The sequence below is a fragment of the Bubalus kerabau genome, chromosome 1 (assembly GCF_029407905.1).
Source record: "Bubalus kerabau isolate K-KA32 ecotype Philippines breed swamp buffalo chromosome 1, PCC_UOA_SB_1v2, whole genome shotgun sequence".
Lineage (NCBI taxonomy): Eukaryota > Metazoa > Chordata > Mammalia > Artiodactyla > Bovidae > Bubalus > Bubalus kerabau.
The window spans coordinates 183,565,466-183,620,030 of record NC_073624.1 but is presented as its reverse complement, the minus strand read 5'-3'; the positions used below and the strand labels follow the sequence as shown (position 1 = coordinate 183,620,030).

At 54.0% G+C, this 54,565-nt stretch overlaps 1 protein-coding gene across 7 annotated transcripts; it reads right to left on the bottom strand.

Moving 5' to 3' along the window:
- Nucleotides 1–1,340: 1,340 nt before the first annotated feature.
- On the bottom strand, nt 1,341–46,651 carry PDE4A (phosphodiesterase 4A). 7 transcript variants are annotated; one of them, XM_055544543.1, is made up of 17 exons: nt 46,516–46,651; nt 45,667–45,866; nt 18,715–18,906; nt 17,636–17,672; nt 17,442–17,512; nt 16,609–16,658; nt 16,336–16,448; nt 12,349–12,442; nt 10,625–10,848; nt 8,501–8,599; nt 8,224–8,388; nt 7,889–7,988; nt 7,587–7,741; nt 7,099–7,221; nt 6,059–6,241; nt 3,719–3,952; nt 1,341–3,467 (listed from the first exon to the last, which is right to left on the bottom strand). In XM_055544543.1, exons 1-17 carry the CDS (start codon nt 46,561–46,563, stop codon nt 3,192–3,194), a joined length of 2,364 nt encoding a protein of 787 aa, XP_055400518.1. In that variant the 5' UTR covers nt 46,564–46,651; the 3' UTR covers nt 1,341–3,191. The 7 variants fall into 7 exon arrangements, with proteins under 7 accessions (XP_055400518.1, XP_055400500.1, XP_055400507.1 ...); XM_055544563.1 differs by having other exon boundaries at nt 3,299–3,467; nt 3,565–3,952; XM_055544525.1 differs by having other exon boundaries at nt 1,341–3,952.
- Nucleotides 46,652–54,565: the final 7,914 nt, after the last annotated feature.

Genomic DNA, 54,565 nt, shown 5'->3' with positions numbered 1-54,565 from the left:
ACTCATGAAATCGAGGCTTCTTAATTACCCTGATAAAGGTTGGAAAATGGGCTCCCATGGGTGGGATTAACAGTATTCAAACGTGTGGATTGTTTCAAATATATCTGAGACTCACTCACTCCCAACCTTGTATGAAGACACCAGAAAAACAAGAACTAAAATGTGGCAGCCTGGATGGGAGGGGAGTTTGGGGGGAGCATAGATACATGTGTTATGTATGGCTGAGCCCCTGTGCTGTCCACCTGAAACTATCACAACATTGGTGATAGGCTACACCCCAATACAAAATAAAAAGTTAAAAAAACAAAAAAGAGCTAAAATGTCGAGCCGGTCCTGTGTGAACTTGGGAGGATTCAGCTTTCCTGATACACAGCATAAGGTTCACAGGCTTTAGGGTATTAATTTTTGTTTTGTTTTAATGCAGCATTGAGTGGGGCTTCCTAGGTGGCACTAGTGGTAAAGAATCCACCTGCCAATGCAGGAGACATAAGAGACTCGGGTTCGATCCCTGGGTTGGGAAGATCCCCTGGAGAAGGGCATGGCAACCCACTCTAGTATTCTTGCCTGGAAAGTCCCCGTGGACAGAGCAGCCTGGCAGGCTACAGTCCATAGGGTCACAGAGAGTCAGACAGGACTGAGGTGACTTATCACAGCATTGATGATTGCAACACCATAATGGCTAGAATTCATGGAACTTTCAGATGTCAATTCTCTTGTACTGGTGCATCAAGTTTACTGTCTTCACAGTAGAATTTGACCCAAGATCTTTTATCATGACCTGGCCACCAGATGTTGGAGGCGTGGTCAATCAGATCCTCTCGGTTTCCAGGAACGACTTCGTGGTACCAGAAGAACCCGAGTTGCGTCAGATACGCTGCACGTTCAGAGAAACAAGGCTTACCTGGGTCTGTGTGCTCAGTCACATCCAACTTTTGTGACCCCATGGACTGTAGCCCACCAGGCTCCTCTGTCCATGTAATTCTCCGGGCAAAAATACTGGAGTGGGTTGCCGTTCCCTCCTCCAGGGGATCTTCCTGACCCAGGGATCAAACACTTGTCTCTTATACTGGCAAGTGGATTCTTTACTTGGGTTTCCTAGCCTCCAAAAACTGTGTGGTCTGAACCCACACTTTATAACCCGCAGCAGTCCCTGTGTCTGGACCTGGCCCAGGCCTGGAGGCTGCCTCTTGCCAATCTCTCAGAACCCCCTCAAATTCTATCTGCCCAGGGAGGGGCAGGGACTGAGTCCATTCCTTACCCCTACCTGGCCCCAGACAGACAACTCGAAAGACACACCTTGAGAAATAGGATGGAAAAAGAAGCCACATTAGCCATGAAGATCAGTGAAAGCCTTGGTTTAATTGGAGACAAGATCGAAGGGTTGAGTATCAATCAGCAGACCAACTGATTGATCGTTAAACTGGACAACACTTGAGCAGCTCCCGGGGTAGGGGGGTGGTCCTGGGCTCCCCTCCCCTGGGTCCCTGGGGACAGGGAGAGGGGCAGCTGCTGCCCAGCCCTCACCTCCCCCTCTGATCACATGACTCCCTGTTAAACAGCACTGAGTCCACACTTCTGGGGGTCTATGGTACAGTTCGTATAATACAGCAGGAATGGAGACTCCCCCTGGGAGACCCCCCACCCCTCTTTCCCCTGACTGAGTCAGTGGGGGAAGGGCAAGTTTATTTTCCCTTTTTGCCTCTGTAGAATAATTTACAAACCAACCTTACAGTATGTACAAAAAAAAAAAAAAAAAAGAAGAAGAAGAGAAAGAAAGAGAACCAAAAGAAAAGGCCCCCTCCGGTCGCCGGCTGGGACTGAAACTACTTTCGCTACAAAAATGAACCCTGTACAGCATCTTGAGGGTGGGAATGGGTGGTACTCCCCACAGGGAAGGACAGACAGATGGAAGGCTGGGGGGAGCTGGGGGCTACAGTACCGTGTGCTCAGAATCGGAGGGGAGGAAGATGAGAGAGGCCGGTCCTGCCCAGCTGCAGAACCAAGCTGAGGGGCAGAGCGGATGGGGGATGTGGGGGTCTTTCCTTCCAAATAGTCCCCCCATGGCTTGAAGAAAAATGGCCTTGCATCTGTCCGTTGTATTGCTCCAGGGAACAGCTAGGGGAAGACGGGGAGGCTTGGCAAGGTGGGGGATGAAAGGAGAAATGACTCTGATGCCAGGGTAGGGTGGGCTGCCCAGAAAGGGGATGTGGGTGTACACCGTTATTGCTTCCTCCTAGGGCAAAGAGTTGGGGGAGGGCAGGAGGATGCTGGGGAGGGGCATACCCAGGACGGGAACTCTGGGCCTGGCCCCGCCCCACTTGAGGTGCAAGTGGGAGCCACTGCAACCCCCTCTCCTATGGCCATGGGAATCATTAAGGCAGAAACAAGAGGAGAAGCAGCTGGAAGGAAGGGGGGCGGCTCCAAATCATCCCCCTTCTCCAAACGGAGAAAATTCAAACTGAAACCCGGAGTGGAAGAAGAAAGGGGTGACGGGTGGAGAGGGGAGTGGGATCAGGCCCTCCTCAAACCTCAGATCCCAGGGTGGTGGTGTGAACGTCCCTCTGACACCCTCCCCTTGCCTCCTGAAGCCCCATGGCTCCCTCGAGTCAGTATTGCCAGGTTTGTGCAAAATGAGGCGGAAGACTTCTGGGGAGGGGAGGGCAGAAAGCCAGAGTAGGACTGGAGCTGGGGCCCCCCCTTACAGTGGATGACCCGTCCCCACCCCTAGGGCCCCCACCCAGAATGGCTATTCCTGGCTGGGTTCTAGAGACCCTCCCCAAATTCAGAAGTCTGGAGGGAGATTCTACACCAGGCAAAGAGCCCCAAGAGGCCGGAAGACTAAGCCTGGAACCTGGGCAATGGTGGTGAGGGTGGCGGGGCTGGAGAGGTAGGGTCGGTAGTGGAGTGGTTGGACCTGGACAAGGGGAGCCGGGAACAGGAGCGTCTACAGTTGCTGTGTTTCATCCTTTTTTTTTTTTTTTTTTCTTTTTCTAAAAATGTAACAATTAAAATTCCAAAAATAAAATCACTTCCGGGACCTCAGCCCCTGGTTCCCCAGCCCCCACCTCCAAAAAGAGGCCCCTGGGTGGGGGTGGGGGGGAAAGAGGAAAAAAAGAAAAGAGAAAAAAACCCCACTTTTCTGTTTTCTTTTTTCTCAGGAGGCCCAAGAGTCTTTGAGGCAGTGGAGGAGGTCAGGGGGTGATGGTGGCGGTGGCGGGTGGCACGGAGGCCAACCAGGTACAGGGGTTGACGCTCAGGTAGGGCCACCAGCTGACCCCCAAGCTCCGGGAGCTGGAAGCGCTCCAGGAGTGGGATCCTCGCCGGCTGTCCCCGTGCAGGCACAGCATGCCCTCTTGGCAGCCTGATGCTCTTTTTGGGCCCCCACCTCGGCTGCCACGGAGGGGAGGCCCAGAAGGCCCGGGTCGTCCTCTGGAGGGGGCGGTGTCCTCAAGGCAAGCGGAGCAAGGCTATTAGGAGACAGGGCAGGGATGTTGCAGCAGCCCACACAGACATCCACGGACGCGCCTCGGGGCATAGACACATCCTGGCCAGCTGCCACACTACCTGTGGAGTCCACTTGCCGGGTCAAGTACATTTCCTCTATCTCCACCTCCGCAGATGGATCCTGGCCGTCAACCTCCAAAGGGTCTTCAGGTGGGGAGGCATCCTGGGCCATGTACAATTCCTGAACTGCAACCGCACCCGGGGCAGTGCTCACCTCCTCCTCCTCTTCCTCGTCCAGCGTCAGCTCGAACTGGAACTTATCAGGTGGTGGGGGGTGGCCCGGTCCCCCAGGCTCCTCCTCGGGGGGTGGCGAGGGGCTCTGCCGAATGGCGCTGTAGTACCAGTCCCGGTTGTCTTCCAGAGTGTCCAGGATCTCTTGGGCATCTGGGTGGACCAAGTCAGCCCACGTCTCCCACAGCGGGTGTACGATATAGTCAATGAAACCCACCTGAGGGAGCAGGAAGGAAGCAGAAACCACAGATGGCACCACCGTGCTGCGGGATCTGATAAGATTTAAAAGATGCTAATGCAGGGAACTTCCCTGGCCATCCAGGTAAGGTTAGGACTCTGCACTTCCACGGCAGGTGGACAGGGTTCGATCTCTGATCTGGGAACTGAGATCCTGCATGTCACGCAGTGCAGCAAAAACTAAATAAAAGTAAGAGATACTGATACCATTTGACCTAGCAAGTTTGCTTCTCCAGATCCATCCCTGGAAAAACTCTTGTGTAAGTAAGAGGGGAAAAAATCACATATGAGATGTAAACAAAAACTGGAAACACCTCTATATATACATCAGTCGGGAATTACTTTTTAAAAATGGTGGTAAATCACAGATATTCATGAAAGCCCCCTCCTTTTTTTTTGCCTCTCTGTGTGGCTTGCAGGATTTTAGTTCCCAGAATGCATGCATTCTCAGTTGCTAAATTGTGTCCAACTCTTTGATATCCCATGGACTGTAGCCAGCCATGCTCCTCTGTTCATGGGTTTTTCCCAACAAGAATATTGGAGTGGGTTGCCATTTCCTTCTCCAAGGGATCTTCCCAACCCAGGGATCAAACCCTTGTCTCCTGCATTGGCATGTGGATTCTTTACCACTGAGCCACCTGGGAAGTCCGTGGGGATACCACACAGCAGGGAAAAAGGATGAGCTTAATCCATGTGTAATAAGGTAGATAGATTTCTAAGTCACTGTTGGGAAGAAAAGGTAAGCTCTGTAAAAATAAGTATATACTGATACAATTTATACTTTTAACAAAGCTAAGCCCACAAACTATTCCTATTAAGTTACCTATGAATATAAATGTGTAACAAAACAAATAAATCTGGTTTTCATCAGGGGTTAGGGGGCTATGTGGATGACCAGGGGACATTTGGAAGTGTCTGGACACAGTTTGGGTTATTACCACAGGAAAGGGAGAGTGTTCCTTGCATCCTGTGGGTGGAGGCCAAGGATACTGCTCAACACCTTACAATGTAGAGGGTGGGCCCACCACAGAGAATGAGCCATCCCCAAACTTCAATAGTGCTGAGGCTGGGTAACCCTGCATGGGAAACATACACACACCAAGACAGGAAGAGGAGATCTCACCAGGGAAGAGGCTAGAAGCAGGGAGAGTGAGAAACTCTCATGCTCAAAAGCTTTATCCTTTTTATTTTTTTAGGCCAGCTGTGCAGCATGTGGGTTCCTAGTCCTCTGACCAGGGATGGAACCCATCCCCCCTGCATTGGGAGAATGGAATCTTAACCACTAGACCTCCAGGGAAGTCCCCAAAGTGTTGTCTCTTACGTGACCGTGTTTCTGTCCCTTTTGTTAAATAGGCAGATGACAAAGCTGAGTCATTTCACTTCATTTCAAAATCCATCAGGACTTCCTGGTGGCGCAGTGGATAAGAATCTGCCTGCCAATGCAGGGGATATGGGTTCAATCCCTGGTCTGGGAAGATTCCATATGCCATGGAGCAAATAAGCTGGTGCACCACAGCTTCTGAGTCCATGGCTCTAGGGCCCATGAGCCGCAACTACTGAGCCTGTGTGGTGCAATTACTGAAGCCCACGCGCCTAAAATTCGCACTCCGCAACAAGAGAAGCCACCATAATGAGAAGCCCAGACACTACAATGAAGGGTAGCCTCTGCTCATTGCAACTAGAGAAAGCCCACAAGCAGCAATGAAGACCCATGCAACCAAAAAAAAAAAAAATCCACCAAAACTCAGGCCCAAAATGAGTGGCCAGATCACAGGGAAACCAAGAGGCTGAATGGACATGAGGTCTGTAACTAACGGTCAGACGAATATTATTACAGATGTTATAGCAGTTGCAACAAAGAGTTAGAACTGTCTGGGCGCAAATTAAGGAGTTGGAGGCTCAGTTCAGTTGTTCTGTGGAGCAGAAAGTGTTACCTATTTCTCATCATGATAGAGAAGGAAAAAACAAAGAAAAACTTGACATTGTGGATGGGCAGCTTAGGGCCTCCTTGGGGCCTTGGAGCTCGAGGCCAGGATGTGAGGTAGGGGGGCTTTCCTTGCTCCCTTCCAGCACCCCGAGACTCTACCTGAGACTTCTCCACTGAGGCTGTGTGCTTGTCGCACATGGGACTGATCTCCATGCCTCGCTCACGTTCGCGGTCGCCCTGCTGAAAGAACTCGGCCATGATGCGGTCCGTCCACTGGCGGTAAAGCTCCAGCGGCTTGGTGGGGTTGCTAAGGTCTGCGCAGTGCACCATGTTCCGTAGAACCTGCGTGGGGTGGGGGGACCTTTAGAGGCCATGGCCCCTGACCCAGTTTCAGGCCCCAGGCTTTCTTACTTTCCCTTTGGAAAGAGAGTAGGGGATGGTAGGGGGGCGGTGGGTAAGGGGGGAGATGGAGGGAGGAAGAGGAGGTGAGGGAAAAGGGAGATGAGTGGAGGAGAGAAGGGGAGAGATGAGAGGTGAGTGATGAGCAAAGGGCAGAAGGAGGGAAGGGAAAAGAGGCAGAGGGGGATACAGAGGTGTGGGAGGAATGGAGACAGGGCTTGATGAAGAAAGGGAAAAGGGGGGGCTTCTCTGGTGGCTCAGTGGTCAAGAATTCTCCTGCCAGTGCACAAGACACAGGTTTGATCCCTGGTCTGGGAAGATTCTACATGCTGAAGGGCAACTGAGCCCGTGCGTCACAACTACTAAGCCTGTGCTCCAGAGCTCAGGAGCCTCAACTACTGAGCCCACATACCACAGAACTACTGAAGCCCACGCACCCTAGAGCCTGTGCTCTGCAACAAGAGAAGCCACCACAATGAGAAGTCTGTGCATCGCAACTAGAGAGTAGTTCTCACTTGCCACAACTAGAGAGAGCCTGCACAGCAATGAAGACCCAGCACGGCCATAAACAAATAAATAAATAGTTAATAAAAAAAAACCGCATTATGTTAAAAAAAGAAAGGGAAGAGGGAATTGAGTGAGATGGGGGAGACGGGAGTTGGAAAGGGTTAGATGGCAGAGGAGAGAAAAGACAAGGAAGATGGGCAACCTGGGAGCTGGGGGCAGAGTGAGGGGCAGCAACCCAGACCTAAGGGAGGAAGGGAGGGAAAGAGTCCTTATATGGTCTGTGTGGGGGGCACCTGGATGCGGTCGGAATAGTTATCCAGCAAGAGGACCCCCGAGCTGGTCACTTTCTTAGTCTCCACCATGGTCTTCAGGTCAGCCAGGAGGGTCATGTGCTTGGACATATCCGTGGCCAGCACCTGTGGGCAAGGACTTGTCATGGGGGCCCTCAAAGCCTGGCCACCCTCTGTATCCACCCAACCCAAAGTTTTCACTGAGCACAATCAGCCCCTGTGGAATTCCCTGGCAGACCAGTGGTTAGGACACCCCTTTAGCTTCCACTGAAGGGGGCACAGATTTGATTCCCTGTCAAGGAACTAAGATTCCACATGCAGGGAGTGGGGCAAAACAAACAAAAAAAAAAATCCAACCCCCACAACCTCCTCCCAAAGGACGGTTCTCCTACTCGGGGCCTGTCTATCCCAGACTCAGGCCAGACTCTCCCCAAATTCCCCTAGGCCCAAAGGCGACCTTCCGCACTGTCCCCGCCCCTCGCCCCGCCCACCATGTCGATGACCATCTTGCGCAGGCTCTGCCGCTGGCGCTTGCCGAGGTTCTGGAAGATGTCACAGTTGTCTTCCTGCAGCAGCTTGAAGCCCACGGCCAGGTGGTGATTTTCCAGCACCGACTCGTCGTTGTACATGAGCGCCAGTTCTGAATCTGGGTCCCAGGTCAGGTTGGGGCAGTCAGAAGAGACGACCCACCCAGGATGCCCCCCACGGGGAGGGGCCATCGTAGGCCCCGCCCCCAACCCAGCGGGCCCCACCTCCAGCCCAGCAGGCCCCGCCCTCACAGAGGGCCGCTCACTGGTGTTTATGAGGAACTGATTGGAGACTCCAGGGTGGTCCACGTCGTGGATGGCAGCCGCGAAGAGGGCAGCGAGAATCTCCAGGTCCGTAAACACGGCCTAGGGGCGGAGCAAGGGGGTCGGAGAAAGGCAGGGGTTAGAAAGATCGGGAGTCAGAGAGACAGGGTAAAAGAGAAATGAGAGAGTCAGGAAAGATGGGGGTCAGGAGAGAGGGGAACAGGGTCAAAGAGAGATGGGAGGTCAGCGACCCAGGGTCAGAGAGATAAACAGGAGATTCAAGATGGGTAGTGGGGGAGGGGAGGCTGGAGAGACGGGGTGCCCAGGTGGTGCTCACATCCAACGCAGGTGTGGCCAGCAGCACATGGGTGGACTGCAGCACGTCGGCTGCGTGCAGGCTGTTGTGGTAAGCCACATCCGGGTGGTAGTGGTCCTCTAGGGTCAGCATGTATGTCACCATAGTGTCCACCGGGATGCGGAACTTCTTCAGCAGGTCCCGCTCCTGCGGGCAGAGGTCGGGGGACGGTGGCCCTCCCTGGCCCTCAGCTCCTCACTCCTCCCTCTCCCTCGCAGCTGGCCCCACTCAGCCCGCCCCACCAGCAATCTCACCATACCTGGAATATTGTGTACATGATGCAGCTGAGGGAACGGCCCCCAGCGTAATCTGACACGCGAAAGATGTTCAGGCCCCACTTGTTCAGGTTTTCCAGTTCCTGGTGGAGACGGAGGCCACAGGTCAGGAGCCCCTGAGGCCAGGACCCTCTAGACTCTCTTCTAGGAGTTCAGAGGTGTTAGTTGCTCTGTCTTGGCCAACTCTTGGCGACCCCATGGACTGTATGTAGCCAGGCAGGCTCCTCTGTCCATGGAATTCTCTGGGCAAGCCTACTGGAGTGGGTAGCCCTTCCCTTCTCCAGGGGATCTTTCCCACCCAGGGATTGAACCCGGTTTCCTGTGTTGTAGGCAGATGCTTTACCATCTGAGCCAGGTGTTCAGAACCCTAGTCTGCATAGTGGGACCATTATCACTCAACCAGTGAGTGATGTGGTCAGCAGTATAGAATTTACCACTCAGGTCCTACTGGGCCAGAAAATAACGAAGCAACCCCAATGTCTATTTAGTGCCTATAAGCTACCCAGCACTGCACTAAGTGCTTGATTTCACATAGCAGGTGAAGGAACCCAAACTCCAAGCAGTGACAAGACTCACCCAAGACCTTACATCTCACGAGCGGCAAGGCTGGGATGTGAACTCAGTGTGGCTGACCCAAAAGCACGGTTCAGCCTCAGTTAAACTGCTCTTAGGCACCAGGAGGAAAGGAACATGGGCTAGTTTTTCATGTCTTCGCAGAATTCAGAACAGTGCCAGGGACTTCCCTGGTGGTCCAGTGGATTCTGCACTTCCACTGCTGGGAGCGTGGGTTCAATCCCTGGTCAGGGAACTAAGATCCCTCATGCCCTACTGCATGGCCAAAAAAAAAGTGCCAGTACACAGTAAGTGCTTAATTAACACTGGGTAACTGCATATAGCACTGGCCATTGCTGGCACCGGAGGGTTACAAGAAAAGTCAGCTGAGTGAGCTGCTGAGCTTGTGTCCAGTCCATTGTACAAATCAATGTGGGAGTCCTCTGGCCTAAGATTTCACAGAAAAGTCAGGAGGCGAATCCGGGTTTGGTCTGTAGTGGATGCTGTTGGATTCTGTGCAGATTCCTTCCACTGGTAAGCATGTCCATCCCCCAGCTGCTGGAGCTGTTACACATTCTCACAGCTGTCCTTTCTCAAAAATCTGCTCTGGGGGGGAACACGAAGATCCCACATGCTGTGTGGTGTGGCCAAAAAAAAAAAAAAAAAACAACTTCACAAAACTGCTCTTTCTGCACTAGAGCTATGTAGAGGGGGTGAGGGCATTCACCCTGGGGACAGCCTCCAGTCAATGACAAAAGGCCAGTGCAGCCAGCACAAGACTTTCCTGGTGGTACAGTGGATAAGAGTCTGCTGCCAATCCTGGTTTGATCCCTGGTCTGGGAAGATCCCACCTGCCACGGAGCAACTAAGCCTGTGAGCCACAACTGCAGAGACAGTGCTCTGGAGTCCGAGATCTGCAACTACTGAACCCATGTGCCACAACTGCTGAGCCCACATGTCACAACTCCTGAAGCCTGTGTGCCTAGAGCCTGTGCTCTGTAACAAGAGAAGCTACTGCAAGAGAAGCCCATGTACCGCAACAAAGAGTAGCCCCCACTGCAACTAGAGAAAGCCAATGCACAGCAACGAAAACTCAGTGCAGCCAAAAATCAACTAATTAAAAAAAAATAGGCGAGCAGGCTTGCCTCAAGGTGGTTCAACTCAGTGGTGCTGTTCATACTACAGAGCCTTGTTGACTCCAGCTGAGACCACCCGCCTCTTTGCTCATTAGCTCCTTCCTAAACGGCTTCCTGGACTTCCCAGAAAGCACTAGTGGTAAAGAGCTCACTTATCAATGCAGGAGATTCGGGTTTGATCCCTGGGTGAGGAAGATCCCCTGGAGGAGGGCATGGCAACCCACTCTAGTATTCTTGCCTGGAGAATCCCATGGACAGGCACACAGCGCATACTGGTTCCTTCACTCCGCCTTTCCTGAGAGTCTCGAAAGGCAGGTATACCGGAATCCTCATCTCAATCTGACCCAGTCCTTCACTGCCCCCGCCCCCAGAACTCTGCCCCTCCCTCTCCAGCCCCGCCCCCGCTGAGGCCCCACCCACTTGGGCTAGGAGTTCCTCTTGATCAGTCTTCACACCAAAGCGGGGGATGCTGGAATCGTTGAGGCTGCTGCTATGCATCAGCTTCTTCACTCCCGTTATCTGAGACATGGGCTGAAGCTGTGGCCCAGGGGCCGGGGGCTGCTGGCAGGGTCTCTGCCGTGGCGCTTGCTGTTTTTCCCGATCTTTGATCGTGGGTGATGGGATCTCCACTTCATTCCGCTTGTCTGCGGAAGACAGAGGAGAGGCAAGCATGGTTACCCCACTGAAGCTCCCTCATCTGGCTCTCCGACCGTGCCTGCCTTACCCCTCAAGCCCTGAAAATTCTCACCCAGGAGGGCAGACCTAGTTCTGGTGTCATGCTGTTGGTTGCTTATAGACTGGAAACCAGAGCGGAGGTAGGAATTCTTCTGGGAGGTGGTGGGCTGGAGTGGGGACCCCAGGGCCAGATGAGAGCTGTGGGGTAGCCCCAGTCCAATCACCAAGTTTGGCGAGGGGGTGGCATGGGAAGTCAGGAGGCAGGGTGGGGGCGCTAGAGAGGGCTTCTGCCTGCCTCGGATAGGCAAGGACCCTTCTAGGGCTGGGAAGACAGCCCCGCGGTGACCCAGAGGACTGGTGGGGGTGGACAGCGCTGGGAGGCGGGAAGGAAGGGTGGTCTCTGGCTCCATGGGCCCACCCCTACCCCCTGGACATCAGCCTGTCTGGGGGCCAGCCCCAGAAGTCTCTTTTCCTGAGCTCTTTAGGCCTTCCAGAGTCCAGCCAGGCCCACCCATTGTGACCTGGGTCCCACCAGTCAATGACAGGGCCCAAGAGGGCTCATTTGCATGCTGTGCTCTTATTGGCTGGGTCTTCAGCATTCAGGCACATCACACACTCAATGGTGGGAATGTTTGAAACTTTCTTTCCAGCTTGGTTGGGGGGGCAGGTAACCCGAATTGGGGAACTTTGGTGATCAATTCTGAAGGTGAAATTACAGGGATAGTCTCAGTTAAGGCTCTTGGCTTCAGGATGAGGGGAAGGCTGACCTTGGAGGTCCTTGTGAGCTGAAGGGTTCCAGTGAATCTGAAGTATTCTACCTTTAAGTTTCTGAGTTAAGGAATTCTCCAGAGTTTGGGGAATCACTGTATAGGTTTAAGCTAAGCAAGAGAATCCTATTGAATTTGGGTATCTAAAGTTTGGGGGTCTACTGAATTTGGGGGTATTGTACCAAGTTTGGGCATTCTATTGAATTGGGGAGATTTCAGCTTGGAGGTTTTTTTTTTTTTTAAAGGTTTGGGGGTTTTTATGGGCTTTTAAGGGCAGGAATTCCCTTACATTTGAGAATTCCACTGAGTCCGGGCATCTCTCTTGAGTTTGAGGGGTCTTCTGAGTTTGGGGCAAGGAAATTCAAGGTTGGAGATTCTACTGAATTTTGGGAGACTTTGAGTTCTATTTGAGTTTGGGGGTTTCTTGGGGTCCTTGAGTTTGAGTTCCAATGGGGTCCCACTGAATTTGGAGGGACTTTGCAGCTTTAAAGTAGGGGTTCTACAGGAGTCGGGGGTCTCACTAAATTGGAGGGTATCAGAGTGTAGGAACTTTTGACATGGTGACTGTGACCTTTGGGGAGGTGAGTCAGGGTCCCTTGGGCAAATGTGTGCAATAAGACTCAGGGTCTGGGGTGCCCCCCAACAGTCCAGTTATGCATCCCCCCCCTGCCACATACACACACAGTGCTGCCCTTCACTCACCCAGGAATGTGGTGGAGATGTACTCAGAGACCTGGTTTCCTGACCTGCTCATCTCTGACAGGTGTGTGAGTTCACGGTTTAGCATCCTCTTGAACTAAGGTGAAGGAGGCAAGAAGGAAGGCATGATGGGGTGATGGCAGGGGTTGGGGGGGTAAGGTCAGGCCTTCCCAAGAAACCTCTGAAGAACCCAGGAGCCCCTCTCACTTCTCTGCTCAGCCAGCACAGCCCTCAGCAGGCTGTGAGAGGGAGGGGTCAGTCCTTCCTCTCCTCCCAACTCTCGATGGGGGTCCCCAGGCTTGGGGAGTGCAGCCCTCCCTCTCTGAGGAAGGGGGCTTCCTCTCACCATACTCCCTCTTTCTGCCCCCAAGGAGGAGTCAGAGGGGCACCTGTGGAAGGGAGGGGCTCCTGCTTAACAGGGAGCCAATGGGGTGTCAGGAGAATCCCGTCACCATGGTGATGGGAGTCTCCTTAGCAACTCCCCCTCCAACCAGCTGCTGAGCTGGGGAAAAGGGGGCAGGCCGTGGGCCCCTTAACCCCTGACTTCCCAGACCTACCCCTGGCCCAGGTCTTCCCAGACAGGGACCCCACACCCCAGGGTCCTGGCCCCGCAGCCCTCAGCCTAGTTTGAAAGGAAGGAATGCAGTCCTGAAATTCTGGGTGAAGATGTTTGGCCGGGGCAGGGAGAAGGGTGAGCAGAGGAAACCCTAGTTCAGTCACTAGGGGAGGGGGGGTTCCCATCATAGCCCCCTCTCCCCCAACCTCAGAGGGGTGGACAGATGCACAGATGGACAGGGGATGCCTAGAACCAGCCCTGGGGGCTCCTCTGGGTCTCCCCGTCTCTCTTCACACAAGTGGCCGCTGTGACATTGTGCATGAGGAGAAAGGGCATCGGCTCCCCACCCCCAAGCTCCACCAAAGCGCCCCCTGAGCTGGAGCCGACTGTCCAGAGAGGCAGGAGGGACTCTTGGCAGGAAGGGTGAGCCTGCCCGGCCCACATCGGGAGGGGCACTCACTCCTCCCAGGGCTGCCAGAGGCCCTGGGCACCCATAGAGAGACACACATCCACACACAAGATGGACCCACAAAGTCACACAACCGCACAGAGTCACACTTACAGAGTGCTACACAGCCCCCACACACATACATCAAGGAGCACACACAATAAAGCAGTCACTGAACTCAGGGTCACATGCCCCAGGAAAATCATGCAGCTCTGGGCTCATAAACATGGCCCAAAACACACCACCACAATCAGAACCATGTGATCTCGGCCAGGGCCATCCCCCAGTCCATGACCCAGGAACACAAGCCCACGGGCCTCAGGCAGCCCCCCACCACTCCAGACACACACACACATGCACGCTGACGGTCACACCCAGAGAGAGACCCACACCCCAAGCCACCCACCTTCCACGCCCAGCCCCTGGCCACACACAGAGACACAGTCACCAGGCTTCATCTCCAGGCCACACACGTGCACAGATGCACACACAAGCCCAGACCGGGGGCTGGAGGGTGCGAGGTGGGAGGGCCAGAGCTGGGTCTCTTGCCCATCCTCCACCCTGAGTTCCCCTACCTGGTCCCACCAGCCCACCAGCCACGGCTTGGAGCAGGTCTCGCAGAAGAAATCCACCAAGGGCATCGTGGAGTCTTGGCCCCGCTCAGGGCTGCCGCACACAGAGGCTGGGCTTGGGGAGTCCCGGGGTTAGCAGCTATTGTGGCAGGGGGCGGGGTGCTGGGCAGTGGAAGGGGGAGCCGCGGAGGGGCCCGGGCCGGCCCAGCAGGGCTGGGGGGCTCCCTTCCCCTCCGCGCTCCCGGCAGCAGCCCTGGTTACATGGTCCGCCTGCCGTGGGCCCTGCTGGGCCCCACTGCGGCAGCAACAGTGGCTGGAGGTGGCCGGGGACCCCTGCCCATGGGGGGAAGGTGCAGGGCGAGGGTCCCGGGAGGAGGCTTCGGAGGCTCTGGGCTCCGTGTGTTCGCCTGTGTGTGTGCGTGTGCGTGCTCACTGCAGCACTGGCAGGCTGCATGCAATGTCAGGTGGTGCTGGGGGTGGGGGGGGCATTAAAGGGGCACTGGAGCCCACGGGCCTCAGGCAGGACCCAGGTGAGGTTGCCAGGGATGGGCAGGGAGGCACACACACCCGGCAGAGGGCATGGCCCCCACCCCACCGTGGACACACCCAGCGACAGACACACACACCCACATGCTCCACACACCAACACACAATCAGACACAAATTCCACTCCACACCACTACAGTCAGACACTTGACAGACCTGACCACACTCTGACACCCAAATGCTTTCAGTCCTATGCTAACCTCACAAACACACACACACACAGTCACAATTCTGTTGTTCAACACATTTCTAGGTATAAAATTGAGCACACAGAGGCACAAATACCTCTAGACACCCGTTCCCAGAATACGGACTCACAACCAAAAGTGCAGGCACACACTAAGGGATAAACACCCAGATACTGGACACACTTGCAGACACACTCAACACACCCACAGACACACTTGTAAAGAAACATGGATACCCGTATGGCCTCAGACACAAATGTGCCCTGACTAATCTATAAGGGAATACGCACACTCACACCCACGGCTCCACACGCACACACTCCATCGCAGAAACACACCCGCAGACCTACATTCAGACACACAGTCACATTCTCAGATGCTCCACACATACCCTCAGGGACACAATTGCCCTCAGACTCACATGTTCCCAGACAAACCTCCACCCACGGGTGTGCTCACCCCCCAACACAGACGCCCCCACCTGCACATTCATTTCCTGACAGGCATCCTCCCACCAAGCTGTACAACTCCAGGCGGCATCATTCACATTGCCCGCTTCCTGAATGGCGCCCCCTGGAGTTGTGCAGTACACAGTCAGCACCACTGTACATGGATGCCTTGCACTCTCTCCTGTGGCCTTGCAAGCACACACACACACACACACACACACACACAGAGTCACAGACACATGGAGATACACACTCAGATTCACATCTGGACTAACTCACACTTCTAGACATACACACCCCCCACACTGACAGCCCCACATTGTCAGCTGTGCATACCCTTACGCCCTCCATGGATACACTTGTGCATGCCACTCCTGATGGATCTTATTGGGATACCCCCCACTCCCCTCCCCTCCTCCCTGCCCAGCACTGCAATCGAGTAACCAACAGACAGTCATATAGCCACAGATACACACTCATAGACCATACAAACACAACCTGCTCCCCCCAGGAGAGAAGGTCACACACACACCCCCCCCCACACACACACACCAGGTCTACAGGAGATACAAAGTCAGATAACACACACACACACACACCCCAGGTCTACAAGAGATACAAAGTCAGATAACACACACACACACACACACCAGGTCTACAAGAGATACAAAGTCAGATAACACACACACACACATACACACACACACACACACATCCCAGGTCTACAGGAGATACAAAGTCAGATAACACACACACACCCCCCCCACACACACACACACACCAGGTCTACAGGAGATATAGTCAGATAACACACACACCACACACACACACACACCCCAGGTCTACAAGAGATACAAAGTCAGATAACACACACACACCCCACACACACACACACCAGGTCTACAAGAGATACAAAGTCAGATAACACACACACACCCCACACACACACACACCAGGTCTACAAGAGATACAAAGTCAGATAACACACACACACACACACACACATACACACAGACCCCAGGTCTACAGGAGATACAAAGTCAGATCACACACACACACACACACACACACGCACATCCCAGGTCTACAGGAGATACAAAGTCAGATAAAGGAGACCCAGGGTCTGACCCCACCCCACAGGCTCTAATCACAGGTGGACCACGCCCATTGGCCACGCCCCATAGCTAACCCCGCCCCCAGCCGTTGGCTCCACCCCTCTGCTCCTACATACCTTGTGAGAAGCCATCTCGCTGACGGAGCGGTAGGTCTGCATGGTTTCCAGCTGCTCCAGACACCAGTCCAGCTCCTCCAGTGTCTCTCGGGCCAACTGCTGACACGTCTCCTCTGGGGAAGGGGCAGCCGAGGCGGTGACTGCGAGGGTTCGCATGGAGACCCCCAGAGGTGATGGGGGCCCGTCCGATGAGTAGGGCGCTGGGAAAGGGGGCGAGGGACCCCGCACTGGGGCACCACGAGGGGCCTTTCTCATGCCCTTGGGCTTGGTTACCTGATAGCGTGGCCTTGCAGACAGGGGTTGGGCCGCCCAGCGGGGACCGCCTGCAAAAAATTGGGCCCCAACCTCAGCCTGGCCCTCCCCCCATCTCTGCCTCCCTCTCTCCATGAAGAGTTCTTACTTTCCTTTTTATGAGCCTTCTCTGTGTGTCCCAGGCATGCTGCCATTTACTCTGCCTGCTGCCTCTCACAGAGCCTCACAAAAACCCATTTTACAGATGAGTAAACTGAGGTTCACGAAGGTGGAGCCAGCTTCCTCAAGACTATATGGCTGGTTGGGTCAGACCCTGTGTCTCCAAAGTCCCTGCTTCCCTGACCATCCCTCCCCTGAGTTCCTTGAACCCCAGGATAACTCTGCCCCCCGCCCCCTAGGGCTCCCAGAGGAACCAGCAGCTCTCAGCCTCACCCCTGCCCCCAAATAAGAACTACTTCTATTCAGTGAGCACTTACTATGTGCTGGGCAATATTCTAGCACTTTCTATACATCACCTTCTCAACTTCTTACAGTGGTTTCCAGTTGACAGAGGCAACACAGAAGGCTAATTGCCTGGCAAGCTGGCATCACTGCCAGGAGTGGCCCAGAGGCTGGGGTGGCTGACCACTCATGACCGCAGCCTTGAGTGTCCATACCCCTCCATCTTTGTTTATAAAAGTTTCCCCGACTTAAGAATTTGAATCACAATGGTTACTGGCTCAGTGGCAGCTGTTGGCTAAACAGAGGCTCAGAGAGGTCAAGTGCCTGCCTGAGGTCACACAGCAGCTATGAGAGTTGGACCCAGGTGTGTTGAGCCTCATGATCACAGGCCCTGGGGCCCAGCCTCCACTTACTTGTTGCTGGGAATGGGCACATTGGTCAGGAGGGAGAAGTTGCTGCGAACGCTCCGGAGACTGGCCAGCACCTGGGTGGGGGAGCCAGGGTGAGGAGAGGGGCCCACCCAGAGCGAGGAGCTGGGGCTGGGCCCCTGTCCCCAAGTGTGGGGGAGAGTCAGAGCCCCTTCCCTTCTTAGGGGAGGGGGTCTTACCTGGGCAAACGGCGTGACGATGAGGTCCTCTGCATGCCTGCAAGGACAGGGGTAGGTCAGGGGTCCTCACAGTGGGGCTCCCAAGGGTCTGGGGTGGACAGGGGCTGGGGCTACCAGAAAAGCAAGTCCCTAGGGTGTCACTCTGTGGGGGACTGGGCCCCGGGAGGCTGGTGGACAGGAAGGGGGCTCTGTGGGGTGGGGGAGGGGTGCTTATACCTCACAAGGATGGTCACGCTGCAGGGGCTCGTTCTGAAGGAAACGGTCAGGGAGAAGGGTTCAGGTGGGGCAAGGTGAGGTGGCGCAGAGACAAAAGGAGGGTGGTGAACACACCTCAGAGGCTGAGCTTGGAGAAACTAGTAGTGGGGAGGGGGCGGAGGACAGGAGCTGGGGGGAAGGGGTGAAACAGATGCCTCACTGGGTCAGGACAGGGCTGGAGGATTCAGTAGAGGAAGAGGGCTGAGGAGATGAGGGTGCTCACACCTCTATGCTATTATTGCTTAGTTGCTTCAGTCATGTCTGACTCTCTGCAACCCCATGGACTGTAGCCCGCTGGGCTCCTCTGTCCATGGGATTTCCCAGGCAGGAATTCTGGAGTGGGTTGCCATTTCCTTCTCCACACACCACTATAGGTGGTCATGATAAGGGGGCTGGTTTAGGGAAGCCTAGACATGGGGAGGAAGAAAAGGGTCAGCCGAGGTGGACCCTCTGGAAGTGGTAGCCAGGAGGGGCTCAAGTGGGGTTCCCTTGCTGGAGAGATGGGATAAGGTGAGGCCAGGCCCCTGAAACCAAGGGGTAGGAGTGGGCATGGGCAGGTTGGGTGGGTGGACACTGTAGGGACACGGGTGGGGCTGGGCCTGGGCTCAGAGTGGCTGGGTGGCGGAGCAGAGACAGGGTGGACACTCATACCTCACTGGGTGGGTATGCTATAAGGGGGTTGAGTCCTCAATAGGGAATAAGGGCGCTGTTTAGTTTTTGCCAAGGACCATGAGGTGGGGTGGGGGTTGGGCAGCCCCCGCCCCCCCTTGCTGGGGCCAGGAGGCCTGGAAGAGCCAGCCAGGGGGGAGATGGCGGGTGCTCACGCCTCGCTGGTGACCGACGAGTTCCGGGACATGGTCTTGGGTGACATGTCATAGTCGCTGTCTGAGCGGTAGAGAAACGACTCCCGGCGCTGGCTGGTGGCCGCCCCAGCATGCAGCACGAGGCCCGGGCTCGCCTGCGAGTCCAGCGGGCTGCGGCCTGGCGACGGTGTCGGTCCATTCTCCGCCTCCAAGCTGCAAGGGGTGGTTAGGAAGAGGGGTCAGGGGGCTGAGATGACATTGAGGGGGGGCGTTGAGAGGAATAAGGAGACCCAGGAAATTCCTGACAAGAGAGACCGATACCTCAGAAAAGGTGGGAGACAGGAAATTAGAGAGACCACATTTGTGTGCCTGGTCCTGCTGCCAGAGCTAAGGGACACTGCCGTGACCCAGACAGACCATGATCTGTGCCCTTCACAGACATGACACTGCGAGGGCTGGTCTAGAAACAGGCTAACTGAGCAGCACTGCACATGCCCAAAAGTTGTGGGGTCCTCCTCGCTCTGTTCTTTCCTTGGTACCTCAAAGCAATCAAATCTATTCAAGAATAATCTGTCTGCTTCATACCCCTTCCTTGGCCAGCCTGCCCATCATCACTTGCCTGGGCCAGGACATTTGTCTTTGCTCTGGCCCCTAGCTGCTTCTGTCTATACCCCTGTCTGCTTCCCTCAGCAGCCAGAGGAAGCCTGTGAATACCTGAGTTGGGTCACATCCCTCCTCTGTTTAGAACCTTCTCTGGATCCCAGTTCACTCAGAGCCAAAGCCAAAGTCCTTGCTGTGGCCCACAAGGCCCTGCCCCCATACCCACTATGCCGTTCATGGACTCTGCTGCAGCCATAATTGCTATCTGGCTGTTCCCTAAATATTCCAGGAACATTCCTGCCTCAGGGCCTTTGCACAGGCTGTCTCCCTGGCCCAGATCTCCAGTGGTTCCCCCTTCACCTCCTTCAGGCCTCCTCTCAAATGTTGCCTCTTCAGGAAGGCCTCCCTCAACCAACCCATCTGAAATGTCATCCCCTGCCCTTACATTTCATATTTCCCTTCCTTAAAATAAATACTACTTACCCAACACATTCTATGTTTTACTTCTCCGCTGTTTGCCTTCCCTTCTAGAACTAAGCTCTACAGAGCAAGGATTTTTGTCTGCTTTGTTCACTGCTGGATCTCTGGCTAAGAACATGGCCTGGACGCCCAATAAATGTTTACTGAATGAATCAATCTATGAATGAATGAATGAATATACAGGCTGGATGGTGCCATCCAGGGAATTAAAACTAGGTGGGTGGCTGGAAAGGTGATTTTTAGCTGCTGTGGTGGGGGCAGGTCTCTCTGAGGAGGTGATATCTGAGCAGGGCCTGAAGGATGAGAAGGAGCAGGCCATGGGGTCAGGAGGTGGGAGAAAGCACTCCAGGGTGAGGGAACCGTAAGTGAAAAGGCCCTGTGGCTGAATCTGTTTTTTGTTGGAGGACCAGCAAGGAAATTGGTGTCACTGGAGTGGAGATATAGATAGATAACAGAGACACAGCTAAATAGAGGATACAGCAGGACTCCATTCTGTTGGCACTGGCAAGACAGAGCCTCTGGATGAGGTAGGAAAGAGCTGGCTACGCCACTTCCCAAATGTACAACTTGGGGGAAAAGACCAAATTTCAGTTTCCTCTTCTGCAATATGGGGGCAACCACTGCCTGCCTCAGGTCATCCAGGTAACCAGCTATCACAGGTACCTGTGTAACCAGGTTACACAGGTAACATGCTCAGAGTGGTGCCTAACAGGGAGCTCAAGAAACACTGGCAGCTGTAAATCTATCAGCTGCCTAACTCTAAATCTATCAGTATCCCTGGGGAGGGAACTCAGCTAGGCAATTGATATGAAGGTTTGAGGATAAGCGTGGGGAGCTGTGTGCCTGTGACATGCTGTGTGACCTCAAGAAGGTCACTGCCCTCTCTCGTCTGTGACTCTGTTAAAATGAGGGTGTTAGACTGGTCAGCAGATTTCAGGCTGTGCTCTGGTGAGTACAACCGGGTAGGGAGAGAGGAAATAGAATCCTCCCTGCACTTTCTGGTCCTACTATTGAATGTCGGTCTAAGATTTTATTTGAATGTTCCCTCTGCTAAGAAATAAACCTGAGGGAATTCTCTTGCGGTCCAGTGGTAAGGACCCTGCATTTCCACCGCAGGGGGCCCAGGTTCCATCCCTGGTCAGGGAACTAAGATCCCACATGCCATGTAGCCTGGTCAAAAAAAAAAAGTCTGAAATCTCCTAGACCAGGACAGCAATACCAGCTCCTATGCTGCTGCTGCTACTAAGTCGCTTCAGTCGTGTCCGACTCTGTGCGACCCTAGATGGCCGCCCACCAGGCTCCCCCGTCCCTGGGATTCTCCAGGCAAGAACACTGGAGTGGGTTGCCATTTCCTTCTCCAATGCATGAAAGTGAAAGTGAAGTCATTCAGTCGTGTCCAACTCTCAGCGACCCCATGGACTGTAGCCCACCAGGCTCCTCTGTCCATGGGATTGTCCAAGCAAGAGTACTGGAGTGGGGTGCCATTGCCTTCTCCCACCAGCTTCTATACATGGACTCTTTTTCCTGGGCCAGCCCTGGGATGGGGGGATCGGGGGGAGACTTCAGTGCCTCCATTTTACACATGAAGAAACTAAGGTTCAGAGAGGATGATTGGTTCCAGGTCACACAGTAGGGTCATGGTACAGTCAGAATTCCACCCCAAGTGTTGGGATTCCTCAGATCAAAATGTTAACTTCTGCCCTCTGTTGACGACCCCCATCAGAGCACATTCCTCTCATTAGAGCAAATTTTTCCAGGGGCCAGGCAGCCAACATAAAAAGCAGAGTGGGGCTGGGGGCCTTCGGTTCCAATTTTAGGAAAGAAACTGGAAATGTTAAATAGTTGAAAACTCAAACTTCTTTTGAAAACAAACTTCAGAAAACATTTTAAAAACACTGAATGCTGCTCTGCAAAAGACACTGTCAAGAGAATAAAAAGACAAGCCACAGACTGGGAGAAAATATCTGACCAAGGACTGGTATCCAGAATACATAATGAACTCTGAAGATTCAATAAGAAGAAGACAGACAATTTGGACTTCCCTGGTGGTGCAGTGGTTAAGAATCTGCCTGCCAATGCAGGGGCCACAGGTTCAAACCCTGATCCAGGAAGATCCCACAGACCGCAGAGCAACTAAGCCCATGCACCACAGCTACCAAGCCCACGTGCCTAGAGCCCGTCCGTGCTCCATAAGAGAAGCCACTGCAATGAGAAGCCCGCGCACCGCAACTAGAAGAAGCCCTTGTGCAGCAACGAAGATTCAGGGGAGCCAAAAATAGATAAATGAAAATTTAAAAAGAAGACAACTCAATGCAAAAATGAGCAGAAGTATGGACAGTTCACCAAAGAAGATATACAGATGGCACATTCGCACAGGAAACATCATTCCTCCTTAGGGAAATGCAAATTAAAACCATGCACTATCCCTTCACACCTACAAGGATGCTAAACAAACAAAAATTGACAAGGATACCAAGTGGTGATGACAAGGATTCATCCTTGTCACCACAAGGATCCCATCACTGATGGGAATGCCAAGTGGTACAGCCACTCTGGAAGACAGTTGGTTGGTTTCTTATGAAATTGAGCATACCCTAATTGTACAACCTGACAGCTGCACTCCTATATATTTACCCAAGATAAATGAAAACACCTCCACTCAAAAACTTGCTGACTAGGGACTTCCCCCGTGGTCCAGAGGCTAGGACTCCACGTTCCCAATGCAGAGGGCCCCGGTTCGATCCCTGGTCAGGGAACTAGATCCCACATGCTGCAACTAAGAGTTCACATGCCTCAACTTAAGATCCTGGATGCCACAACTAAGACCTGCCCAGCACAGCCCAAATGAGTATATATATATATAAGCCTGCTGACGAGTGTTTATAACAGTTCTCTTCATAATCACCCCAAACTAGAAACAACCAAAGCAAATGTACATCAACAGATGAATGGATAAATGGTAGCAGATCCATGCCGTGGAATGTGTGTATGCTTAGTGGCTCTGCTGCTGCTGCTGCTAAGTCGCTTCAGTCGTGTCCAACTCTGTGCAACTCCATAGACGGCAGCTCACCAGACTCCCCCGTCTCTGGGATTCTCCAGGCAAGAACACTGGAGTGGGTTGCCATTTCCTTCTCCAATGCATGAAAGTGAAAAGTGAAAGTGAAGTTGCTCAGTCGTGTCTGACTCTTTGAGACACCATGGACTGCAGCCTACCAGGCTCCTCTGCCCATGGGATTTTCCAGGCAAGAGTACTGGAGTGGGGTGCCATTGCCTTCTCCGGCTTAATGGCTCAGTTGTGTCCAACTCTTGCGACCCCAGGGACTGTAACCTGCCAGGCTCCTCTGCCCATGGGAGACATTCCTCCAGGCAAGAATACTGGAATAGGTTGCCATTTCCTTCTCGAGGGGATCTTCCTGACTTAGGAATTGACCCCAGGTAGACTCTTTACTGATTGAGCTATAAGGGTATTCAGCAATTTAAAAAAACACAAAAATAAACTACAGACCTTCTTTGATTTTTTTAAATGGGGTGTTTTATTAGTGGCTTGGACTAAGATGGTTGTGGTGAGTTACTGAGAAATGGTTGTATTTGGAACATATATTTAAAGAAAACCTAAGGGATTTATTTATGAATTATTTGTACAGGATGAAGGGGAGGAGTCAGTGATTTCCTTGACTTATGATATGTCCTGATAAACCCATCATAAATTGAAAATATCAAGACAGCCGAGGGCTTTCCTGGTTGTCCAGTGGTTGAGAATCTGCCTTGCAATGCACGGGATCCTTGGTCTGGGAAGATCTCACATGCCACGGGACAACTGAACCCGAGCACCACAACTACTGAGCCTGTATTCCTGAGCCCACAAGACGCAACTATTGAGCTTTTGTGACATGACTGCTGAAGCCCATGCGCCCTAGAGCATGTGCTCTGCAACAAGAGAAGCCACCACGAGAAGCCCTGTGCACTGTAATTAGAGAGTAGTCGCTGACTGCTGCAACAAGAGAAAGCCCTTGAGCAGCAATGAAGACCCAGTGCAGCCAAAAATAAATACATAAATTTGAAAAGGATAGAGAGCCTAGAAATAAACCTTCACATATATGTGGTCAAATGACTGTCAACAAGGAAGCCAAGACCATTCAATGGAGAAAGGACAGTCTTTTAAAAGATGGTGCTGGGAAAACTAGTTACCCGTTTACAGAAGAATGAAGTGGGATCCTTCAGATCAGATCAGATCAGTCGCTCAGTCGTGTCCGACTCTTTGCGACCCCATGAATCGCAGCACACCAGGCCTCCCTGTCCATCACCAACTCCCGAAGTTCACCCAGACTCACGTCCATCGAGTCAGTGATGCCATCCAGCCATCTCATCCTCTGTCGTCCCCTTCTCCTCTTGCCCCCAATCCCTCTCAGCATCAGAGTCTTTTCCAATGAGTCAACTCTTCACATGAGGTGGCCAAAGTACTGGAGTTTCAGCTTTAGCATCATTCCTTCCAAAGAAATTCCAGGGCTGATCTCCTTTAGAATGGACTGGCCTTATACCATATACAGAAATTAACCGCCAGTAGATCAAACATCTAAATATTAAGGGCTAAAACTATAAAACTCTTAGAAGCTTCATGACATTGGATTTGGCAGTGATTCCTTGGACATGACATCAAAAGCACAGGCAACAAAAGAAAAAATAAATTAGGGAGTTCATCAAAGTTAAAAACTTTTGTGCATCAAAAGACTATTCAGGGAGTACAAAGGCAATCCATAGAATGGGAGAATATTTTTTTAATAGTCCTTTTTTCTTTTTTCAGCTGCACCATGGGGCATATGAGATCATAGTTCCTTGACCAGGGATTGAACCTGTGCCCCCTGCAGTGGAAACTTGGAGTCCTAACCACTGGACTTCAAGGGAATTTCTGAGAGAACATTTTTGCAAATAACATATTTGATAAGGGATTCATATCTAGACTGGGCTTCCCTGATGATTCAGACTGTCAAGAATACAATGCAACTCCTGCAATGCAGGAGACCTGAGTTCGATCCCTGCATCGGGAAGATCCCCTGGAGAAGGAAATGGCAAGCTACTCCAGTGTTCTTGCCTGGGGAGTTCCATGGACAGAGGAGCCTGGTGGGCTACAGTCCATAGCATCACAGAGTCGGACACGACTGAGCGACTAAGCGCATGTGCAATGTCCAGACTATATAAAGAACTCCTAAAACTCAACAACAACAAAACATACAACCTAATTAGAAAGTGGGAGGGAGGTCCCTGGTGGTCCAGTGGTTAGGGCTTGGAGCTCTCACTTCTGAGATCCTGGATTCATTCCCTGGTTGGGGAAATAAGATCCCACAAGTCATGGGCATGGCAAAAAAAAAAAGGGGGGGCGGTATAACCCTTAAACATCTCTTCAAAGAAGACATACATATGGACAATAAACACATGAGAAGATGCTCAACATCACTGGTCATTAGGAAAATGCAAACAACCCCAATGAGATACCACCCATCAGGATGGCTATTATTTAAAAAAGAAAAAAAGGAAAATAACAAGTGTTGGCATGCATGTGGAGAAACTAGAATACTTATACACTGCTGGTGAGAATAGAAAAAGGTGCAGCCACAGTAGAAAAGAGTTTGGCGGCTCTGCAAAAACTACCAGAACTACCATGTGATCCAGCTATACGCCTTCCAAGTACATATGCCCAAAAGAATCAAAAGCTGGAGACTTCCCTCGTGGTCCAGTGGCTATGACTCCACACTTCCAATGCAGGGGCCCTGGGTTCGATCCCTGTCAGGGAACTAGACCCCACATGTGGCAACTAAAAGATTCAGCATGTGGCAACTAAGAGCCAGCGCAGCCAAATAAGTAAATTTTTAAAAAAGAAAGGAAATTCTGACACAAGCCACAACGTGCATGAACCTTGAAAACATCACAGTAAATGAAATGTCAGACACAAAAGGACAATATTGTACAATTCCCCTTACATGAGGTCCCTGGAGGAGTCAAATTCATAGAAAAAAAGAAAGCGTGGTAGGGGCTGGGGGCTGGGGGAGGGGAATGGGAGTGAGTGTTCCATGGGGACGGAGTTTCGCTTTAGGAAGATGAAAGTGTCCTGGCAATGGATGGCGGGGGGATAGTTGCACAACAATGTGTGTGTACTTAACGACACTAAATTGTACGGTCAAGTTAAAGTGGTAAACTTTATTATATATATTTTACTACAATTAAAAAAAAAAAAACACCTCTCATGCAACAGGTACTAAAAAGGTTGAATTTTGGAAATTCCCTGGTGCTCCAGTGGTTAGGGCTCAGTGCTTTCACTGCTGGGGGCCTGGGTTCAATCCCTGGTCAGGGAATTTAAGATTCCACAAGCAGCAGGGCACAGCCAAAGGGGGGAAAGAAAGTCAAATTTTACTATATGTTAATTTTTTAAGTCAATTAAAAAAAACACAAGTAAAAATACTCTTAGATCATGAACTTGGGCCTTTGATGATAATGCCCATTTATTGAGCACCTGCTGTGTACTGAGTGCCAGGATAGATCCTTTTAGATTTATAGGAATAATAAGGTTGTGGTTTAGTTGCTCAGTTGTATCCGACTCTTTTGTGACCCCCTGGACTATAGCCTGCCAAGCTCCTCTGTCCATGGGATTTCCCAGGCAGGAATATTGGAGTGGGTGGCCATACCCTCCTCCAGAACCAGTGGCACTTGGATTCTTTATCCCCGAGCCAACAGGGAAGCCCCAATAATAAGATACTCAGGATTTGCCTTGTGCCTGGTACTGTCTGTAATTTTGTGTGTTTGTCATTGTTTTGCTTTTTGTCTTTTGGCCGCGCCACATGGCACGTGGGATCTTAGTTCCCCGACCAGTTCTCAAACCCATGTCCCCTGCATTGGAAGCGCAGGAGCTAATCTCTAGAACATCAGGGATGTCCCTCCTGGTACCATCGAAGGGCTTTGTACACATGAACCCAATCAGGTCTCCCACCAATCCTGTGAGTCGGGTTCTATTAATGTCCTAGGTCAATATGGAGGTTGAGGTGCAGAGAGGGAGCGAGGGGCTGGTGGCCTTCCCGCCTGAGAATGAGGTCCTGTCTCCCAAGGTCCCACCTGGATTTTGGGGCTCTGCTGAGTGCCACTGGGGAGGGGAGGAGAGGGACACATACCTCCATCCTGAGGACCTCAGCCCCACCCTAGGAACTGAAGCTGCAGTTGGGGGAACTTGAGACCCAAGCCCAGAGGACACCCAGCTAGACTTGTGGGCAGATCCCATAGCCCCAGGGGGACTCAGCTCACGTAAGCAGGAGCCCAGAGGCCCAGATGGGAAGAAGAGGTTCTCTGGGGCCCTGCTGTTTGTGCTTCCAGGAGCAAATGCCCCCTGGGCTGTGGAAGGACAGAAGAGAGAGGATCAGGTGTGTTGAACAGCAGCCTGAGAGGGACAGAAAGAGAGAGCGTGTGTGTGGAAGGGGCGGGAGCAGGTGTCTCAGCTACCCCTCAGAACCAGACCCAGAGCTGTTGGCACTCATTCCTCCCTGACCTGCCACTGCTCACAGTAGCCAAAGTCAGGTTGGAGGTGGCTCCAGCAATGTCCCAATGGGACCCAAAGCTGCAAACCCAAGTCACGGGCAGCCAAAAGGCCCTGACCTCACAGGCACATACCCAGACACTTCATCAGAAAGCAAACTGAAGGACTTCAGGGACTTCCCTGTTGGTCTGGTGGTTAAGACTTCCAATGCAGGGGGAGCAGGTTTGATCCCTGCTTGGGGAACTAAGAGCCTACAAGCTGCACAGTGAGGCCAAAAAAAAAAAAAAAAAAGGAAATGACTTGCCCAAGACTCTCCTTTGGACAGGCTGACCACTTGACGGCATTCAGATGGAGCTGCTACCTGCCTCTACTCCTCTGAGGGCCTTGGGCCCGCCCGCCTGGGCTCCTGGAGCATCAAATTGGGCCCCTGGAGGACTGGGCAGCCCAGGGACAGATGCAGGCTTTGGAGTTCTGCTGCACAGGCCGATACGAAACAAACAAGCGGTGGAGGTGGAGGGGGCAGGAGACGAGACACGTCCCCATTGGTCAGACTCATAGTGATCACAGTAGCCAATTGCTATCAAATGTCACATGCTAGGCACTCTGGTATGCCCAGACGGGTCCTCATGCCCCATTTTCCACAGATAGAAACTGAGGCACAAATAGGATAAGTAACTTGGCTCAGGGTAAAGCACGATTAGAACCAGGCCACCAGGCTACAAGGCTGCTGCCCAGTAAATCACTGGGTGTCTGTCTCCCCCAGGCAGGCCTGCCATCTCCCTGGGCTCCCTGCCCCACTCCACCTGACTCCCTCGCAAGAGGTGCCAGGCAGCCTTCATGGAAAGGCCTGGCATTTGCTTTGTGAAGGTCACACGGAGGTTGGGGGCGGGCGGTGGTGTGTGTCTGCCAGGCCGGCACATGGTGCCAGGTGACACGGCAGTTCGTGGGGCTGGTTTGCAAGGAGGGTCTGTATATGTGGGAGTCCAGGGGAGTGTGTGCGTGCTCTGGAGCCCCCATGTGCATACACTTGTCTGTGTGGATCTGTGTGTGTGTGTGCGGGGTCTCTGTGTTGGAGTCTGCCTGGATCTGTGTGTCTATGTGTGTGTGACCTTGGGAGAGGGTACCTGTGTGCTGCGACTGTCCCCGACTCCTCAGGGGGTATGAGGCATGAATGCTCCTGTGTGTAACAGAGGGCAGGTGGAAATCGGTCCTGAGTGTGTGTTGCAGTGCAAGTGTGCTCCTGCAGTCAGTGTAGTGAGTGCAAGGGGGTGTGAGACCTAGGTTTCTGTGGTGTGTCTGTCACTACGGCCACGGGTCACCTGTGCTCCATCAGCCGCAAGACCCATGCCTTGCACAGACCACACCAGGTGACCTCAATTACCCTGTGTGGGGGTGTGTCTGTGTTTGTGTCTTATGTGGCTGCGTTTGTGGACTGTGTGCATCCATGCGAGAGCGCATGTGTGTGTCTGGGTGTCTGAAGGGGTCAATGCAGCGGAGCAAGAACAAGACTGGAGTACTCTGAGAATTCTGAGAACCTAGAGACCACTTCTCTGCCCCAGTGCTGTCCAGCAGATTCGAAAGCCCCCCTACCCCAGGTTTTCCAGCAGGAACCCCCTCCCCACCCCCACCCAACTTGGTTTTCAAGCCTGGCAGCCCCAGCAAGGAAGAAGAGAGGGTAAGGCTGGAGGCACTGAGCAGACAGGGCTGGAGGGACCTGGCTTGAAGCCAGTGGCCTGGGAGTGGAGCCCAGGTGACGCGGGACACACATATTTGCTGCCAGGGTGAATGCCAGAAGCCCAGGTTTAGGGGCACAAGGAGCGTGGAGGAATCCTGGGTAGGTGGGAAGGGGGCAGGACCCAGCACCCATTCTGGGGGCCACCACCTGCAGGAAGCCCTAGGCAGCACCCAGACAGTTTAGGGCCAGAGAAAGAGGGTGAGGCTCCAGGCAGAAACTAAGAACCACTTTGGGGACTCCCCCAAGGCAGACTGCTCCCTGCACCCCCCACACACAAAGCAGTCAGAGCCCTCCGGTGGCAAAGGAGGGGACTGGCCGCGGGCCACCCACCTGACAGATCTGCCTGGAGGGTACCAACAGGTGTCCTCTTCGCTGAAGGAGAAGTGGACCAGTGACTCAGGGCCCGCGGGAGGCAGTGCCAGGGCAGGGGGCCGGGGCCGGACCCGGGGTGCCGCACTGGAGCGCATGAGTGCCAAGCGCCGACGGCGTGCGCATGGGTACGACCGCGAGGCGGGGTGGCACGCACTGCTCGCCAGGCCCGAGGTGTTTGCGGCGGCTACCGCCGGCGCCGCCTCCACACCCGCCCTCCCGGTGACCCCCCCAGGGACGTCCCCGGGCGTTCGGGCGTCCCCTCGTCCGCTGCGCCAGGGAGGGCTCCGCGCCTGCCTCCTCCCGCGGGGGGCCCTGCGGAACTCTGCGCATACTTCCCGCTTGTCTCTCTTCCCCCGGGCCTCGGAGGGTGCCCCAGGCTCCGGTTTCCCGGGCTCCGAGCCCGCCTCTGACCCCGCCTTCTCTCCCGCTTCCCTGACGTCGAGCTGGGCCCGCTGGAGGTCTCTGAACGCCGCGTGTTCCCCGGGGAGAAACGACTTGCCCGCGGGTGCAGTACAGGGTCGGGTGACAGGGATGCGGGGGAGGAAGAGTTAGGGGCTTGAGGGGCGGCGCAGAGGTGAAGACAGAGACACAGAGAGAAACCGGAGAAGGCACTGACTGCCCCGCCCCAGCCTTTTCCAGCCCCAAGCCGGGCTCCCAGGGACCTCGACCCCCTCCTCCTGATCGTGCCCCGTCCCATCTCTTCCCCAAGTCCCCGGACTCGGGTTCTAAACAAGTTGCAGGCCGGAGAGTACGGAGGATGATGGGGGCTCCGGAGAAGCCCCCCGAGTCAGCCCCGGGCCTACCTCCGGGCAGCCAATCTGCAGTTTCCAAGATAAACGGGACACCGGAGAGTCACACCGGATGTGGCCTCCCGGCTCCGCACCCCGCAGGCTTACCGCCCCCGCGGCCCACTCTGGGTCTGGGTACGAAGGGAACGTTCATTTGCCCTCTTTGTGCCTCCTGGCAAGGCAGCCCCCACAGGGCAGCGCTGGCCCCATTTCACAGGCCGTTCCATTAAGGATAACACAACCCAAAGTACGTCCCCAGATCATCCTGGGTGGCAGGTGGGCTCCACTCTGCCCTAAAGCCCGACCGCAACTTCAGGTCTGCACAGGAAGTGGGAGGCATGTGGCGTTTATTGAGCGCCTACTGCATGCCTTATCAGATGTCTCCACGGCAACCCTGACGGGCAGAGATGATTTTTATCGCTGCCCTGTGACGGAAGAGGAAAAAGTGAGGCTGAGCGAGCTAGTTGCGAGCCCCAAAACCCGCGGCTCGCGCCTGATGGCCAGGGTAGGGACTCGAACCCACAGCCACCGGCGCACACTTACCCGGCCCAAGCTTGGCGGCCCAAATCCTGAAAGCCACGGAGAAGTCGAAGGCGCCTGCGGAAAGTTGGGGACGGGCTGGCAAAGAAGACCGGCGAGGCAGGCGGAGAACGTGGGCGGCGGGGCGCGCGCGGGGCAAGGGGCTCGGGCAGGAACGCCTCGTCCTCGGTGGCCGCCGCTGCCGCCGCCGGGAAGGCCTCCAGCTGTCGTTCAGGGATGCGGCCCAGGCCGCGCGGCCGCGCCATGGCCTGGGCGGCGCGGGGCGGCCCCGCCTCGGCGGGCGCTGGAGAGCAGCGCCGCCCGCCCCGCGCGGCCCACGCAGGCCGGCCGCCCTACCCCGGGGCCCACGGGCCCCTCCCCTCCCGGCCGCCTCGGCCCTTCCGGCTATGCGCTAGGGCCGCCCCTGGGGCGGAGCGGGCCAGGGGCCCCCACGCGGCCGTGGCGGGGACACCCCACACACGCCGGGGGCCCCCACAGTTCCCCTGACGTCCTTACAATCTCCGGAAGCGTCTCTACAAACTCTGGGGATGCCCCCTAGATTTCTGGGGTGCGCTCACACACACCTCCCACGATGTTGAGAGGCCCCACAGACCTCAGGGGCCTGAGACTGAGAGCCCCACTATCCCAGGGAGTGCCCCTACTATCTCTGAGATGTCCCCACACAACCCAGAGATACCCCCGAAATTCCTGGGTTCCGCCACAAAATCCAGATGCCCTGAGAGACTCCCATAGACCCACACACACTCTCATAGCCCCCTGACGTCTGCTCTTTGTTCCTCAGACATTCCCACAACACCCCAGGGCACCCCAAGAATCACAGGATGCACCCGCAAATATCAGAGGTGCTTTGAGAGCCCAGGAGAAACCCCTTCAGATCCCAGGACAATCTCTATGGTTCTCAAATGCCCACCAAACCCCCTAGAGTGTTCCCACCAACCCTGGATCATGCCGAGACCTTCCAAACACCCCAAGAAACCCCCACAGCTAGAGCATTCTCACGGATCTCCATGAAGGCCTCCCAAATCCCAGGGCCCCTCACAGACCTCAAGAATGTTTCCACGGTCCCTCAGATGTCCCGCCCCCATAGCTCCACAGCACCCCTGAGGTGCTGAGACCCTAACATAAACTCAGGGATGCCTTAAGATTCAGGGGATGTTTCCATGACTATAGGGATGCCACTAAAATCTTGGGGTGCCCCATGGACCCCAGAGGCACTACTAGATTCCTCTACAGCTCCTAAGATAGTCCTGAAACCCTGTGCTACCCCTGGAATCCAAGATGTATCCACAATCCTTGGGGCAGCCCCAGAATACCCCCCACAGCCTCCTAGACATGCCTCATAACTCTTAAGAGACCCCTAGAAGCTCTGTGAGGAGTGCTCACAGCCCCCAGACACTCCTAGGGCTCCCCCAGTCCTGCTACTCCTTAGACTCTCTGAGGTATTCTTTAGAATCAGGGCCCCCTCAGCTCATGAGGTGGCTCCAAGTCACTGACCTCCCCTCAGCAGTGACTTCCACGGGGCCCAGTGGTGGTGGGTTTGCATGTGCAGTCACTGTGACTCTGTTGCGGTGGCATATTATCCCCTTTCACAGATGAGGAAACTGAGACTCAGAGAGGAGAGGTGAAGATTCTTGAATAAAGTCAGCTCTGCCTCTGCTCAGTCGCTTCAGTCATGTCGGACTGCGACTCCATGGACTGTAGCCCGCCAGGCTTCTCTGTCTGTGGGATTCTCCAGGCAAGAATACTGGACTGGGTTGCCATTTCCTTCTCCAGGGGATCTTCCCGACCCAGGGATCAAACTCAGGTCTCTTGCATCTCCTGCATCGGCAGGTAGATTCTTTATATACTAAGCCACCTGGGAAGCTTGAAAATCAGCTAACTAGTTATAATTCCAATGCCTACCCCTCCTGTCTGTGACTCCTTTGAGTTAGGGAAGGGGAAGAAGTTTAAAATAAGAAAATGGGGCAAATCTCTAAATCTAAATCATCTCTGTGAATCTCTCCCCTTTCTACCTGTTGGCTCCCAAGTCAAGGGGCACTAAGCTGGACTACCTAGGCTTAAGTCTGGCCTCCAGGATTTCTTATTCATCTGACCTTGAGCCAGTCACTTCATTTCACGGAGCCTCAGTTTCCCCACATATAAAATGGGTTCGATAACATGACACACCTCAGGGATGGATATGTAAAAGACTCAGAGAAGTGTCTGGACATAATAAGCACTCACTGAATCTTAGTTACTTTTTCTTTTTTAAAGTTTGCTCCAACTACAAGTGCTGGGGCAGCCAGTGACACTTCAGGGAATTTTGAAGGGCTGATCGTCAGAACAAGCGGTCCTGGCAGCTGGTAGGGCCTTATTCGAAAATTCCTCTACCAGGACAGCAAAGCTCATGACTGCCCACACCAAAATCTGTTCCCGAGTCCAAGGTTGGACTCCTCATCACACAACAGGCCCGTAAATCAAGAGATGAGTTGTTGGGGTAAGAAATATCGACAGTATTTGGAAAGTCAGCAGGCCAAGAGGATGGTGAACTCATGGCCGAAAGAACCATCTAGTAATGATTATTATTATTGGAGAAACATTTATGCTGCTGCTAAGTCACTTCAGTCATGTCTGACTCTGTGCGACCCCATAGACGGCAGCCCACCAGGCTCCCCCATCCCTGGGATTCTCCAGGCAAGAACACTGGAATGGGTTGCCATTTCCTTCTCCAATGCATGAAAGTGAAAAGAGAAAGTGAAGTCGCTCAGTCATGTCCGACCCTCAGTGACCCCATGGACCGCAGCCCAGCAGGCTCCTCCATCCATGGGATTTTCCCGGCAAGAGTACTGGAGTGGGGTGCCATTGCCTTCTCCGAGAAACATTTACAGAGAGCTTATAATGTGTAAGCCGTGCTATCCACTAACCAGAGGATATAGACAATGGTTATGATGATAATGATGATATAGCAGCTAACCTTCAGAATACTTCCTGTGCATTCACCGCCTCTAGCTATGATCTCATTTAATTCTCACAAAATGCCCATGAAGTGACACTAGGGTCCCATTTTATAGACAGGAAATCTCAGTCTTGGAGAAAAACAACCTGCTCAAAGTCACACAGCCAGTGAGTGGCTGAGCCCAGCTCTAGGTCAGTGGCTATCTCTCTTTATTTCATGACTGCCCCCTGAGTGCCTTTTTATTTATTTTAACTTATTTTTATTTATTTATTTATTTTTTGCCACACTGCATAGCATGTGGGATCTTAGTTCCCTGATCAGGAATTGAACCCATGCCACCTGTACTGGAAGCATGGAGTCTTTTTTGTTGTTGTTGTTGCAGGGCTGGGGCTTCGTTGCCACAGGCTGGCTTTCTTTACTTGCTGTCAGGGGAAGCTACCGTCTACTTGTGGCGCACAGGTTTCTCATTGCGGTGGCTGCTCTTGCTGGGGAGCATGGGCTCTAGAACAGGCTCAGGAGTTGTGGCTCACAGGCTCTAGATCGCAGGCTCAGTAGTCGTAGCACACAGACTTAGTTGCTCTGCGGCATGTGGAATCTTCCTGGACCAAGGATCAAACTCGTGTCCTCTGGATTGGCAGGTGGATTCTTCACCCCTGGTGCTGTGTGCTCAGTCTCTTCAGTCGTGTCCGACCCTTTGCAACCCCATGGACTGTAGCCCGCCAGGCTCCTGTGCCCATGGGGATCCTCCAGGCAAGAATACTGGAGTGGGTTGCTCCCAGGGAAGTCCTCCTGAGTGTCTTTTTAGATGCTCCCCTCCCCACCATAGTTGCGTCCTCCATGTAATAATGTTAATGGCATAGATATGCTGTATATCTACTTATATACTGGGTGCATATCCAGGCTTTATACATAACGCTTTTCTTCACACATCCGCTCCAAGAACCAAATTTCACCCCCTGGAGGTGATGTCACCTTTTGGAGAATGCAGGGTTTCCCTATCTTGACACTATTGACATTTAGCACCTATGATTCTTTGTCCTGGAGGGCAGTCCTATGAGACAGTAGCAGCAGACAGTCTAGCGCCTCCCCACTAGATGCCCGTAGCAGCCCCCACACCCAGTCACGACGACTAAAATGTCCCCAGCCACTGCAGATCGCCCCTGGTTTGGAACTGTTGCTCTAAACCCACTGAGACCCATGCCCTGGCCACCAGGACCCTTCAGTCCAGGTACAAACAAAAAGGAAGGGCCTTCATACTTACCTGCCCTCAGGGTTCCCTGAATTGTTTTGCTGATTCTTCAAACCATTCTTTGAGAACATAGGGTTCACACTAGGCCCATTTCAGAGATGGGGAAGTCAATCCCACCAATTCCCTGGTGATCCAGTGGCTAAGACTCGGCACTGCCAATGCAGGGGGATCCGCTTTGATTCCTGGTCAGGGAACTAGATCCCCCACGCTGCAACTAAAGATCCTGTGTGCCTCAGCTAAGACCTGGTGAAACCAAATAAAAATAAGTGTTTAAAAAAAGAGAGAGAGAGAGAGATGGGGAAACTCAAGCCCCAGAAAGGGAAGTGACTTGGCAGGAGTCACTCAGCCTGGAAGGAGCACAGCTTGATTATGATTTTTTTTTTTTTTGACCACACCACACAGGATCTTAGTTCTCCCACCAGGGATCGAACCCTGGTCCCTAGCAGTGAATGCACCAAATCCTAATTGCTGGACCACCAGGGAATTCCCTCAATTATGTGCTGAGTTGTCTGATTCGGAGACTGGAATTCTGCCCAACAGGGCCTTCATGGTTCAGTTTCCTTCCAGCCCTTTGATCTTTGATCCTTCCTAGGAAGTCAGATATAAACTGAGGTCTAGGGACTTCCCGGGTGGTCTAGTGGCTAAAAGTCTGTGCTCCCAATGCAGGGGTCCTGGCTTCAATCCCTGGTCAGGGAACTAGATCCCACATGTTGCAACTAAGACCCAGCACAGCCAAAGAAATTAATAATATTCAAAATAAATAAAATAAAGGGTTGGTCTAAAGCCAACACTGACCCTGACCTACAAGGCCCTACATGAGCTGCTCCATCACCTCCCACCTCATTTCCTTCCAGCACCCCTTGCTCGCTCTGTGCCAGTCACACCTGCCCTCCATGCTTTTCCTCCAGCATGTAAAACAGGTTCCTACCTCAGAACCTTTGCTGTTCCCTCTGCTTGTTACCCTCATAGCATCTTCTCTCACTTCATTTAGGTCTCTGCTCAAAAGTCACTTCCTGAAAGAGACCTTCCCTGATTTCAGGGTCCCTCTTCTCTTCCTGTCCCATGGTCACCATCTGAAATTACTGAATGCCTTTCCGTGCAATTTCCTCCTCACTGACTAGTCTGAGAACTCCAGGATGGCTGGACTGGGTCCATTGCATTCTTCACCACAGCCTGAAGATGCTCAATCAGTGTTTGTGAAATGAATGGCCCTGTTGCAGATGAGGAAACTGAGGCTCAGACAAGGGAAATCCTTTACTGAGGTCACACAGTGAGCCAAGGGCAAAGGCTGGATTTGGGCTCTTAGGAGTAAGAAAACAGCAGGCTCTGATGTACCCCCTCCCAAACTCTCTCCTCACCCTGAAATCTGCAGTTCCCCAAGGCCCTAGTTTCTTCCAATTCAGAGGAGCTTGCTGGTCAGCAAGGGGGCACCCTGGCAGCCAGGGTTTGAGGTTTGGGGGATGCCCCCTTTCTCTCTACTGAGGAAGTGCGTTTTGAGGAAGTGCAAGTTCTCAAAACACCAGCTCCAAACTGCACGGCCCCACTGTCAGCCAGCTCAGCCTTACCACAGCCCTACTCAGATCTACCCAGGGCAGATCTTTTTCAGCCCCTGTTTACGGAACAGGAAACTGAGGCACAGAGAGCCGTGATGCTGGTCCAAGGTCACACAGCGAGTCAGCGGTTAGGGCTATAGTCTGAATCTCACCTACTGGTCTGGAGTCTCGGAGACTTGGTTTTTAACCTCAGCTCTGCCTTGCCCGTGACCTTGGGCAAATCACTTATCTCTCGGTTTCCTTGGCAGGAATGCAAAGCCAAAGATCAGTTCGGTTCAGTTTAGTTACTCTTTGCAACCCCATGAATCGCAGCATGCCAGGCCTCCCTGTCCATCACCAACTCCCGGAGTTCACTGAGACTCACGTCCATCAAGTCAGTGATGCCATCCAGCCATCTCATCCTCTGTCATCCCCTTCTCCTCCTGCCCCCAATCCCTCCCAGCATCAGAGTCTTTTCCAATGAGTCAACTCTTCACATGAGATGGCCAAAGTACTGGAGTTTCAGCTTTAGTATCAGTCCTTCCAAAGAAATCCCAGGGCTGATCTCCTTCAGAATGGACTGGTTGGATCTCCTTGCAGTCCAAGGGACTCTCAAGAGTCTTCTCCAACACCACAGTTCAAAAGCATCAATTCTTCGGCGCTCAGCTTTCTTCACAGTCCAACTCTCACATCCACACATGACCACTGGAAAACCATAGCCTTGACTAGATGGACCTTTGTTGGCAAAGTAATGTCTCTGCTTTTTAATATGCTATCTAGGTTGGTCATAACTTTTCTTCCAAGGAGTAAGCATCTTTTAATTTCATGGCTGCAGTTACCATCTGCAGTGATTTTGGAGCCTCCCCCAAGAATAAAGTCTGACACTGTTTCCACTGTTTCCCCATCTATTTCCCATGAAGTGATGGGACCGGATGCCATGATCTTCGTTTTCCGAATGTTGAGCTTTAAGCCAACTTTTTCACTCTCCTCTTTCACTTTCATCAAGAGGCTTTTGAGTTCCTCTTCACTTTCTGCCATAAGGGTGGTGTCATCTGCATATCTGAGGTTATTGATATTTCTCCCGGCAATCTTGATTCCAGCTTGTGCTTCTTCCAGCCCAGCGTTTCTCATGATGTACTCTGCATAGAAGTTAAATAAGCAGGCTGACAATATACAGGCTTGACGTACTCCTTTTCCTATTTGGAACCAGTCTGTTGTTCCATGTCCAGTTTGAACTGTTGCTTCCTGACCTGCATAGAGGTTTCTCAAGAGGCAGGTCAGGTGGTCTGGTATTCCCATCTCTCTCAGAATTGTCCACAGTTTATTGTGATCCACACAGTCAAAGGCTTTGGCATAGTCAATAAAGCAGAAATAGATGTTTTTCTGGAACTTTCTTGCTTTTTCGATGATCCAGCGGATGTTGGAAATTTGATCTCTGGTTCCTCTGCCTTTTCTAAAACCAGCTTGAACATCTGGAAGTTCACCGTTCATGTATTGCTGAAGCCTGGCTTGGAGAATTTTGAGCATTACTTTACTAGCATATGAGATGAGTGCAATTGTGCGGTAGTTTGAGCATTCTTTGGCATTGCCTTTCTTTGGGATTGGAATAAAAACTGACCCTTTCCAGTCCTGTCGCCACTGCTGAGTTTTCCAAATTTGCTGGCATATTGAGTGCAGCACTTTCACAGCATCATCTTTCAGGATTTGAAATAGCTCCACTGGAATTCCATCACCTCCACTAGCTTTGTTCGTAGTGATGCTTTCTAAGGCCCACTTGACTTCACATTCCAGGATGTCTGGCTCTAGGTCAGTGATCACACCATCGTGATTATCTTGGTAGTGAAAAGCCAAAGATGCGGGGAGTTAAAATGCAGGTTGGTGTTAGGAGGCCGTCGCACGGACATCGGCTTGGGCCAGGGCGCGCGGGGGCGAGCCGGGAACTCTGCGTCCTCAACTTCGCCGCCAAATTCCTCCGCATCCGCCAGGCGGCTGTCTCCACCACGCTCGGCCCGTGGTGGAGGATGGAGGTGGTAGCCTGGTCCCAACCTCTGGTGGGCGAGGACCTCACTCGCGAGCCTGCGGTCAGCCGGCCTGGCGCCCGCTCTCCCGGGCGCTCAATAAACATGCAATAATAATCTGGGGGCTCCGCAGCAGTGGCGGCGGCGGCGGCGGCGGCGACTTTGCTCGACTCTGGGGGACTAGAGTCCCGGGGGCAGGTTCGGACTCGGAGCTCATACTCAGCCTGTGCCTCCCTTCTCACCCAGCAGAGGGCGCGCGGAGGGCGGGGCGCGAGGAGAAACCTGCTCTCAAAACACACGCAGGGATGTGGGGGCGCCAGTGACTGGGGGAGGCGAAGCCCCCAGTGGAAACCATTGGCCAGAGAGAGACCCCAATCCGGCTTCGTCCAACCCCTCCTGGGACCAGGCAGCGCTCCTCTCGGCGGGGAGCGTCTGGAGGTACCCAAAAGGGGTCTCTACGCTGGCCTCGCACCTAATTCCGACAAGTTCCCCCACCTCACCACCAGAGTCCTCTTCCTCCCGCTCCATCTGCTTCTTGACAGATCGTGGTGGTGCCATGACTCAGCCCCACAGGGCGCTGGGAGCGCAGGCTCTTACATTCCCAGGTCTGGAGGGGGGTTGCGCATGCCATCTCAGATGGAGGATGGAGTGCCCTCTCTTTGGAGGTTCCTGTGATTCAAGTCTAAAGGGCTCTCTGGATCCCTTTTTCAGTGGTTGCATGAACTCTAACGTGGGTAGTACTGGAATCCCGCCTGTGTGCACCATTTCTGGGGAACTGAGCTGGCTGAATGCCCATTTCAAACGAGTGCAGTTCCCACTGGCCGCCTCTGTTTCCCCTTCTTCCTTCTGCCTGGGGGTGGGGGAGGACGCTGGCACCAGTGCCCTCCCTCCAGTCGCCGGAGGCTGCACAGGCCCACAGCGGAACAGAAACCTGACCTCCTGCCGGGATGTGGTTGAGGTTCCTGTTTTTCCCTCCCATACTAGAGGGGCAAGCTTCCCTGGTAGCTCAGATGGTAAAGAATCTGCCTGCAAGGCAGAAGATCCAGTTTTGATCCCTAGGTCGGGAAGATCCCCTGGAGAAGGGAATGGCAACCAACTCCAGTATTCTTGCCTGGAGAATTCCATGGACAGAAGATCCTGGTCGGCTAGTCCATGGGGTCCCAAAGAGCTGTCATGACTGGGCAACTAACACACACTAGAGGAGCAGGGTCTACCTAGGTCCCAGCTCCTCTCCCAAATCCCGGTCCCTGAGTGACTGTCTACCAAGCACTTGCTGTGTTAAGTCCTTTACACACATCCCCAGTCTCACAGAATTTTCAAAATGAGCCCTACAGGGGACCTTCCTGGTGGGCCAGTGGCTAAGACTCTGCACTTTCAACGCAGGGGGGCTGGATTTAATCCCTGGTCAGGGAACTAGATTCCAAATCCTGCAACTAAGATTCAGTACAGCCAAATTAATTAATTAATTATTTTTTAAAAGTGACCCCAGGTGGTCCAGAGGTTAAGAATCCACCTTCCAATGCAGGTGACACAGGTTTGATCCCTGGTCAGGGAACTGGGATCCCACATGCTGTATGGGCAACTAAGCCCAAGAGCCGCAACGAGACAGAAGTCCTTGCAGTGCAACTGAGACTCGAAGCAGCCAAAAATAAATAAATGCATTTTTTTCAAATGACCCCCACAAGGCAGTTCCAGGAGCAGCCTCGCTGTACAGATGGGGAAACTGGGGCTCAGAGAGGCCAAGACACTTGGCCCAGGGTGCACAGGAATCAGAGTGGACCTGTGTTGGAATGAATTTCAGCTCTGCCATTTCCTGGTTGTGTGAACCTGGGTAAGAAGAAGAACAGGCTTTGTCCCTCTGGGCCTCTGCTTCCCATGTGTCCAACAGGAATACCTCATGGATCACTGGAGATGAAGTGTGGAAAAGTTCCCGGCATGGAGCCCAAGAGCAAGCCATTATGAGTTGGACGCCACTAAGATAATGATGGTTATTATCACTCAGTCATTGTCCCAAGAGAGTCAGCACCCCAGAGGCCAGGGTAGGAGGAATCTCTGGGGCCTAAAAAGGGAATAACGCTCTGTTCCTATTGCACCCCACCCCCTTGTGGGTGTCTCAGGACAGTGACCTGAGCCAGTTTGGCAAGTTGCCCCTGGTCTTTGGCATTTCCTGTTGATTCCAGCTTTGTTTTCCTTCAATTCCCTCTGGGAAATAGCAGGCTGTGAGTACTGGATCCATGGGGATGGGGTCAGGGATGCTGAGGCTGGGGTGTGTCCTGAATGGAGGTGGGTGGGTGATCTAGAGGCTGTGGTGCCAGCTGGAGGTCCCCAGAGAAGGCCAGAATAGGAGGGTCCCAGCCTAGAGGGGCCTCCCTCAGGAACTCTGGGAGAGGCCTGCATCTGACTGTCCCAGTGATGTTCCAAACTCCCATGGGAGTCAGACAAAGCACGCAGTCAAAGCCATGAGTCACACATGTCACCAGGGCACAAGGTCAGACACCAGAGCATCATAGGAACATTAGGTAATTAGAGCTCAGCACGCCAGGCAGTCAGAAGCACACCCCAAAAGTCAGAGCACCAACACCCAGGCACAGGGCACACAAGCATCCTAGAGCAGTGTCTCAATCACAGTGTCCCAGGCACGAACAGTCGTGTTGACACAATCACATGGCCCCCAGGAGTATACACATCACAGGGCAACCATCACTGCATCCCAGAGACACTCTGTCACAATCACTGCCCCACATCTGTCTTAATGACGTCCCAGGAGTCTGTCCTGAGTCTGTCACCATCACTGCTCCAGAGACACACCATCACCTTGTCATAATCACTGTCCCAGGAGCAGACAGTCACTCTGTGACACTCGCCATGTCTTATGGGCACGCACAGTCAGTGACACAATCGCAATGTCCTGTGAGCACACACAGCCATGCTGTCACAATGACAGTGTTCCAGTAACAGGCACAGCCATGCTGTCATAATCACAGCATCCCAGGAGCACACACAGTCACCCTGCAAAGTCACTGTGCCCCAGGGCTACATGAAGTCACCGTCACACTCACTGTACCAGAAGCACATAGTCATATAAGCACAGACCCGAAGAACACACAGTCATAGGGTCCTCCATCACCATGTCCCTGAAGCACACAAGTCACATAGACAACAATCACTGTCCTGGGAGCACGTAGTCAGGATGTCACGAACTACAATATCCTGGAAACATGCACAGTTATGTTGTGATAGTCACAGGACCCCAGAAACCCAGGCAGAGCATGCAGCCACAGCTGGCCATTCCCAACAGCTGGATGACCAACTCAGGTCAATGAGAGGGTACCCAACACACCTCATCACTGTCATCAGAGGAGGCAGGGACTCCCTCACCCTATGTTGGGACTATGCGCCCCCTGAACACTGCTCCTTCCCTCTAGGCAGCTACTGAGCCTTAACATTCCTGCCCTAAGAGGGGACTCCCACATAGCGCACAGCCCCCAAGATAGGGCTCCCTCAGAGGCCCCCTTTAGATGACTGACCTCAGCTGCAGTGCAAGTCCAGGAATCCCGCTCCCAATAGGTTCTTGCAGGCTTTAGAAGGACTCTGAGAGCTCGCCAGTCTGCAGGAAGCATTGTGGTCCTAGCAGGCATCCCCCCTACCCCGCTACAGAGTTCCCCAAACACAGTGAATCTAGCCCTTAAAACAGCACCCCCAGGAAAGCCCGGTCAAGTGGTTCCCAGCCTAGCCGTTGTCTTGCTCTGTCACCGTAGACACCTAAAGTTGCAGCCTTCAACTAAGATCCCCGTTAACAACACACGCAGCATGGCGCCTCCTAAGTTGACCCCAGGATCAGCTTCAGTTGGACGCCTCGCTTGCGGTGCACGATCAGGGGGGCCCAGGTCCTCGACGCCCCCGCAGAACTCCCCTTCGGTCCCCGTCAGTCACACTGACCCCACCCGCAGCACAGCGCCCCCTGCGGTCAGTGGAGAGAGTTGCGTCCTCTCTGCGCGCCTATCCGCTCCGCGCGCGTCCGCAGCTCGGAGTCTTACCGCCTGCAGCTGCCTCCGCCCGCGCTGCCGCTGCCGCTGCCGTGAAAGGACGAGGGCCAGGACATGCGGGATGTGCGCAGGCCGGGCCGGTCGCCGGTGTCCACGGCGTCGGCGCGCTCTATGGGCCGATGTGGCGGCCGTTCGGGCTCCGCGCGCTCCGCGCTGTCCGAGTAGCCGCGCTGCTGGATACGGATGGGGGTCCGCGGCTGCCGCCACAGGTGCTGGGGGGGCGGCTTCAGGGTGGCCTGGCCCTCCCGGGGCCCAGGCAGAGACAAAGACAGGCTCCTCTCCGAGGGGACGGCCGGGGGCTCCATGGCCCTGGCCCCCACCTGCACCCTAGGGGGCCCTGGCCTCTCCAAAACAGCTGAACCCTGTTCAGCTGCGGGCGAGCTGATGCGCCCGGGGTCCCGCAGGTGCGCCTGGCCTCGGTGGGGCCATGGCGTCCCGGGGAGAGACCCGGGGGCGCTGCGGGCCGATCGCCCCCGGGCCGGGCGCGGAGGTTCCCTGTCGGCGCCTTGGCTCTCCGTTCGATGCTCGGCAGCGCTCTCGGCGTTCAGCGTCCCGCTCGGAGCCAGCCCAGGCTCCCCCGCCCCGTCCCGCCTCTCCCCGCCCCCCGCCCGCCGCGGCTGTCAGCACCGCCCCCCTCCTCCTCCGTCCGGGCCAGTGGGGGGCAGCCACCCAAGGAGGGGGCCCTTCCCGCCCACGCAGAGCCCCGCTCCCCGCGGGGAGGGGGAGCCGGAACTCGGCTCTCTCCAGAGCTCCCTGCCTTAGTCGCGGTGCACACGGGTACCAAGGAGTTAAACGGTTAATCCGATCATGAAGGAGACACCCGACTGGTTGCCGGTGTGTCAGTCAGTCTGTCCATCATGGTGGGGGCGGAGCCCAGTGCGGACTTGTCCTCGCCGCTACCCCTGGCCAGGGGGAGCTGGTGAGGAGTGGTCCCGGTAACTCGGCTGCGGTCCCTGCAGCGGGCTGCGACGGTGTTCGGGGAGTCTCCTGTTGGTGGGTCGGGGGATGGCGATGGTGTGTGCCCGGGGCGGGATGTGCACGCACGTGGCCTCTTCCGAGGGTTTGTCTGTGTTTTCGTTGTCTGCTCGAAGTGTGTGCGCGCACGTGGTTGGCTGCTGCGATCTGCCTGTTTATCTGGATTTCGCTGTGCGTGTATCTGCGTGTCTGTGTCTGAAGGAAGTGTGTGCACGTGTGCTGCCTGTTTGGAGGGTGTGCGCCTCTACAGGGTCTGTTCTGGTGGCCTGGGAGCTGTGCCTGTGTTCCCACGCGATTGGGTGTGTACTGTGGTCGGTCCGCGCTTGCGGAGTTTTGCACTCGACTCTGCCTCTGTTGTTTGGTGTCTGAGAGAGTCAACGTGTGTTGGTGTGTGTGTGTGTGGTCGACCTGGGGCCGCTTTGAGGTGTTTCCCTTTGGTTTCTGTGTGGCTCCGGAAGGATACCCGGTGGCTGATACCCCGACTGCCCGCCCACCGCTCTGTGCGTCGCTGCCTCTTCTAAAGCGCTTCTGCAGGAGGTAAACTGAGGCAGGTCCCGGGCAGCCGCGGGACACACTCCCGTGCCCTTTTCAGGCGAGTAAACAGCCGCGCCTCCTCCCCGCTGCCCCCGCCGGCAGAGCCCCCCTTCCGGCTCCTAAATCGGGAGTCGCCGTGACTCACGCTCCCGCCTCCCCCAGCGCCGCGCCGAGCGCGAGCGAGCAAAGAGCTAGCGGGATCCGAGAGCCCTCCCTTCCCCCCGCCCCGGCCCGGGACCGAGCCCTGGTGAAGGAGGCTGCGGGGCAGAGAGCCATGTACACACCCTTGTGCCCCATCCCCCGCCCGTGCCCCGGCCGATGCGCGCTCGGATTAAGGAGCTCGGAAGCCAGTCCACAAAACCAGCCCCCGCCCCCGTGCGCCCCCCTCAAGGGCTCCCCCGGGCAGGCCGTGCCGTCTGCCACCGCCCTCCCTCCGCACTGTTCTTATTAAAAAGAGAGAGAGAGAGAGAGAGAAAGCTCCAACCCCCACAGCCGCTTTTCTCCCTGCCAGAGGGGGCTCCGGGCGTGGGCGAACGCGGAGCTAGAACCGACCTGCCATTAGCAGCCGCTGAATGTCCCAGAGGCCAGAACTGTGTCCCCCACTTCTCTCGGGGACCCTCCCCACAAGTGCATACCCAAAAAAGGCTTCTAGGGAATTCACAAGGGCTGTGATTCCTCCCCAGATCACTTGAGGGTCTTGGGTTGGACCAAATTCTTGGGGTCAGGGGTGTTGTTGGATTGGCCAAAGCTCAGAGTGGGGTAAATGGTGTATGGGAGGGGGGTCAGGTCACAGCGGGGGTGGCAGAAAAAGGAAGGCCCAAGGCAGTGGGCCAGAGCAGGTCACTGGATCTGTGGCCTGAAGGAGGCTAGAGGGATTTGGAGTTGGGGTGGGGGGGGCGGTTCGTTAAGCCATTTGGAGAGGAGAATGACAGTCACTTCTTCCCTCATCTGGAAATGAATCATTGTAGCATGATCCAAGCAGAGACCCTGGAGCCCTCTGAGTAGACAAAGGGGTGGGTGGGGAGATTGAGGCTGCAGAGAACAGTGGCCCAAGGAGGGCAGTGGGGACAGGGCCCGCCAGCAGCCAGGACTAGCTCAGTCGTCTGGCTTTCAAATTCATCCTTGGGCCAAGAGGAGGGTTGAAGTACCCTCTGAGGACCCCAGATGAGAAAGAGCAAGGAAGTTCAGTGTGAAGCTAGGCTCAGAAGAAAGAAAAATGCCAGTCCAGACCGCCTCCAGTGTCCCTCCATCCCCTTTTAACGCCTTGAAGAAACGACATCCTCTTAGAAAGGGAAATAGAGGTGCACACGGATTGGTGGGACGTGTACAACTCCCTAACCTGTCCCAGCTTTCTGCTTATGGGAGCATTCTTGCGGACTGGAGGGTCCAAACCCTTTCTGAAACCCTGCCCCTTGCTGGCAGAGGCAGCTGCAAAATGGAAAAAGGGGTTCCTCTAAAGCCTGCAAGAGGTGCCACTTGGGGGCGGTGGGATGTCACAACCTGATCCACCAAGCTCCAGGAGAACTTTCAGCTGGTTTTGCAAAACTCAGGAAGCCAGGAGCCTGGAGCAAAGGAAAGGGCTGGTGGCTGGAATTAGCCCAGCTGGCCCTGTTCCTCCATCCCACCTCCCAGCCTGGTCCACCTCCCGCCTACCTGTCAGCTTTGGTGATGGAAATTCGCGGAGGGATCAGCAGCGGCAGAGTGGTGGGCCGAGGAGGCAGAGGGACCCCAGGGTCCAAGGGCTCAGGCTCAGCCCAGCCTAGGCCTGGACCCGTGGAGAGGCGTCGGCGAGGGCGTCGGAGGTCAGCCCCCAGCATGTTGGCTCGACCCGGCTCGGGGGTCTCTCGAGGCCTCTGAGGTGAGACAAGGGCGGGATAGGGGTACAGCCTGGTCAGGCAGCTCTGAGCTCCTCCCCGCAGTAACGGGCCTCCCTGGCCATCTGAGAGAGGCGCCTATGGGGATTAAGGTTTCTGTGCCCCACTCCCATCTTAGCATCCCTCTCACACAGAGGGGGCGTTCCCAGCTCTTACATTTGAAAGGTGCCCTTTCTCAGTCATAATTTTTGTGGGGTTCCCTTTTGATGTCTCCGTCCTGGGGCTTCTGGGCCCTCATGCCTGTAGTCCGTCCTCACCACGAAACCTTTCTAACACATAGCCACCCTCCACGTCTACGAAGCCTCCTAAATGTATGTGGCCTCCTCCCTTCCTTACATCTGAGACCCTAAAGACCTTCACCCCCAGCAACTCTCCGCACCCACCCTACAATCCTCTCCCTATTGGGAAAACCCCTGGAAGGCCTTGCCTTCTAACCCTGGCTAAGAGCCTCTTAATCCGGGCAGCAGCAGAATAATGAAGTCAAGGGAGTAAACTGAGGCACGAGGGGACAAGACTTGATACCTCGAGGAAGTGGGGCCAGGCTTAGTGTGCAGCCGTGGTCACTAGGGGGCTCCCGACCCCCAACCCAACCCAAACCTCGTCCCCAGCCCCGCCCCGCCTCTCGCACCTCGTCCCCGGTTCCAGCCACCGACAGGACACTGCGACTCCTCTTCATTTCGCCAAACTAGCATGCCTCGGGTGCTTCATGTCATGCCCCGGCTAGTGCCTCCTACAGGACCAGGCCAAAGGCGTCTACCATCAGCGCCCTGGGGCTCCCCCTGCGGGCTGAGCATGGAATCCACCCCCGCCCCTCGCCAATTGCCTCTCCCGGGGCGTGACGTCAGCGGGTGACTGACGCACTGCCTGTTGGTGACGTCGCACGCATGTTGCCAGAGCAACAGCTGACGCACGGCCGGGCTCTGAACAGTGTCAATGCCTAGATTGGCCACTGGGGGGCCGGGAGCCTCGGGCCCGGGTCGCCCCAGCCCCCACCGGTCCTCCTGCGGGGGCTTCCCCAGCCTGGGGATCCCTCAGAGAAGACCGGGAGCTCCCAGAGCCGGCCACGTGTGGCGCGTGGTCTGAGCTGGGGGCCGGAGGAAGCGTCTCCTCCGAGCTGTTGGGATTTTATGCCTACACCCGAAATAGCTCCGATGTGCGGGGGCCGGGCGCAGCGAGACGGCGGTTTGGGCACAGATGGGGGACGCGCAGGCAGAGGCGCGCGGAGACAGACAGGGACGCGTGGAAATAGAAACAGACAGACAGGGACACAGACGCAACTCCCGGTGATGAGTGCGCTCTGCTGCCGGCAATCCCTATCTAAAAGCTTGGGGGAGGGGAAGCCTGGCTCGCTCTACCTTTGCACCCAGGCGCTGCAAATTATGGCTGTGTGGCCTTAGGTCAGTGCATTAAACTCTCTGAGCCTGTTTCACCTCTGTGAAATGTAATGATAATTCTTACAGGTTCTATATGAGAATGAAATGAGATCTGCTGCTAAGTCGCTTCAGTCGTGTCCGACTCTGTGCGACCCCAGAGACGGCAGCCCACCAGGTTCCGCCGTCCCTGGGTTTCTCCAGGCAAGAACACTGGAGTGGGTTGCCATTTCCTTCTCCAGTGCATGAAAGTGAAAAGTGAAAGTGAAGTCGCTCAGTCGTCTCCGACTCTTAGCGACCCCATGGACTGCAGCCTACCAGGCTCTTCCATCCATGGGATTTTCCAGACAAGAGTACTGGAGTGGGGTGCCATTGCCTTCTCCAGACATGAGATCAGACCACATTGAATTCTTGAAGAACTGGCACTCAGTAATTGCTTAATAAATGCTATTGACATCTGAGCCTGCTGCTGTTGGTCGCTAAGTCCTGTCTGATCCTTTGCGATCCTATGGACTGCAGCCCACCAGGGTTCCCTGTCCTTCACCATTTCCCAGAGTTTGCTCAAATTCATGTTCATTGTGTCGGTGATGCCATCCAACTACATGTCATCCTCTGTCACCCCCTTCTCCTCCTGCCCTCAGTCTTTTCCAGCATCAGGCGTTTCCAGTGTGTCGGCTCTTTGCATCAGGTGGCCAAAGTATCTGAGCTTGTGGGAGCCCGTTAGAACCCACATCAGATCGTGACCCTCCTCTGCTCAGAGCCCTCCATGGCTTTCACCTTCTTCAGAGGAGACATCAAAGTCCTCAACAAGAGGCTCACAGAGTCCTGCATAACGTCTCTGTCCTCATTCCTCCCACTCTCCCCTAGGCTCACTCTGCTCCATCTACACTGGCCCCTTGACTGCTTCTGGACACATTTGGCATTCTCTAACCTCAGAGCCTTTGCACTTTCTGTTCCCTCTGCCTTAAATATCCACAGGTCCCTCACATCTTTCAGGTCTTTGTAACATCTCACCTTTTCAGTATTTCTCGCCTTCCCACTGCTGTTTAAAGTTGCTAGCCCCTCAGGATTCCTGAATTTTCTTATCCTGCTGTATTTTCTTTTCATAGAATTTATCACCTAAATACATACTATGTAATTTACTTATTACATGTACTGTTGGTCTTGTTCTACACCAGAATATCAGCTGCAGGAGGACAAAAATATTTTATCTGTTTTATTAATAACTATATGCCCGGTGCCTAGAACTGAATCTGGAACATAGTAGTCTGTTAATAAGTTTTTGTTCAATGTCGGGTTATTATTTTGAGGACTCAAGAGCATATTTATTAAGTTCCTAGCAAGTCTACTATGGACTGGCCACATTACTCCCTACCTTGGCTCTTATTACTTTTTCTTGCCCTATAGCTCTAGCTATAGCACTTCAGTTCAATGTCAACTGGTAGAAATGAATATAAACATCATCTCACCCATGCAGCGCTTAGCACCAGGCAAGCTCATGACAGACAGCTGTTGAACAAATGGATGTATGTATGAATATTGTTCAATGGTCACCTTCACTTCTCTACCAGACTCAATCAGTCAGTGTCCTGGGCTCCCACTGCTGCTTATTCTGCCCCTATTAAAGCACTCATCATTTGAGGTTATATTTTTATTCCCCACTACAGCTCTGTGAGGGCAAGAAATGGTACGCATTCATCATGGTCCCCTGCACATAGTCTCAGTGAATGCTGAAAGAATAAGTGAGGGAACAAATTAGCATAAAGAGAAAGAGGCACCCTCTCTTCTGTATGCAGACAGACCAGACACATATGCTCAGACAGGCAGAGAAAGGGTCACGTAGTAAGGACCAGGCTTCGGCTCCAGTGTTAACATTGACCTGTATTCAAATCCTGACTGTACCACTCCTCATTAGCTGTGTATCTGGGGGCAAGCTTCCCAGCCTCTTTGAGCTTCAGTTTGCTGATCTTCAGTTTCCATCGTAAAATGGGGATAATATTCCTACCTACCCGAGAAGGTTGTTGTGAAGATGAAGTGAAGTGATGCATGTAAGTTTCTGAGCACAGTGCCTGGTTCCAAATATGTGCTCATGGAACAGTAGCCACTATCATAATAATATTATCACTGTTGTTGATTCAGTGGAGCTATAGACATATTCCCAGGTGACACTAGTGATAAAGAACCCTCCTGCCAGTGCAGGAGACATAAGAGATGCCGGTTCGATCACTGGGCCAGGAAGATCCCCTGGAGGAGGGCATGGCAGCTTACTCCAGTATTCTTGCCTGGAGAATCCCATGGACAGAGGAGCCTGGAGGGCCACAGACCATAGGGTCCCAAAGAATTGGACACGAATGAAGCGACTTAGCAGCACATTAACAGAGATTCTCCCATCCTGCCCCTCATCCCATTGGCCTCCTCCCTGTTCCTCAAACACTTTGAGCATATTTTGATCTTAGGGCCTTTGCGCTTGATCTTCCCTCCCCTGGAAAACCACCCTCAGATATCCTGTGCTATTCCCACCTCCAATCTCCCTGACTCTGCCTTAATTTTGTTTTAGAGTTATGACATTCTAACAAGATATATAATTTACCTATCCTTTTATTAGCTATTGCCTGTCTTTTGATTAAGACATGAGGTCAATATGTTGGTCTGTTTTGTCCCCTGCTAAATCTCCAGGATCTTGGACAATGCTGGTAGAGAGTAGGTGCTCAACAAATGTCTCTTGAGTGGATGAATAAAACCTCTTGACTCCCTTATCTCCTTCACCTCTCTGCTCAAAGTTACCTCTTTTCAGAGGCCCTCCGACATGGATGTCTCCCCCTACCCCATCTCCTTCTGCCTCTCACTCAGCTTTGTTTCTCTCCTCAGCATTCATCGCCCCTAGGGTATTATATATTTCTGTTTTTGCTTGCCCTACCCCTTAGTTCCATGAGGTCAGGGGATTTTTCTGTCTTGTTCTAAGGCCAGCATCATGGACACATGACCTGAGCAGTCACACAGGGCCCCATGCTTAGAAGGTTTAATGTGCTACTGTCATGGTCTTGTCGTGGTCTAAATTCTTACATTAAAAATTTTTTTTAATTAAAAAATAATTTTTGGCCACTCAGCATGTGGGGTCTTAGTTCCCCAACCAGGGATCGAACCTACTCTCCCTGCATTTGAAGTTCAGAGTCTTAGCCACTGGACTGCCAGAGAAATCCCTTAATAATAATTTTAAACCGGGGTCTTGCATTTTCATCTGGTCCTGGGCTCTGCAAAATTCTGTAGCTGATTCTGGCTGTATCCTCAGTGCCCAGAACAGCCCATGGTAGGTGCTCAAGGATTTGTGGAATGAAGGAAGGAATGGAGGAGGCCAGGGGGCGGAGGTGGAGACACACACATGCCACCACTGCCTGGACACTTGTGCATCTTTGTAGAAATCAGCCCTGGCAGAAACGTGGGCATGGGAGGCAGGTCCTCAGAAATTGGCCTGAGTGCCCAGGAGGTGGGGGAGCCCCTAAACCTGCCTTCCCCCAACCCTGGGCAGCAGCCCACTGGGGAGGGGGTCCAGATGGCCAAGTAGGCTCAGGCCGAGGAGGGGCCTCTTGACTCATCCAGCTGCTCAGTGCTCCTGGCCTGGCCTGACAGAAGCACTGGCTTCACCCAGCCCCGCCACCTTCAGGAGGACATGGCGATGTGTGGCCGGAGAGGGATGGAAATGACGATAAATGCCCTTGTCTGCAGCTTGCCCAGATCATTCAGGCCTAAGGAGGGACAGTGACTACCCAAGCTCCATGCCTTGGAGCTGGGAAGGACTCTCAGCTCCACCCCCTCCCCATGGGGCATGTGTGTGTGTGCACGTGCATGTATGTGAACATGAGACTTTGTACATGGCTGTCCATTTGCAACTAGACAGGTAGAACTCTCTGGGAGTCTGAGTATTGTGTAGATGAAAGCAGATCATACTTGCCAGGAGTGTGTGTATGTGACAAAGTGATACCACATCAGTCTATGTGGGCATAAGGCTGGCTCTGTGTGTGTGTGTATGTGCATGCACACATGTGAGGAGGGTGCATACATATGGATGCAGAATCTTACACTGGTCAGAAATGTGGATTCTGGGTTCAGATCTTTGCACAGCCGCCCAGTAGCTATGCAGCCTCAGGCACTTTTGGTTCTCCATCCTGTATATGGTGTTTGCGTGACAACGTTTGTCTGGATCAAAGTGTTTGTGTGTATGTGTATGTGTGTGTTTGAGAAGTAATACAACTCTTCTGGGAGGTCTTCCTGGATACCCATCCCAAAGTGGACTCCTCAATTTTTCTCTTTTGTGAATTGAATTGTTCAGTCGCTCAATCAGGTTCCATTCTTTTCAACCCCTGGACTGCAGCCTATCAGGCTCCTTTGTCCGTGGAATTCTCCAGTCAAGAATATTGGAGTGGGTTGCCATTTCCTCTTCCAGGGGATCTTCCTGACCCAGGGATGGAAACTGTCTCCTGTACCTCCTGAGTTGCAGGCGGATTCTTTACCGCTGAGCCACTGGGGAAGCACAGTTTGTTGTTATATATTTATGTTGTTGTTTCTTCACTGATTACTAAATGTCAGCTCCATGGGGGTGGGGGGTTTTGATCTGTTCACTGCTGTGTCCTGAGCACTGGGTAAATAGTAGACACTGAGTAAATACCCTTTCAGTGGATGAACATAGGGCTGTGTCTGTGTGGTATGAGGAGAGAGGGGCTGATAGATGTCATGGGTTCCTGGAGGGACCTGTGCTCAAGTCTGGTCTCTATTCTCTTCCATTCTCGGCTGTTCACAACCATTTCTTCAGCCATCCTCACTTGTATGGGAATGACAACATCCCATCAACTTCCTGTACTGCCTTTGATGACATCTTTCCCCTTTTCTGGGTCTAAGGGACTCACTTGCCTCATCTGTAACATGGAGAGAGGATGGGTTGGTTCATGACTAGCCTCCTACCTGACCTAAAGCACTATGAAAATAGTTTCAATCAAATTCCCTCTTTAATTAATTCAATATTTATTATGCACCTATTGTGTACCAGGTACTCTTCTAGACCGGCCCTGCCCCCGTGGAGCAGAAAGTGAATGATGAAGGCAGATACAAACCATAAAATCTCATTGAATCTTGGACACCCTCCACTGAAATCACTCTCCATGCCTCATGGAATTTTAGTCTTCACAGTCTAAAATCACTGAGGGGTTTCTCTGTTCACATATTGATCTTGCTCCCTCAGCAGTCTCCAGGGTCAGCCAAGCCAGGACCCAGCTTGTCTCTTTGGTTGCTGTAGTGTGACCACCCAGCCACAGGGCCCTGACATACAGTAGGCACTTGGGAAATACGTGTGGAATGAGCTTGAAAATAAATGACGGACTAATGCAGACTCGAAAACAAGATCTCCCCTAATCCTGGGTGAGTCATTACCCACTTTGCAGATGAGGAAATTGAGGCTCAGGAAGGCAAAGCCGTTTGCCCAGTCCCACAACCGCAGCTAAGCAGTGTGCGGCTGTGGGATGCAGCAGAGGAAGCTTGGGAGCCCAGAGGAGCATTCCCAGCCCCCACCCCCACCCCAGAGATACCACACATCCAGCTGGAGATGCGCTGATGGGGGGTGGGTGGTTGGGAGGGCGAGGGACAGTGCGAAGCAACTCAGGGGTCTCTGTCTCAGTCCCCGGGAGTGGAGATGCTGTGTTGGTAGGAGATTAGTAAAAGCCTGGCGCTGATGAGGGAGTTTCCGGCGCCCTGTCCCCAATTCTGGGAGCTGGGGCTCCTGGCACCCTGATTCGTTGGGGCCAGGCAGCTCCAGTCTCCGAAGCTAGGTAGAGACACCCCCCCGCCCCCCCTGCTCCCCCCCTTCCCGAGCCTACCCGGGAATCCCGATTCGGGGTCCTCCCTATACACCCTCAGCCTGGAGGCCAGCCTGCAGCCCTCAACCGGCTACGTGGGGGGCCCTGACTTTCTTGGGGGGCGATGGAATTCCCCCCTCCCCGCCCGGAGCCCCTCCCTCCCGGGCGCCAGGTCCCCCTCCCGGCCGCAGTCGTAGTCCAAAGCTTACCTTGCAGGGGGGCTGGGGAGGGGATGCCCCGCCCTCTCCGGCCTGGGGGGCGGGAGGGGACCAGGGTGTCCAGACCCTTTGTTTGCCGGTGTGTGTGTGTGTGTGTGTGTGTGTATGTGTGAGATCGGGAGCCCCGCTGGGATGTAGGTCCGTGCGCGCGCGTACCCGGGCCTTGACGGCCGCTGTGATGCTGAACTGCCAGGGTTGGAAGAGGAGGAGGAAAGGGGGACTCCCCCGCCCCCGCCCGCCTACTCGCGGGTTTGAATGGACCGTGAGGGGGAGGGGCGGCAGCGGGCGGGCGCTTTTGTCCGGATGGCCCCACCCCTTCCCGGGGCCGGGGAATCCCCCACACCCCACCCATTTAAAGACCTTTACTCCTTTCTCTCCAGCGCCCCCCCAAAGGCCTGCTTGGTTGGGGGGAGTCTGGAAGAGGCGCCCTTCACTCAAGTGGCTGAATCTCCTCCCATTCTCTCTGTCCTCCGCCCTTTAATCTGAGATAATCCTGGCCCTAGGCTGCAACGCAGCCTTTTATCCCTGTATCAAAGCGTGGGTAGGGATATATGAAAATGTGTGGCTGCGGTCGCCCAAGCTCAATGTAATGGAGTTCTTAGAGTCCGGGACAAGGAAGGGGATCCCAGACGAAAGAGGGAGGGACTGCGAGGAGTCCGTGAGTACCTCGACAGAGAAAGACCCCCTGCGTGCGCACTTCCAAGCTCTTCCACCCCTCCCCCACCTGGCGCGGGGCACCAGCACTGGCCGCTAGTTAGACACTAGCGACACCCAGCGGACGCATGGGGAACCGCCGTGGATAGGCTCCCGAGGCCCGTTAAGTGCGGTCGGGTGATTCCAGAGGGGGCGTGTATGCGCCAATCCCCGCTAAGGAGTGGCAGAAGAGGGGGGGAGGCGAGAGGGGAAGCTGTGGTCCGAGCCAGGGAAACATCAAGGCAGGGCCACATCGCCCCCATCTAGGCTCCTCGAGGGCAGGGCCACAACCTTCCTTCACTTAGACCCTCCCAGAGCAGGGCCTTGTACCCCCTGGACTGGGAAGGTCCTTTCCCATCAGGCACCATCTCCAGCACAAAGTCCCTCTTCACAAAAGACGGGAGCGAGGTCTTTTCGCCAAGGCCGAACCCCAGCAGTGGGCTCAGGCTGACGTCACTGTGGCGTGGCTAAGAGGACAATCCTCTTTCTCAGTCTTGCTAACTGCCTCCTTTCCCAAGGCTGCCGTAAACGCCCACCGTGGGGTAGCGGGAGAT

What these genes read in the sequence shown, in the direction of transcription:
- PDE4A (XM_055544525.1), bottom strand. Translation starts at nt 46,563, where the DNA reads ATGAAGAGGAGTCGCAGTGTCCTGTCGGTGGCTGGAACCGGGGACGAG. An exon ending in TCCATCACCAAAGCTGACAG is followed by an intron (nt 18,907 to 45,666) that starts GTAGGCGGGAGG and finishes CACCCCTTGCAG; the next exon opens with CTTGGAGGCGGAGAATGGAC. An exon ending in TCGTCGGTCACCAGCGAGGC is followed by an intron (nt 17,673 to 18,714) that starts GTGAGCACCCGC and finishes CTGTCCTTGCAG; the next exon opens with GCATGCAGAGGACCTCATCG.